The sequence below is a fragment of the Castor canadensis genome, chromosome 1 (assembly GCF_047511655.1).
Source record: "Castor canadensis chromosome 1, mCasCan1.hap1v2, whole genome shotgun sequence".
Classification (NCBI taxonomy): domain Eukaryota; kingdom Metazoa; phylum Chordata; class Mammalia; order Rodentia; family Castoridae; genus Castor; species Castor canadensis.
Genome location: NC_133386.1, coordinates 135,260,077 through 135,332,165, shown reverse-complemented (window position 1 = coordinate 135,332,165; position 72,089 = coordinate 135,260,077). Strand labels below are relative to the sequence as shown.

The 72,089-nt window shown below is 33.9% G+C and overlaps 1 protein-coding gene and 3 pseudogenes across 1 annotated transcript; all 4 read right to left on the bottom strand.

The window, feature by feature from the left end:
• Window positions 1–6,819: 6,819 nt before the first annotated feature.
• LOC141420853 (olfactory receptor 10AG1-like) lies at window positions 6,820–7,770 on the bottom strand. Its single transcript, XM_074066280.1, has one exon. The coding sequence runs from the start codon at window positions 7,762–7,764 to the stop codon at window positions 6,820–6,822; it is 945 nt and encodes a 314-aa protein (XP_073922381.1). The 5' UTR covers window positions 7,765–7,770.
• A 22,939-nt stretch (window positions 7,771–30,709) lies between these two features.
• LOC109676866 (olfactory receptor 10AG1-like) lies at window positions 30,710–46,053 on the bottom strand (annotated as a pseudogene).
• An 871-nt stretch (window positions 46,054–46,924) lies between these two features.
• Window positions 46,925–47,803, bottom strand: LOC141423314 (olfactory receptor 10AG1-like; annotated as a pseudogene).
• A 21,058-nt stretch (window positions 47,804–68,861) lies between these two features.
• On the bottom strand, window positions 68,862–71,700 carry LOC109676860 (olfactory receptor 10AG1-like; annotated as a pseudogene).
• Between the last annotated feature and the right edge of the window lie 389 nt (window positions 71,701–72,089).

Here is a 72,089-nt window from a genome sequence, read left to right as displayed (position 1 = left end):
TTGCCAACACCTGTTGTTTGTGGTGTTGCTTATGATAGCTATTCTAACAGGGGTGAGGTAGAATCTTAGTGTGGTTTAATTTGTATGTCCTTTATTGCTAGAGATGGTGAGCATTTTTTCATGTGTTTATTGGCAATTTGAATTTCTTCTTTTAAGAAATTTCTGTTTAGTTCACTTCACCATTTCTTTATTGGTTTATTAGTTTTGGAAAAATTTAGTTTTTTAAGTTCCCTAAATATTCTGGTTATCAGTCCTTTGTCTGATGTGTAGCTGACAAATATTTTCTCCCACTCTGTGGGTGTTCTCTTCAGTTTAGAGACCATTTCTTTTGATGAACAGAAGCTTTTTATTTTTATGAGGTCCCATTTATCTATGCTATCTATTAGTTGCTGTGCTGCTGGGGTTTCCTTGAGAAAGTTCTTACCTATACCTACTAACTCCAGAGTATTTCCTACTCTTTCTTGTATCAACTTTAGAGTTTGTGGTCTGATATTAAGATCCTTGATCCATTTTGAGTTAATCTTGGTATAGGGTGATATACATGGATCTAGTTTCAGTTTTTTGCAGTCTGCTAACCAGTTTTCCCAGCAGTCTTTGTTGAAGAGGCTGCTCTTTCTCCATCGTATATTTTTAGCTCCTTTGTCAAAGACAAGTAGGGTATAGATGTGTGGCTTCATATGTGGGTCCTCTATTCTGTTCCACTGGTCTTCATGTCTGTTTTTGTGCCAGTACCATGATGTTTTTATCATTATTGCTTTGTAAAATACTTTGAAGTCAGGTATTGTGGTATCTCCAGCATTGTTCTTTTGACTGAGTATTGCCTTGGCTGTTTGTGGCCTCTTGTGTTTCCATATAAATTTCACAGTAGATTTTTCAATCTCTTTAATGAATGTCATTGGAATTTTGATGGGAATTGCATTAAACATGTAGATTACTTTTGGGAGTATAGATGTTTTTACTATATTGATTCTACCAATCCATGAGCATGGGAGACCTCTCCACTTTCTATAGTCTTCCTCAATCTCTTTCTTCAGAAGTTTATAGTTTTCCTTGTAGAGGTCATTCACATCTTTTGTTAGGTTTACACCTAGATATTTGATTTTTTTGAGGCTATTGTAAATGGAATTGTTTTCATACATTCTTTTTCAGTTTGCTCATTATTAGTGTATAGAAATGCTAATGATTTTTCTATGTTGATTTGATATCCTTCCACCTTGCTTTAGCTATTGATGATGTCTAGAAGTTTCTGAGTTTAGTTTTTTGGGTTTTTAAGGTATAGAATCATGTCATCTGCAAATAGGGATATTTTGACACTTTCTTTACCTATTTGTATTCCTTTTATCCCTTCGTCTTGCCTAATTGCTCTGGCTAGGAATTCCAGTACTATGTTGAATAGGAGTGGAGATGTTGGGCATCCTTGTCTGGTTCCTGATTTTAGAGGAAATGGTTTCAGTTTTTCTCCATTAAGTATAATGTTGGCTGTAGATTTGTCATATATAGCTTTTATAATATTAAGGTATTTTCCTTCTATTCCTAGTTTTCTTAGAGCTTTTATCATGAAATGGTGTTGGATCTTATCAAAGGCTTTTTCTGCATCTATTGAGATGATCAAGTGGTTTTTGTCTTTGCTTCTGTTAATGTGGCTTATTACATTATTGATTTTCATATATTGAACCACCCCTGCATTCCTGGGATGAAGCCTACTTGGTTGTGGTGAATAATATTTTTGATGTGTTGTTGAATTCAGTTTGCCATTATGTTGTTGAGTATTTTGCATCAATGTTCATTAAGGAAACTGGCCTATAGTTCTCCTTTTTGGAGGTGTCTTTGCCTGGTTTTGGGATAAGTGTAATACTGACTTCATAAAATGTACTAGGCTGTTTTACTTCCCTTTCTATTTTATGGAACAGTTTAAGGAGGGTAGGTATCATTTCTTCTTTAAATGTCTGATAGAATTCAGCAGAGAATCCATCAGGTCCTGGACTTTTCTTTTTGGGGAGACTCTTGATTGCTGCTTCAATTTCATTTTGTGTTGTAGGTCTATTCAGGTGATTAATTTCCTCTTGGTTCAGTTTTGGATGATCATATGAATCTAGAAATCTGTCCATTTCTTTTAGATTTTCAAATTTATTTGAATATAGGTTCTCAAAGTAGTGTCTGATGATTTCCTGGACTTCCATGGTGTTTGTTGTTATCTCCTCTTTTGCATTCCTAATTCTACTAATTTGGGTTTTTTCTCTCCTCATTTTAGTCAGGTTTGCCAGGGGTCTATCGATGTTTATTTTTTCAAAGAACCAACTTTTTGTTTCATTAATTCTTTGCATGGTTTTTTTGTTTTCTATTTCATTGATTTCAGCTATCATTTTTATTATTTTTCTCCTATTTGATTTGGGATTTGCTTGTTCTTGTTTTTCTAGGAGTTTGAAATGTGTCATTAGGTCATTGATTTGGGATCTTTCAGTCTTTTTAATATATGCTCTCATGGCTATAAACTTTCCTCTCAGGACTGCCTTTGCTGTGTCCCATAGGTTCTGGTAGGTTGTGTTTTCATTTTCATTGAACATGAAAAATAAAAAGAATAAAGATTCAAATAAAAATAAAAAGGAAGTAAATGAAAGAAAAAAAATTATATTTATATAAATAAAATAAAAGAAAATGAAAAATAGAAAAATAAAAAAAAAGCACCTCCAAATTCAAATGCAATGAAGTTTCAATCTTAATAATTTTGTTGTCCGTCTCAGACTCCAATCCTGGAGATGGTGCCTCAGATGTTGTTCTGTAGTTGTCTCATCAAAGGGGACACATAAAGTAGAGCAAAACTGTACAAAAAAGAAAAACCCACATAGTGTCTGAAGTTCAAATACAGTACAGTTTCACTAAGTTATTAGGCATGCAGGTGTAGTTTAGTTGTTTTCTCATCAAAAGTAGGGAGAGAGAAAAAAAAGAGTCTGGAGACAGTTCTGTGAATGGCTTTTTTTTTTTTTTTGGATTTTTTTTTCATTTTTCTTTTATTATTCATATGTGCATACAAGGCTTGGTTCATTTCTCCCCCCTGCCCCCACCCCCTCCCTTACCACCCACTCCACCCCCTCCCCCTCCTCCCCCTTAACACCCAGCAGAAACTATTTTGCCCTTATCTCTAATTTTGTTGTAGAGAGAGTATAAGCAATAATAGGAAGGAACAAGGGGTTTTGCTGGTTGAGATAAGGATAGCTATACAGGGCATTGACTCACATTGATTTCCTGTGCATGGGTGTTACCTTCTAGGTTAATTCTTTTTGATCTAACCTTTTCTCTAGTTCCTGGTCCCCTTTTCCTATTGGCCTCAGTTGCTTTAAGGTATCTGCTTTAGTTTCTCTGCATTAAGGGCTTTTTGCAGCTGTGGCTTGCCTGCCTGCTGCTTTCAGCCTGCTGTTGCTGGAGGCTTTATTTATGCAGATCTCTGGGGTGAGCTTAACACTCACCTGGCCCTGCAGGCTACAAGCTACAAGCTTTCCCCTTTCCAAGCACACTGGGGGAGGTGACACTGCACCTGCTTTCTCTGGCCTGCATGTTTGTTTACAGTTCATGTGGGAAGTGGGCCTTCCCCCCTCTCCTGTGGAGTTTTCCACCCACCACAGCTTTTACAACTTTCCCACTCCTGGTTGCTGGGCGGTGCTGCTGCTCCTGCCAGCCAACATGTATTGTTGCAGCTCTTTTCTCTTCTTTGATATCATTAGATTCACCTGCCTCTAATGGCTTACATTTCATGATGAAATGAGGGTTATGCAAAGAATATTGGGCTTTTTGTTATAAACACAAAACAGGGGAAGCTGTTTCTACAATCAATTACTATGAATTCAGTATTTTAAAGAGTATCTATGAATTTCTTAGTAATCTCCATTAAAATATTAGGCAATATACTATTAGGCACCTATGGCTCATGACTGCAATCCTAGATACTCAGGAGGCAGAGATCAAGAGGATCATGGTTTGAACCCAGCATGGGGAAAGAGCTGATGAGACCCAAACTTGAAAATACCCAATATAAGGAAGGGCTAGAGGAGTGGCTCACCTAGCAAGTATGAAGCCCTCATATATGTATATATATGTATGTACATATAAACACATACATATATAGGGTAATATAGATTTTAGGGAGCTTAGATTTAAATTTATTTGAATAAAGTAGCATAATTCATATTTATTGTGATAATTTCAACCCTTTCATAATTTTAATAAGAATAATTCAGTGCTCTCATAACAATCTGTGCTTATAAGTATACTCTCTTTTTAACTATGAAAAATATGCAATATGCAGGTTAGTTTCTTCCAGTTTTCCAGCTTGTGATATTCCTTCTTAACTTGTTCAGTTCATGATATGCTAACTTTAAATGCTCAGACTATATCTGACAAAGGTAAACATTACAAAATGTCTGTGCTAATATGTAAATAAGTAATGTTAAATTATGATTAAATGAGCATATATCAGAGAACAGGAGAGTAGAACAGATCCTATCTCAGGGGGTTAGTATAAATTGGGGGAAGAGGAAGTAGGGAATGGGTATAGGAGGTTGAATATGATTCAAATATTATGATCACAAGTGTGTAAATGAAAAAATTATACCTGTTGAAACTATCCCAGAAATGTAAGGAGGGGAAATAAAGGAGAATGGTGGAGGGAGTGAATTCAAGTATGATATATTTGATATGTTGTAAGAACTTTTATAAAAGCCAAAATGTGCTCCTATCCAGCACAAAAATAAAAATAAATAAATTAGTAAATAAAAGCATTAACCTACAAAAAACTCATAATATACACAGAATATGCATGGCTACTGCATATTATCTTGAATGATCAATTAATATTTTGTGAAGTCTTAGTAACCTGTGTTTACAAGTGTCTATCTTTATTTATGTATCTTAAAATACCACTCAAAGAGCTTTACCAATTTTCCCACACTGCATAGATCTGAGTGGAAAATAATTTTGACAAATTAAAAATTTACCAAATTTTAATTGAGCAAAGAATGCTTGGTAATACAGAGAGGATCTTGACCCACTAGAGGTTCCGAGAACTCTGTCTAGCAATGTGAGAAATCAATGTTTACAGACAGAGAAAGTATCATTTGGATTGACTTGATTGGCTATAGCTGGGCATTTGCCTTATGTGGGCTTCATATGATGATGTATTTGCCTTATATGGATATGGTATGATTAATTAGAAGCCTGTGATTGTCTGAAATTCACCTGGAGTGATAGACAAAGACTTAGCTTCTTGTTGCATGAATATATACTCTTGTTTCATAACAACATTGCAACCAATAAGAGAAAATGGCAGTCCTTAGGATTATTTGGGGTCTGAAAGTTTTCTATTGCTTATTGATGTTTTTGCCTTCCAAGCATCATTTCACCATGCATTATTTATATGTTATGATTTATTTTTATTTAGGTGATGTTAGTGTAAATAAGCATCTCTCCCAATCATATAAAAGTATAACACACATATGCACATAGCATATCATACTGAGGATGGTAACGCATTTTAACTGATTTATATATACTGCACTATAGCTTTTATTGCTAACTTATAATGTGTTCTTTCTACATATAGCACTGTTAACTTTAAGAATAGCTGAGGCAGTCTCTTCAGGTGGTATTGAAAAAGAAGAAAAAGTTATTATGAGATGATAGCTCCATGCATCTTATTGGTCCTGAAGACTCTCTATTGAGTCAAGCTATGAAAGTGGAAGCCAGTGGTATTGATTATCCTGACCATGTGTAGGCCTAGAATAATATGTGAGTCTGTGAAATCAGTCAAGAAAAAGAAATAAAGAGCATTCACATTTTAAAGAAGTCAAGTTGTCACTGCTTACAGATGACATAATCTTATAAACAAAAACTTTGAAAATTCCGTTCCTTTTTCGTCATTGCATATCTCTAGCATACCCTTATATTTTCTTTCTCTTTTACTAGGCTTATCTAATTGATTGGGCTAGCTACTTGAATAGTCTCCTTATGCCAAGGTTTGAAAGCTAATTCAAATCTGCAATGTCTCATTTGTCATGTAATTATTATATTCAAAAGTTCCACCAATAAGACTTGGTGATCTCTGGAAGATCATTGTGTGTCTATCAAAATGTTCCAATGAACAAGATTGACTGGCTTAAATGATTTTTATTTGATCAGATCTCTGACTGCCATAAATTATTCACTGATTCACCATAAAACATTGTATTCCAGGTAGAGTTAGTTAGATTGTGTTGGACTCCATTTTATTATATTCATATTATTTGATGGATTTAGAAGTTAATTTGAATGAATGTGTTTTCAGTTATCCTGGACTCTGATGGAAAGTGAAATAAATATGTTCTCATTATTTATTTATATAAATAAGCATTGCCTAGAACAACATATAGCAAAGCATTAATCCATTTACATATTTAATCATTCACTGAAAATATTTGGCAAGGTTATATACTATAAAATAAAGGAATACCAGTAAATATAGGATGTAGGTTTATGAAATTATTCAGGCAAATAATGTTCAAGTATAGTTAAGTCCCAAGTCCTAATGGATTTAATTCTGCTTATAGTTTTTATGTTTGTAACATACAAAAATAACAATGCTACTTATAAGAAAATTTTTTCTTAGGCATAGAATGTAGACTAATTTGTCTAGGAAATGTCTAAACAGAGAAAGCATCAGGCTAAATCTGAAAGTAAGAGAAATATGTAATAAGTTGGAAGTGAATAGCTTCTCAAAGAAGAAATGGACAGATTAAAAATGTTTTTAATAGGTGACAATCAATTAAAGCATTTGTGCATAAACCCACAACATTAGGTTTTAAATAATAATTTTTTCAGAGCTGCAATCACATCCTTGTTTCTAAGGCTGTATATCATAGGATTAAAGATTGGAGTCACAATGGTGTAAAAAAGAGACAGCAGTTTGTCAGTAAGTGCAGACTGATTGGATTTTGGTCTTAAGTAGGTAATGGTAGCAGATCCAAAAAACAGAACCACAACCAGCAGGTGGGATGAGCACGTGGAGAAGGCTTTTGCCCGTCCGATAGCTGTTGGCAACCTCAGTATGGTGAAAATAATTTTGCTGTAAGAGGCAATTATCAGCATAAAAGGGAATGCAACAAACAATGTAGCCACCACATAGACAGAAAGTTCATGCACAGAAGTGTCCCCACAGGCTAGCTTGATAATGGGGGGTATGTCACAGAAGAAGTGGCTAATTTGGTTAGATTTACAGAAATGTAGAGAGAATATTTGACATGTTTGTCCTATCTGGACTGGAATTCCACTGAGCCAAGAGCCAGCTGCCAGCCGGATGCATTTCTTTGGGTTCATGACTAAAAGATAGTGCAGAGGATTACAGATGGCCACATAGCGGTCATAGGACATCACAGCCAGGAGGAAACATTCAGTGGCTCCCAGCATAAGAAAGAAGCACATTTGAGTGGCGCAGTTCAGCATAGAAATGCTTCTATTCTGAGTCCAAAGGTTGACCAGAATCCTGGGGAGAGTAACTGACACGTAACAGATTTCTAATGAAGAAAAATTTGCCAGGAAAAAATACATGGGATTCTGCAATGTGGTGTCAAGCCTGGTTATTATGATTATGAGGCTATTCCCACATAAGATAATCAGGTAAATGAGGAAGAACACCCCAAATAGAAACCCTTGCAGGTATGGAAGTTCAGAAAAACCCAGAAGGACAAATTGCTTCAATGTGGAAACATTATCTTCTACTTTTATCTCTTCATGGTTCATCTGTCAAAATGATATCATCAAAGAAGTTACTCCAATTTCCTTGGCTTTTAGGTTTACACTGAAGACAACATATTCCCATATTTACCAGTTCTTTACATTAACAAAATCTGTAACTTCCATGTGTTCTGAAAAGGGGAAATATATTTTTTGCAACTGAGAATATCCATGAAAACAATTATTATTTTCTTTTCCTGCTTTGTAATTAAATATTGATTTTCTGATGAGGCATATATTAAATTTTCATCTGACCATAATATAAAACAAAATCTGAGTTTATGTTCAATGATAGAAATCATTCCATTATTTTTGTTGATGTTTTCTCCTTAATAAACAATTTTGTTTTCCATGTTTATCAACTTAAAGTCAACTGGATTGTACAAGTAAATGATCTTTAAAGATATCTAAAACTCTTTTTAGGGACAAATATTCTGAATGTTTAAAAGTGATTATCAAAAAAGTGATATTCTAAGACTTTTTAGCTTTGATAATTTGCATAATTGGGCTATTTTATTATTATAGAATTTGTGATGGACCACTAAATATTATGGGATGTTTTGCAATTAAATGCAAAGTCTTTGAAATTAGAAGTCTTAAATTTCATTGGATTTTATAGTCCGAGTGACTTTAAGATGATTTCTTAGGATCTCAAGATTTAAGATATTTTTCTTGTCCTGGGGAGCTGAAAAGTTAGGATCAGTCTCCTAATCATCTGTGGTCAAGAAAGCAATTCCAAGTAAAATACATGCCTGTTTACTCAGACTACACATCTATTGTGTGAAAGGGAGATTAACCACATCTTAACTATGATATTTTCCTGAATCATTTGCATCCCCACTGATTGCCCTTGTTCTACTGAGCTCATTTATTTCCTTCAGTCTATTCACTTGCATAAGCTTCTGTAGGTTCAGGCACACCACATATGTTGGAATGACATTATTAATTTTATGATGTTCTTTTTATCTCTAGTTCTATATTGTAATTTGTTTTGATATTACACATCTTTTCTATATTTTGTGTGTGTGTGTGTGCATCTGTGTGTGTGGTGTGTGGGTGAGTATGCATGTATTACCATGTTTTCATTCACTCTTTCAAAAATAGCTTACCATCTCATTATTTTAAATGTTTGTCATATAATCCCCACCTTAAGTCTTAACTGATTTAAAGACAAGGCAACTAACTCATTGCTAAATGTCAGCCCACCTTTAATCATATCATAAATGTGCTATGTGTGGATGTTGGTGAAGAATACAGTCTCAAAATATAGGCATAAATGTGGAAAGAGCAATAGCTCATGACAAATTTACGCATCCTGAGTATCTGTAACTGACAAAAGAAATTTTAATAAGTATTTCTTTTTCCTTTATAATATTCTAGATTAAATATTGAAATATTAGCAATACTTAAAACTTCTTACATAATTATCTAATTACTATAATGAAAATTTGACATTAGAATCTAAAAATGTTGTAACTGAAATTCCAAAAGGAACAAAAACTATTAAGTGAGAGGTGACATTAATAAGTTTAGGGCTCCAGGGCACGAAAACTTATTGCATGTGTTTTTGTTTCATTTCATCACACTAGTATTTTAAAAGTTTATTCTTCTATTTAATGCAATCTAGAGCTCAATGCATTGAGGATAATGCAATCAGTTGCTTGAATCATAATTTCATTGTGGACTACCATACATCATGTCCTCACCATTGGATTAGCTGCCAGTCTCTTTTTTAAATTTTTTATTTAATATGCTATTTTTTTAGGCTCTTCTCTTATTGTAATCTCTTTTTTATTGTATTCCCCACTGTTTAAATAGGAGTATACATTTGGAAAGCAAAATACAACTAAGTTTCAAAAAATAGCAAGCAAGAAAATGCGACAACAGAACTTTCCCTTTCTCCATATTTACTTTAAGATTTTCCTTCTTTTTTTTTTGCTAAAATAGAACTAGTTTTATGACTATTAATGGATTTTTCCATGTAAAAGAGTATATAAAGAAAGAATAAAGCTATAATTACTCAAATCTATCCCAATTGTATTTACATTCTAAACAAATTCTTTCCAAAAATACTTTTTCAAATCCTTTAATATGGCTGCTGGTTTTCTGACTAAGAAAACTCCTAGGTAATTCAGCAAAATGTCACTTTTGTTTTTATTCAAATGGTTCATGTTTATTTCATTAGTATCCATTTAAAAACAGCTTTTAGTGTAGATATTGTTATGTTATTTAAAGCATCTATTATGTACCATGTACATATAGCTTATGTTCATAGCAACTTCATGAAATAAAATATAATGGGAAAAACAGTAGTTATGACTCCATGCAACTCACAAATTTTATTTTTATGACTGAAATTTGTAGGAAGTAACACATGTATTTTTTTCTTATAATTTCAGATTCATTTCAGAAGAATCTTAACTGTAAGCAAACAGGAACCCACCTAATAGTGATAGGTAGCTGACTAATTTTAATAATGTCTAACTGCATCTTCCTCATCCATTATATTGAAGTGGATATTTATACATGTTCCAATATATGTAAATTATTTAAATCCTTGTGTAACACACAATATCACTTAGTAAATATCAGCTCATTATATGAAAATGATGTTTATGTTCAACATGGTAATCTATAAATTATCAACCTTGTATATTGAACAGGATTTTGCATTTTGTTTTGATTTGCTCTAAAAATACGGAATGTCAGTATAGTATAAAGGCAATCAGAAGCAAAGTTTTTTTTAAGAAGCCTCCCTTTAAAATTTTTCATTTTGCAATTTCATTATATAGTGATGTTAAAATTAAAAGCATATGCAGGGTAAATGCATTTGGTGTATGTATGCAAGTATAAATGGTATAAATTTGGTATTTATTAATTAGCTCATGCTGATGTCTCTAGGATTAAAATAACTACAATGCTTACCTTTATTGATTGATAATACAGAAAATGGTGAAGAAGTTGGTATGGTTTTCTAAGTTTAGGAATTTACCTTTATTTGAAACAGAGAGTTACTACCTTCTAAGATACATTCTAAAGTGAGACAAAGCAGTACTCTTTAAGTAGGAAATGTCCTCCACCCTGGGGATAAATTCCTGTCCCATGTCACTTTTTAATTGAAGGAACCCACTCTTCCTGCCACTCAAAAAATTTAGTATAGCATAAAAATAAAAATAAAAATACCTGAATAGATCACTCCTCTTGCATATTCTCTGTCTCTCTTTTTGTGATTACTAAGTAATATAGTCTGAAAATAATCAGAAATTAATAACTACATATAATATGTATTATTAATATATTCTTACAAAATTGCAAATTTATAGTGTATTATGTAACATTTTTTTCTATCATTACAAATTCAGAAGAGGTCAAGGTTTCTTTATAAATTCCTGTCATCTTCAACAACAGTCTCCTTTCTCTAAGTCTGCATTGATAAGGTGAACCTCTGAGACTATAGCAGTGGGAATAATGGGAGTGAAAAGAAGTACTCACTTCTCTGTTTCAGGTGTAAAGTTGATATAGACATTCAGAACCTCCAGGAACAATCCCTCAGATGAAATTTAGTAATCAACAAGACTGACATGGAGGAGAGGCTACAAAATATAATTTCTAGCTGGCTAGAGTGCCATCTGGCCCAACTAACTTTCTCTGTTTTTATCATTAATTGCCTTCAATTGTTACAACCTATAATTCCACCTAAGAACTTCTTGAGTTCCTGATCAAAGACTTCCTCATATTGATTATAAACTAATAAAATAGATGTTTTCTACATCTCTAGACACCTACATACAAATGAAGACAAACATTAAAAAGGCATTGGTTGAAAATATTAGATGTATCCACAAGAACCTGAAATATGTTCGTGTAAGTATGAAGATTCATGATTAAACTAATGAAAAACCATATTTCGGAAACATATACTTTTATGATGCCTATACATTGAAAGCTAGCATTCTTTTGAGTAATGATATTTGTGCTTAATTTAATACTTAATATTTTATTCTGAGTCATTTGCATACTTGTTAAGTAGGCCATTTCTTCTCATGCAGTTGAAGTTTGAGAATTTATGCATTTTGTAACAATTTCATGTAATTAGTATGTGGTTTTGCATTTTTTTCCAAGTCTATACCCTGTAATTTCCTTCTCTATTTTACCATACTTAAATTGTAAAAAAGGAATTTCATTGTGAAATTCTCATCCACTCTATTATGCTTTCTTATACCTCCTTTATTTATTTTTAAACTTTAATGAGTTTCCTTATTTATTTTCATGAATTATATATAAAGTAACTCAATAATATCCACCTATCACCACCTTCTCCTTTCTCCCTCACCCCTCCCATGTTTCCTCCAATCCAAAGAGTTCCTATTTTATAACCTTGTCATTTTATCATTATTAGGCCTAGATTCTGCATATGAGAGAATACTGGAAGAAAGTAGTAAATTTCTATATACTTACAACTATAACACCTGATCAGGAGGATCACTACCACTTAACAGATCCTCAAAAAACAGTGAAATTTGAGCAATAATAGTCTCCCAACAAAAAAGCCCAGAACCACATGAATCATCTGCTGAATTCTACAAGACCTTTAAAAACTGACAGCAGTACTTCTCAACTTATTGCATAAAATTCCAAGGGAAGGAACACTACCTAATTCATTCTATGACACAAAAACAGAATATGGATGCAAGGAAAAAAATTATAGATGTGTTTCCCTAAAAGATTTTGATACATGTATGCATTACAACATATTCAAGTAACTTTAAATGTGGATTTCCTATAATATTTATTATTTCTTTATAGTGAAAAAATTTCAGCCTTTTGATAGCTTTTTGAAAATCATACTACATTTTGTATGCTTATTTGTACTCTTCTTCACACCACTTCATTTGAGAAGAATTGTCTTTGTTATTTTAATAATGCTCATTGTTTAAATAATGAGAGTTGGAAGGCAGAAACAGGAGGATCATGAATAGAGGTCATCCAAGGCAACATGTTAGCATGACCCCATCTCAACCAACAACCCAAATTAGACATGGTGGTACAGCACCTGTAATCCCAGTTTAGGGAAGGCATAAATAGGAGTATGGTGGTCTGAGGCTGGCCCCAGGCAAAGACATGACCCTACTGGAAAAATAACTATAGTATAGAATGGCTGGGGTTGTGGTAGAGTACCTGCCTAGCAAATATGAGGCCATGAACTCAAATCCCAATATCATCCTTAAAAATTGAGAGAATATTTTACTGATAGAAATGAACAAACAAATCATCTTTTGGTGGGATATTAAGTGGAACATGTAAGAAGATTTTATTCAGTAAAAGTCATCTGGGAACATCGATCAAGATAGAAACAAAAAGAAGGAAAAAGATGGAAGTTAAACAGGTAAGGGATGTGTATAATTCTGTGTGCATGTGTAGGGAAGAAAAAACACATTGGCTATTATGTTAAACTTTCTATACTTTGTGGAGCACTGCAAACTTTTTGTTCCTACAAAACCAATTCTTTACACAACCATTTCTATCCTAACATTTTTTAGAAATAAAAGTATCATCCTTACATGATTGAGGCTAAGCCTTTCTAGCTGCTGAATCAGAGTTATTTTAGTGGCATCCTAATAGGAGTAGAGTGGCAGGTATTATCCTCAGACATCCTGGACAACCAGGGTCATTCCTTTGTTGCCTCATATGTTGATTATGACTCCATTGTTGGATATCCAGATTTGGGAGAACCCTGCCACTTCTAAGAATGAATTGAGTTGATGTTTAGTTCATGACATTTCTAGGCTATAGATTTCAAAAGTTCTTTCAGTTGATAGTCTCCATTTTCTAGGTGTGAGGACATAGCCTGGATAGTGAAACTTCTGTAAGGAGACTTGGCCTTGTTTTTTGACACTTCATATTTCCTATTAGTCAAGAAATTAAGGATCAGGACAATATTAACATTTTAAATGTCCTGAGTAGGGCTGCAACTCAAGAGATGATAGACATTTTGGTGAAATCCTCCTTCTAAATCTGAACGTCCCTCAAATCTTTTTCCATGCTCTGGCAAAAAAGTGGGCACTGTCCGGAAAATCCTGAGGCACAACTGCCCATGCATACTTTGTTGTTCACTTGTAAAGGATTCCTTACTCTAGATATCAAAGAGATATTGTGAATATTGATGCAAAGGGATGGTCAGGAAAGTCTCTTTTAGGTACAGGACTGTGAGCCATTTACTGTCCCTAGGTAATTGGGAGAGAATGGTATATGGAAAAGCCACTAAATTGTGTGTAGAGACCATTATCTCATATACCAGCAACAGATCCTGGACTATCTTATATTCTACTGTGGGTTTTATCACAGGTAGGATAGGGGTGTTGTAAGGAGATTAGCAAGGTATTAGTAGACCATGTTTTAGAAGTTTCTTAACAATTTGTTAAGTGTCTCCTTTGCCTCCTGATTTAGAGGATAATTTTTATGTTCTTAATAATGGTTGGAATTCTTGAGTTATATCTTAACAGGGGTGGCTGTCTTTGCTCTCCCTGGTATCTCATTGTACCAAGCTGAAAGACTTACTCATTGCTCCAGTCCCAGATGGATTTTGTGGGCTTTCAGGGAATTTTCCTGAAACATTAGGCGTACCCAAGAGTTGTACAATTGCAGGACCATACCCAGTTTTCCCATTATGTCCCAGCCCAAGAGTAGAGCAGGGTAACCAGGAATTACAAGAAATCTATACATGAAAACTTGAGTTTCAATATGGCAAGGCAAGAGGGAGTGAAATTTCTAACATTCTTTTTCCATAGACTCCCAGTACAATCATGGTTTGAGAGGAATTTTTTCCTGCATAGGCAGGAAAAGCAAAGAAAGTTGCTCATGTATCCCAAAGGAAATGAATTTGCTTACCCAAGACATTCAAGGCTACTGGAGTTTCCTCATGAATAATGATGAATTCACTCAGTTACTACAGAGAGTGCCTGGGATCTTCTCATTTGCATTCAGTTTTGGCTGAGACAACCAGAATTTTGGCAGGCCAGGCTATTATCTGGAAATGAGAACAGTCAAACCTCCAATTTGGGGAATCCTTCACTCTTTTAGAACAGTTGTGACAAGGGCCAGAAGGTATATCTGGCCAGTCCATGGCAAAATATCTTGGCTTCTTCCACTTCTTGTGGGCCACCTCTTTTATCTGAGTATGTCTTATGGACATCCTTAAACATGGCAGTCATAAATTTAGCCTGACTCTTTCCTTACTCTGTCCCTTCCTTTCCTCTTCTAGATAGTGATCGTTTAAACCAAAAAAGCAGCATCCAGCAGCTGAGTATTTTTAGTTTGACATCTCAAATGCAATTTAGAAGTTTCCTCCTAATACCTGGGGTGGACTGGGTAATGAAATGTTGACTGAGAAGATTCTGTCCTTCTCTAGAGCAGGTATCAATGTTGGCATATTTTCTAAAGGCTCTCTCCAACCTGAAATAAAATGATACAGGATTTTCTTTTTCTTCCTGAGTAATTCCTCTATCCTTATCATAGTCCCAATTTGGGTCAGTTTTACATACAGTATCAGCCAGGGGCTGATAGTCTCAAAGGTCCCAGGCAAAGGTTTGTCTTTTACCCAATGGGAAGCAGTAATAATTCTTTCCTTTTCTATCAGGGTGCAACAATTGGCCAACAGGAATTGAATATCACTCTAGGACAGATCAAAAGCCAATGTCAGGGTCTGAAACATATTTATGAATTTATTTTCAAATTTTCTTTGCATTACTGGATATCACACATGGAAAAGGGTACTTAGGGCTTGAATTGAGCCCTTGAACCTCACCAACTTTTGCTACAGGAACAAGACTTCAGAAGCCTATGAGTAAGGTGTTCTATTTTGAGCATCTGAGGAGCTTGTGAGTATTGGGGTGCAAGGGGAGGATTATACTAAGGAGACAGTATGCATCCCCCTGAGAGACAGGTGTCACTCCCTATATTGGGGGGTGGTCATCAAGGACATCCACATTCTCATCAACTGGTTTCTCCATTTGGAACCTGAGGGGTTTCCCTGAAAAGGGAAAGGTTTTTTTTATATGCATATAAAGGCTTGGAGGTTTAGTACCACAGACCACTTTCCTAGTCTCTTACATAACTAATCTAACTGTAAGATGGTATTATGATTTGATCTTCCATTATTGGGACACTTTTCTTGACTCCCTAGTTGATATTGGGTCCAAGCTACATTATAGGAGAAGACAGAGTTTCTTTTCCATGTTAGCAGATTCAAAGCATTTCCAATTTTTAGGATTCAGATGAGCAGAGAATATATCAAGATAGAGGGGGCTCTCCCCATTTTGGCCTGTGAAAAGAGAAGGAGGAGGAGGGAGAAAGCAAGATCCTATGGAGTGAATAGGACTTCCAAAAACACTAAGGGAACCTCCAGGTGTCCAAGAAATCCTGGGATCTGGAGGAATTCCTCTAATTTACCCTACTATGGTCAGATGTGACTGTCTCTGGATGTATGTCAGTGCTGCTTGCTCATTTGTATACCTCCAAGTGCAGTGTACAACTCCTGTTGGAGGTATCCCAGGGTGAAGAACTTGGCTGTGTGAATCCACACAAATATCACATTTTTTTCCTGACCCAAATGCATGATGGAGTAAGGTCAAACAGATGTGCTAAATCACCAAAGCAAACAAGGAAGAATTAGGACCTGATCTACCTCCTTTAAGAAAATTACTTAGGAATCACCCAGGGTTGAGTCTTATAATTCCATAAGGAAATCCATAGGATTGTGCCAAAATCATCATCCCGAGTCATTTAGTAAGACTGGAGAAAGAGATCTTAAAGGAGTTCCTTGATACATGAGAAGATGAAAAATTTGTCACAATCATCTTTCAGAGTAGCCATGAGATCGCCACAATCAAAAGCATGATTTCACTGACAAAAATGACATGTTTCATACCATGGTATATGGTGATGTCCCATAGCACGAAGAAAGTTGAGCAAAAGGGGACCTGAAAGATTAGCCTACATTTTCAGAAAGAAGTTCAGTTTAGCTGAAACAAGCAACAGAGATGGCATTTTGAGTAGGGGGTTTAACCTGCTGGCTGGCTCACCAAAATGCTACTAGTGAGTGGTTCCAGATGATCCTGATCAAGAATATCTTAGGTCTTTGGCAACCCAAACAAAGAAATGGAAGGAGACACAGATAACAAAGCAGCAGCAAAATTTTATTGAAATTAAAGTAAGATACACAGAAAGGGAGCAGTGGTCTTGAGCAAAGAGGCTCAAGGACTTCATCTCTAGTCTCAATGGGTAATTTATATGTCATGGTGGTAAATGGCAGTAAAAACCTGGGTGTTAGCTTGCAGTGGGGATAGAATCACTGACAGGGTCTTGTAATATGTGTGGTATTCTGCATATATGCTTATTCCTATTCCTGGGCATTTAACTTTATGGCTGTGATGGAACCAATATTTGTAAGGTCATAACTATGGGGGGTTATCAGAGAGGTCAGATTCAGAACATTGTTCACTTTATTGATTATGTGCCATTTTCTGGTCTGAAGGCACCAAGAGGCTTCCTTGTCTTTTTAGGAATTTACAACCACAAGATAACCACAAGGGGAGTGTCCAAGGGCAATACTTGGTGGAGACAAGGAGGAATCCAGCATGGGAGTGACCATTTGTTGAGGAGGATTGAATACCATGATTGTCTTTTCTTTCCTTCTTACTAGCCTACCTCTTTAAGGTGTGTTTCTAACAAGTCAGACCTTTGACAGCTACCCCAAGTCCAGCTATTGATACACAATACAACGGAAACCTCTTCATTACAACCAGAACTCCAAGGGAAGGTCATGCTATTGAAACGCTTATAGTTCCTCTTCCAGGAAAAAACATAATAAATTTCTTTATGTGTCTACTAATTTTTTCATCTCTTCAGGGTGGAAGAAAAACTCACTGGTCTATTAATGTACAAATTCTGGCTTCCTTGGTGAGTCATGGTGGTATACACTTATAATCTCAGGTACTTTGGAGGGAAAGATCAGGAGAATCATGACTCAATTCTAGCCTGGATAAAAGTTACTGAGACAATTTCTCAAGAAACAAACAAACTATGGTGGTGCAATCTTGTAATCAGCTACAAGGGAGACAGAGATATGAGAATCATGATCCTAAGCTGCCCCTAGCAAAAGGTATGAGATCCCATCTGAAGAAATATTTAAAGCAAAAAAAAAAATGCAGTTGGCTACATGTCTCAAGAGGTAGATTGCCTAACAAGGTCCTGAGTTCAGACTCTTTCACAAATAAAATAATATATAAACAAACAAATTTGAACAAAAATTCTGGTTTTCTTAGTTAGGGAGTAGACAGTGGATCTATCTCCTGAGAATATGATCTGTCATAAGTCACACTGACACTTTTACTTACCTTGTCCCTAATTTAATTCAGGTCCTGTATCATGTCTAAACACCAGCACTGTACTGTGGAGCCAGTATTAAGTGAACATATTGTACTGAGTAACTCAGGGTACTCCATGTTATCTATTTTACTGCTCCCGTAGTTGCGGTTGATATAATCTGCATAACTCACATAGATGATAGTCATAACTGGAACAGAGATACATGAACAGGAGTGTGCCATAAAATATGGCTGTTAGGTGGGAGGCACATGTAGAGAGGGCTTTGTGACTACCATTGGCTGAGTTCATCCTAAAAATAGTAGCTAGAATATAGCTGTAGGAGAGGAAAATAGTTACAACACTCAAACCCAAAACAGACACATAAAGTGGACATCAATATCTCATTGATGGATGTATCTGAGCAGGGGAGGCCTAGCAAGTGTAGAAAGTCATGGAAAAAGTGATTAATGACATTTGACTTACAGAAGGACAGGTGAAATAGGAGGGAGCATGCATTGTTGAATCCATAAAATCTACTAGAAAGACAGCAGCCACTAGCTGGGTACAGATCCTCTGGCACTTTGCAACATATGAAGAAAAGGATTACAAATGGCCACATCATGATAATAGGCCATGACAGCTAACATAAGACACTCCATATCAACAAAAGCTTCAAACAAATAAAATTTAAGGGCACCTAAATTGTATAGACTCTAATTTTGCTTAGATAAGAAATCAGCCAGCACCTTGAGACATGGTAAAGGAAGAGCAGAAATCACAGAAGGATAGATTGCTCAAGAAATAGTACATGGGTGTGTGAACTCTGGGGTCCATGTGGACCAGTAGGATCATCCCTAGCATGAACACTGGGGAGCTGACTTCATATACACACCATAACATATATGGAGTCCAAAAAATGTGGGATCATAGATTTAGATTGTATGGAATCATGTGTAGGTTAAATATAGCTGAAAAGTACAAGGTAAAATGGAAAGAAGATGAATTGAAGAAGAACATTTTCTGACAGTGAAAATATGTTGTATGTGTAAATCTAGGGCACAGTTCCATTCACTGCACTAGTACATAATTTCATAAAAAATCATTTCAACACACATAATGACTGTCATAAGCCCCTAACCATTGTGGGCATTCAATAGTAAAAAGAGTAATGGAATCCTGACATTCTAGGGAATTAGTACTTGGTTGAATATGCAGCAGGAAACATTCTCTCACATGTATGGATTTCACAAAATAGATAGATATTGAGAGTTTGTAACTAAGCATACCATGTCAGACATTGTCCTCGGCTTAGTGCCAAAGAAGATAACAAAAATGAGGTACTCTGGGACTAATTATCTAAACCCACTTTTTGGGAAGGTAGATTCTGAGAGCTAGCTCAATATTGTAGTTCCTAGACTCTGCCCTGAATTGAAGAGTGACGTGCTTATCATGGGTGGCCATGAAGATGCCTGTTCTGGAGGGAATCAGAGACCAGAAAAATAAGGCAGAGAATGACACATGGTCTGGCCAAGAATCTGCAAGTAGAGTCTGACAAGCTAGTGCTGGAGGCTCTAGATAGGACAGTAACTAGAGCCTTAAGAAGTTGTTGCATATGGTGCTATGAACTAAAACATTCTTTAATTTAGCAGAAGGAAATTTTTCACTGAGGGTAAGCTGAGTAGGTTCATATGACTCTTTTGAACAATATTAGATATATTACTGTGATATCCATATCACATATAAAATTAATCATAGAATGATTATATTACTCCTGTTAATAAATATAAATATATTAATATTCTATAAATATATTAACTCCTATTGGTAAAAACATTGTGAAACCTGAGCATGTCCACACAACTCACGAGTTAATTAGAAGACACATACTTGAAGGCATTTTTGCCTCACTTCAAAGTCCACGTCCTTTCTTTTATATTTTTTTTAGATCTTTAAAATTTTTTTTCTTTTATTTTATCATTTTTACTTTGACTTATATTTGTATACCTTAGATCTTTAAATTTTTTTTGTCTTTTATTTTATCATTTTTACGTTGACTTATATATGTATACCTTTTTTGGGCATCCCCTACTCCTGGTTACACACAGAAGTTGTTCCACCCTCTTATTCTCTTGACTTGTTGAAGAGAAAACACAAGATAATAAGAAAGACAGCATTTTTGCCAGTTTGAGTTAAAGATAGCTATGAAGAGAGATTGCTAGCATTGCTTCCATGAACTTCTGTATTGCAACCCACATTGGTTCATTCCTGCCAGACCTGTTCACTACTTCCTGGTCCCCTTCTCATAGTGACCTCTGCCAGTTTAAGATTCCTTTATTTGCTCCTCTACAGTAAGCACATTAATCACATTCAAGTTTTAGGTTTCCTTCCCTTTCCCCATTCTTCCCATGTATTATCCCCTTAGTGTGTGACCCATGTCCAATAATATTACTGCATTTGTTTCATGTCTATAATCCATATATGAGGGAGAACATGAAATTTCTGTCCTCTGAGCCTGGCTAACTTCACTTAAGATGATGTTCTCTAGTTCCATCCATTTACTTGTGAATGACAAAATTTCATTCTTCTTTGTGACTGAGTAAAATTTCAATGTGTATATAGTCCACATTTTCTTAATCCACTCATCTGTGGAGGGGCATCTTGACTGTTTCCACAACTTGGTTATTGAAAATAGTGTTGCAATAAACATGGGTTTGTAGTTGCCTTTGTAATAACCTGAGTTGCATTCTTTCAGGTATATCCCTAAGGGTGGTATTGCTGGATCATATGGCAGATCTATGTTTAGTTTTTTAAGAAGCCTCCATATTTTGTTCCAATGTGGTTGTACTAGCTTACATTTCCACCAGCAGTGTTTAAGGATTTGATTATGTGTAGTCAAATCAATGCTACTCTCTGGTTACTTGTCTTTTCTTTTCCTATGGTTTGATACTTTCCATCCTTTCTTGTTTTTTTTTTTTTTTTTCTTTCATCTTCTGTGTACAGAATTCCTTGTATAATCATTTGTAGTGTGGCTTGGTGGTCATATATTGTTTTAGTTTCAGGGTATCATGGAAGATTTTTATTGCTCTGTCGATTTTGAGTGACAGTTTTGCTGGGTAGAGAATCCTAAGGCTGAATTTATTTCCTTTCAGTGCCCAAAATACCTAACTCCATGTCCTTCTTCCTTTTAAGATTTCTGTTGAGAAATCTCCTGTTATTTTGATGTGTTTACCTTGATATGTTATTTGTTTTTTTCTCTCTAATACCCTTCAATATTTTTTCTCTGTTCTCTGTGCTTGTTTGTTTAATGATAATATACCATGGAGAGGTTCTATTTTGGTCAAGTCTGTTTGGTGTCCTGGAAGCTTCCTGTACCTGAATGGACAACACTTTCTCTAGATTTGGGAAAATTTCTGTTGTTATTTTATGTAATATATTACATATCCTTTTTGCTTGCACCTCTTCTCCTTCTTCAGTGCCCATGATTGGTCTTTTGATGGAGTTACTGAGTTCTTGCACATTCCTTTCACAGCTCTTGAGTTCTTTGACTAAGATTTCTTCTGTTTTTTTCTTTACTTTCTATTTTATCTTCTAGCTCTGAGATTCTGCCTTCTGCTTGTTCTAGTCTATGTGAGTGGCCTTCCACTGTGTTTTCTGTTTGAGTAAAAGGACTTTCTATTTCCAAGATTTCCATTTGATTCTTTGTTCTGAAGTTTTCCATAACTTTGTCCAACTTATCTTTTATATTTTGTGTTGTCATCTTTAATTCATATATCTCCTTTTATATACTGTCCTTTGTTTCACTTTGGTGTTTGTTGAAGTCTTCTCTGAGCTCCTTTATTTGCTTCTATGTCTTCTCATGTTCTTCATTTTTGGTGTTTTGAACACCCACATAAAAACCCTCAAAGAAGAAAATTTGGAAAATATTGCTGAGAAATTCATTGGGAAGATACTAGACATGGTCAACCAGAAAGTAAATGATGTGGTTTTTGCTATTTTTTTATTGTTGAGTTCTACTTTTATTTTGTTGTGGCCAAACAGTGAGTAAGGGGTTATTTCAATTTTCTTGTATTTGTTAAGACTTGCTTTTTTAGTTAAAATGTGATCCATTTTGGGGTAAGTTATGTGGGCTCCTGAGGAGAATGTATATTTTGCTGTTGTAGTATGGAATACTCTGTAGATGCCTGTCAGAGTCATTTGATCTCTGGTGTCATTTAATTCTAAATGAATAAATTGGGTGAATGACCTGTCTTTAATGATAGAGGAATATTGAAGTCTCTAACTGTCACTGTTTTGGGAGGTATTTGTGCTTTTAAATCCAGTATTATATGTCTAATGAAGTTGGGTCCACCAATATTGGGCACATATAAGCTAACAATTGTTATTACCTGTAGAGGTATTACTCCTTTTATTAACATGAAGTGACCTTCTTTATCTATACTGAATAAATTAGGTGTATGTCTACTTCATCTAAGTATAGCTACTTCTGCCTGTTTGTGGGGAACATTAGCTTGGTAAATCTTTTTCCACTCTTTCACCCCAAGCCAATGTTTGTTTATGTCTGTAAGTTGGGTTTCTTCTAAACAACAAATTGCTTAATTTTTAATATGGCTCACCAATTGATGGTTTTAATGGGGGAGTTGAGGTCATTGACATTAAGTATTACCATTGAGAGGTATAAGGTCATTTCTATCATTTAGTTATTTTTTTGTGTAAAGGGTTCTGTGTGCAATTACTTCTCTGTTACTCTCTAATTACTTCTCTTGAGATTTAATAATTTCTATCACTAGATGGGAATTACTTATTTTCATCTCTTGCATGTAAGATTCCTTTCAGGATCTTCTGGAGTGCTGGTTTAGTGGTCATGTATTTTCTGCTCTTCTCTTGTGATTTAATAATTCCCATTATTTCATGGATATTTATTTTATCTTCTGTGTAGAACTCCTGGTTTCAGAATCTTATGGAGTGGTGATTTAGTGGTCATGTATTCTTTTAGTTTCTGTATATTGTGGAAAATTTTTAAACCTTGTTTTGAATGATACCAGTACTGGTTAGAATATGCTAGGAATGAAATTGTTTTCTTTCACAGCTTGAAATACCTTACTTCATGCCCTTCTTGCTTTTAAGATTTCTGTTGAGAAATCTTCTCTTATTTTAATGGTTTTACTTTTATATGTTATTTGATTTTTCTCTCTTACAACCTTCAATATTATTTCCTGTTCTGTGTGTGAATTGTTTTAACTTTAATATGCTATAGTGTCCTGGAGTCTTCCTGAACCTTGATGAGCATCTCTTTCTTGGTACTTGGGACATATTTGGCTATTGTTTTCTTCAGTTTATTTCCTACACTTTTTGCTTGCTCCTCTTCTACTTTGATACCCATTATAGTCTTTTTTTTGAGTCACAAAGTTCTTGCATATTCATTGTGCAGCTCTTTATTCTCTTTTATAAGTATTCTTCTGTGTTTTTGCTTTAAATATTTATTTTTTTTCGTTTGAGTCCTAAAATTCTGTCTTCCACTTATTCCAGTCTGCTGGAGTGATTTCAACTGCATTTTTTATTTTACTTAAGGAAATTTTTGTTAACAGGGCTTCTGTTTGATTTTTTTTTTTTTGAGACTTTACAAATCTTTGTTAAGGTCCCCTTAAAAAAAAAATCTTTTACTATACTCTGTATTTCATTTCTCTCTCTCTCTCTCTTTCTCTATGTTGCTCATAATTTCCGTGCTTTCATTTTGGAGTTTGTTGAAATCCTCTGTACTCATTTAATTGTTTCTCTGACTTCTTGAGTTTTTTATCATTATTCTCTTGGGTTTCATTGAGTTGTTTTTGTTTGTCCTCTTTAAGCTCTTCTTTAAGCTTATCTAACATTCATATCATTATTCCTCTGACCTCAACAACTGAGGATTCCTCCCCTTTACTTTCCCCAAATTCCTCTATTGTGTGATCATTAGCCTTTTTAGGAGACATATTCCCCTGCCTTCTTTTTTTATCCCCATGTTTCTATTTTGTGCTTTGCTTGTTTGTTGTTAATTAATTACTTGAGAGTTTTATCTGTTATCTTTCCCTTACTTAAATTCTATGCTCTGACTAGTTTAGTTATTAGTCATGTAGTTGTAATAATTCTGTTCACTGACTTGGAGATACAACTTAGTGATTAAAAAAATTCTCAGATTTAATGTCAAATCAGTTATTTTCATAGTAAAGAAAACCCTAGGCAATATTATCTATAAACAGTGAGTACTGGGGAAATAACAGTTTACATAAAGATTGATACTTAAGTAATTAAAATGTTGGCACTAGAAGAGGGCACATGTAGGGGAGTGAGGTAAGGGGGAAGATATATGATGTTTGGGGTAATAAGAGTCTAATGTGAGTAAAGATTCAGTTCAGTTGTTTTGGGGAAGGCACTATGTCAAGAATTGAAGAGGGATAGGAAGGATGAGAGTAATAGGTAAAGCTGGTATTGTAAACTAGTCAGTGAGTGATTATTTTGGAAGAAATAGCAATAGTGCAGGGGGGAAGGAGAAAGGGGAGAGGAATATAAGAAGAGAGGGGGAGGTAAGAAAAGAAGAGAAAGAAAAAAATTAAAAATTGGAGAGAGAAAACAATGTGGAAAAAGGAGAGCTAAGCAAATTGAAATTACAATAGAGTGAACAAAGGTGATAGGCAATGAAAGCAAAATCCACAACACAAACAGAGGAAAAGAGAAAAAAATGTTAAAGGTAAACTAAAATAAGCAAAAAAAAACCCCATATATATGTAAATATATGTTGTCCAAGTTTCTTCTATGATATAGAGATGAGTGGATTTCCTCTGAGTTCATTGAGTACTCTGGGCACTTTCCTTCAATTTCTTATCTGGGTGTTGTCCCTTCTTGGGGTTGATATAGTAGGCTGTATGGCAGTTGAAGGTACTACTCTCTATCCAACATGTTTGGGGGGAATTCACTCAGGGTGTTTAAGCCCAGGTGCTTCTTTGAGGGGTAGGTTATCAGGGTCTGCTGATTTAAGTAGGCAGTTCCAAAGTGATCCAATGAGTTTCTGGTATCTGAATAGTGGTTAGGCCCTTCCATCCACAGGCAAACCAGGGAGTGCTTTTCTCTGGGAAAGCTGTTAGTTGCAGCATGCTACCATTTTCTGCAAGGTGGTTGAATGTTCTGTTATTTTTCCCAGGCTATGTCTGGGCCATCCCACCCTCACAGAGGGTATCAACTCAGCACTCTTCCCCACCCCCACCAGGTGGAAATGAAATTTTACTTCCATTTACTAGACTACAGGTTTCGTTCAGGAGGTGTTTAAACTGTCTGCAAGCTGCACTGGACTTTGTGATTCCCTCCAGAGAAGATGATGTGGCACACTTACCTGGCAAAGATCTAGTTTAGTTCAGTGTCATCAGGAGTTATCTTGAGTCTCCATAGGAAAGCTGCACTCAGAAGTTATGTGTCCATGAATTTTGATGGAACAAATGCTTACGGAACTCATTTTGTAGTTCTCGGTGTTGCTTTTTTGTTGTTTAGAAAGAGGAAAAAAGAAGACAAGGAAGGAAAAATGGCTGTCCAGCAGCTGCTCCACCACAGTGCCCAGGCTTCTGGGGCAGTTATGTGCTATAAAAAGTTAATTTAAATATCAGTCATTGTATATCATGCTCCCCAAAATGTATTGATGTTATCTCACTTGACAAAAAAGCCAGGTTACTTGATAGTCCTTGCTACACAAATCTGAATGAAGTATTCTTTTGGCCTAGTGAGAACTCAGGGTTCCAGATCTGTAGGCTATCTGCTGTCTTGGCTCTTAGCACATCTTTTACATAAACAAATCAAAATTATTAAGGAATGAAAATTCTATCATTTATAACTTATTTATTTTGTCTGCAATTTGAAGCAAGAAAATCACTTCCAGGAAACAATGTATTTGAGAAAATTTAGTATCCCTTAATAAAATAAGCATCTTTTTTTAAAATAATGAATCCTAGAAAAATGTAAAATGTAAAACTATTCTTTAGAATATGTTTATTCCAAAAGTGTTTCAGGTATTTATCTCATAAATTGTTACCATGACTATGCTGAATTTGTATAGGGTTCTATGAGACTCAAAGTAATTAAATTTAATTTTCAGCATCACCCACAAAAACGCAAGTAAAATATCCAAATATTGAATATTTGATTTGAATGAAAATTTTTACTTTAAAAAATGATCAAAAAATGATTCTTGATGTTTTACAGTGTTCTTTACAATAAAGAATATAAATGAAAAATCACAGTGTAAAGTCATTCATGCTTTATTGTTGTAGAGATTCATTTTTCTACATAGAATAGTTAAGCACTTCATACGTATGTATTGGGTTAGGAAGAGTTACATTTAGACTCTAGTAATAAATGAAACTCATATCTCTTTAAGAATGTTTGTACATTTATAATAGTAGATTCACTTTGAATTAAAATATCCTACTCTTTCTATTGAGTATATTTCTTTCACTATGTCACTTCAATATTATTTAGATTTAAGTTTCTGTTTACCACTCATTCAATTTTTCCTTCCTGTGACTCTGGGCAAAGCTGTCTTTTCTGAAGAGTCTCCCTATGGAATTCAGCAACCCTCTCCTTCCACACCAGATCTTGGAAAGATCAAGGATACCCTTGAGAAAGCAGCATTTCTTAATTATATGCCCAAAATTCACTGGAGAATATTCTAACTGAAGATTGTGGCTTTTAATCCTTTTCTTATACTTACAATTCCACATTTCTTAATGATTCTTCTTGATTTTTCTAACTAGGTATTGGACTATAGGAATAGCAGCCTTCTCCAATTACAATGCATTTATAATTTATTTATTATAATCTATTTCCTTTTAAAATCAATACTGTCTTGGATCAAGATTTAATTAATTATTTTTGTTAAGGACATGTAGATAATGGATGCAATTTCAAGGTTTATGCAAAGTCTAAGTATTTTAAATTTGAAATGTTTCAGAGGAAATTAAACCCAAAATGCCTCCAATCATTCTCAATCTACTTCCTAAAAAAGTGTTTATTAGATATGTCTGAGATTTTGGTAAATTTCATATATAAAATTCTAATTTGTAACATACTACATATTTCATGTTCTTTCATCTTTCTTTCTACACAAATGTCAATAAGAACTTTTTGTAGTTGACTAGCATCTAAACTGTTAATTAAAGACAAAAGGTTTTTGAAAGTCACTTTCAATAATTTTTTAGAAAATTTTTTGCTTTTCTTACTTTATATTATAATTTTCATAAATTGTACTTGTTTAAAAACAAAATATGGCTCATAGTGAGCACTGAGTAATATTTTCTTAAATTCAACTAAGTTAATAAGATTTTAAAAATATAATAATAAAAATGTGGATTTGTAATGAATGATTTTATTATGGTTTTCTACTAGAATTATGAATGTATTGATATAGGTATGTATGTGCACAAGTGTTGAGTTATTTTTCTGGAAATCTATGTATTTATTTATTTCCTGAGAAACACATATGTATGTGTATACATACTTCTATATGCATACACAAAATACTATTATATGTAAAAAATATAGCACTAATTTCTGAGGTCATATCTTTCATTTCTTACTTGTGGCTATGCTATCTTTATAGTCTCCTGTGCAGCTTGTTAAAGTAACATAACTCTTTTCTTTCAGAACTTTTCCATTAAATTTTCCAGCTTTTATCTTTAGCAACTCATTTTTTATTTTGTATGTATTTATAATTTTCTGTAGATATTTGCATCTGCTTATGGTATACCTGTACAAATAAGTTTCTAAGATGATGCCAAAATATAGGCTTCCTCCAGTACATGAACCTTGTCCTAGTTGTTAAAATAACATTAATTCAGTCCTTATTATAAAATCATTTTGCACATATGATTAAATTCGAATATGTCTCAATTTTAATAAGGGAAATGATTCAGTAGACCTGACTAAATCACATAATCCTTTAAATCTAGGTATAGTGAACAGAGTTAGAAAACATTCAGAATTTTGAAGTGAAGGAAATGGAATAAATCAGAAGAAGAGGGATGTGGATATTTCCTAGATACACTAGTCCCGAGTTGTCTCCAGCTGGGAAATTGGGCATATGTCTTACAACTTCAGGGATCTGTATTCTTCCATTAATATAACTAAGCTAGAATTATTCCCAAAATTAATGGACAGTACTTAGCATAGGTGACCTCTTTATTTAAGTCAATAACACTCTAAGCACCTTATGCAAGGTTCAAAACCTACATATACTGTGAGAGGATAAAATTGTGACATAAGTTGCTGAGTATGTGGTAACTTGTTATGCAATGTTGGAAACTGTTGAATAAGTTAAAAAGCATGATTTTTATACATTAGCTTTGCAGAGATAGACTTGAGTTACACCTTTTCTAGAAAATCTCTATGTTTATCTCTGGGATGCCTAGATGACTAACCTCTATACTCTTTACTCTTAGTCTGATATTCTGTGTTAATTCTCAGAATTACTGGCCATATTTCACTTCCTTCATCAGTGCTTACCAACTGTCCTAATGGTTTTGACAACTTGGCTTAGGTGCATGACCAAAAGAGATTAGAACCACCTAATATCTCCTTACGTCCTGATCTTTTCAGGAATCCAGAACCACTGTACTATTCATTTAACTTCACCCCAGAGTACAGTCTTGTATGTGGAAATGAAGGGTCGACTGAGAATATCCTGGTGATGTGTTTCTCTCCAACTCTGTAGATTGCCTCCAGTTTTTCTTTCACTTATACTCATATTGATTGCCTTTAAATAAAATCCTATGTGAGTCCACTTAATGTAGTCTGGACAATATTTTCAGATGATTGAATTACATAAAGCAGTACATTAGTGCTTACTTAAGATTTAAATGACAATACATACACATCTATATATACATATGTGTGTGTGTGTATTTGTGAAAATGTGTTTGAGCAAGTATTTGTCAATTTTCAGGGATATATTTTTTTTAATTAGATTGATACTGTGGAATTTACATATGTTCTTACTTCTTGGAGTAATGGTGATAGACTCTGTGGATCTGCTCTATATCATTCTCTATTGTGGGTGAGCAGTATTGCAGGGTGTATAAAACTTAATGAATTTTAACTCATGATATATTCACTTTCCTTCTACTTTTTGCATTAAGGAAATAAAACCAAACACTCAGAAAAAAAAACCTTGGAAAATGAATTATCTGAAGATTCTTAGAAAAATATTATTTCTATAAAAGATTTAATTTGGTCAATTTGTAAAGTAAAATATAATAATTATTTTATTTCCCAACAAAAGTAAAAATATCACATTAGTACCTAAAATATGTGCGAGAAAATAATCAGGAAGCATAATAAATATATCCTTATAAAATTTATTTAAATAATAATCATGGTATGATATATCAGTTTGGCAAAACAAGATACAGATTTTATTTCAGATTATTTATATAAGACAGCACCATTTATATTTTGTATTGTTTTCTTATGTTTACCTTAATTAAGGCCCTCAAATTGTGTGAATTTAAATAATGAAGAAAATAGTTGCCCACATTTCTCTAGGACAGTGTCAAGTCATGGTGTCAGAAGAGCCTCACTCTCACTGAAGTCTTAGTAGAGCATCATTCTTTGCCTCTTGTCCCTGTTTTTTCTCTCGACATTCTGGAGTTTATAGCTGAATATGTGACTCCACCTATATATGATGTCTGTCTCCTCTGTTCTTTTACTGTTTTCTAAATTTCTACTGCTTTCTGCCCACATGAGGACAATGGCCAGTGGATTTGTGATCCATACAAAACCATAGTTTTGATCTAATTTCAAAATCTTTACTTATGTACTTTTGCAAAGATCCTTTTATCAAATGAGGAAATATGTTTTGAGGGCACTGAATTTAACCCACTAAACAAAGGTATTGGGAGTTTTAATGAAACTTCTAGAAACATATAATACTAAATACACATTACCAATGAACTAACAGATGTTATAATGGGAGGAACTAGATGACCAGAAAAAAAAGCTAGTTTGGGTATATTTTAAGAGCAAACACATTCAGGAACTGTAGTTTTGAAAGGAATAAACTGAGATGGAGATGGAGATTAAGAAATGCAATCAACACAAAACAATAAAATGAGCATATAAAAATTAAGTGAAGAACTAATTACCAAAACCCCAAAGATTCCCCTGCTTCCATTTAGTATCTTAATATCGTAGATAATGAAATCCATCTGAGGCTCCACTGAGCAAACACATCGAAGAATAAAAAGGTTAAAGGAAATATAAGTTAGAATATGAATCTACCCTATGGTCATGCTACAAAGGCAATCTTTCATTGAGCTGAATGGGCAGTTTTTAGTTAACAATAAATATAGTTAATAATAGTCAATAATAAAAGGAAAGGCTGATTGAAAAAATATATCTTGTAATAAACTTAATTTGTACTTTGACTACAAAGAATCCCTTAATTAATCTAAAAAAATAAAGACCCTTTTATATAAGGTGGATGATTAACAAAACATTAGTTTTTATTCTTGAAGAACATAAGAGCAAAATTTTCTTTAAAAAGTATAATATTTCTGAATTTAAAGGGTTTTGCTCATGTTGATAATGTGGTTATTAATTTTCTCAGTGCCACCATGATATCCTTATTCCTCAGAGTGTAGATAGTGGGATTCAAGGTTGGGATCAAAATAGTGTAGAAAAGGGACAGCAGTTTTTGCATGCCTTCAGATTGATTTGCATTGGCTTGTAAATAGGTGATGCTGGCTGTTCCATAGAATAAAATTACAACTATCAAGTGAGATGGGCAAGTGGAGAAGGCTTTTGATCTCCCTCTGGCTGATGATAATTTCAGAATATTGCAGATAATCTTAGCATAAGAGATAATGATTAACAAAAAGGGACCCATAACAAACACCACTGTAGCTACATAGGCTTCTATCTCATTCACAAATGTGTCACCACAAGCAAGCTTAAGTACTGGAGGGATGTCACAGATGAAGTGATTAATTCTGTTAGACCTGCAAAAAGGTAAAGAGAAAATCTGGTAGGTTTGTCCTATTTGGAGTGGAATTAAAATGCTCCAGGATGCAGCCACAAGCTGTATGCAGACTTTGTTGTTCATGATTAGGGCATAATTGAGAGGGTTACAGATGGCCACATAGCGGTCATAGGCCATTGCTGTAAGGATGAGGAACTCTGTGCCTCCAAGCAGAAGTACTAAACACATTTGTGCAGCACAAGCGGACAAAGAAATATTTCCTTTTGTGTACAAAGGTCCATGAGCATTCTTGGGATAGTGACTGTTACATAACAGATTTCCAAAAAGGAAAAATTACGAAGGAAAAAATACATAGGCATTTGAAGAGAAGGGTCAATTTTTGTTAATAGTATTATAATGCTGTTGCATATCAGGATAGTAAAATGCATGACTAAAAATATTGCAAAAAGAATCCATTGGAGATGGGGACTATCAGAAAACCCCAAGAGAATGAATTCCAACATCGTAGAGGTATTTTGAATTTTCTGTTCTAATTTGCTCTCCATCTGCAGGTATTACAAATGCAAGTTGGTTAATAAATTTATATTTGGAACCATACTGGCCTCTTTTATTTCCAGAACTAGGTACATGAATATATTTCCATAATCTCTTACATTATTTCAATCATTGCCTCTATTTGTATGACATATTTGAAACTTCACTAATAAACTGATATGCAATTAAAATCAATTCAAGGAATAAGATCTAATATACTTTTTAGACATGGTTGCAATATCAAGAGTATTGAGAATTGAAAGTTATCATTTTAAGCATATTGAGGGGAAATCACATTTCATTAACCTTGAGGTTGGAATTATGTTACAGATGTCTTTTGTTGGGGTATATTATTTTCCTCTGCATTATCATCATGCCTTACCTGTGTTAATCTAAAGTTTTTACTTGAAGTTTTCTTTCTTGCTTGCTCAAAATGAGTTCTAAGTTTTCCATATTAGACTCCAAAAGAGAACCAACTTTCTTAAATCAATTCATTGTTACTTAAGAAATAAACAGATATGATTATTGCTTTAACTTATATATGTCTCCCATCCCTTAGAATAAATATGTAAATCATAAATCTCAGTATGTTGTTTTTTATTTGTCCCTATTAATACCTTCTATCCAGTGTATGGTAAATATTGGCTATACTTCAACTTAATCAGTAGGTATCATCAATTCTTTGTATTTTTTTTTCATATTTCCTTCCATGTAAGATTCTCCATTGTCACATCATTCCCTAATTATCAAATGTAGCTCTCTTTTTTTCATACATAAAGCTGTCTTTTAAAAGTACATCTTTGATTAAACACAATTGTGATTTACTCTGGACATTCAAGTATTTTTGTTACACATCAAACCAAAAAACTCTTTTTTATCCTTCATATTAAGCTCATCCTGTATGGAGACATAAACACTGCTTGATAATTCCTGTTATATTTTCTTCATGCTTACTCTCTAACCTTCTAAAACAGATGTATATTTTTTTATTTTTTTCAGATCTACTCAACCTATAGATTTACTAGCCCAATCGGATCATTATTTTGACTTAATACATTTTTTACACATTCTCTCCTATCTCCCTATTTGCAATAGTATTAGTTTTCAATAAATTATATTCATTGTTAATGTCATTATCATTATTTGAATTACATCTTATTTAAATTTATACTTAAGAAAGTTAAGAGATATATGAGATATGTAAATACATAATTCATTTTCAAATAAAGGACACAGAGTTTCATGATTTTCTCTTTTATTAATTTAGAACAGTTCATAAATAAATTAACCAACTAGCACTGTTTTATAACTTACCTTTATAAACGTACATGAAGCAGTGTAAGATGTTGTAAGTAATGCTTACTAAGAAAATCACTCTAATTCTACAAATATGTTTGCTTGCTTCAAACATAAACTACTCTTAAGTAGGAACTGTCATGTTCACCCTGGGGATCATCTTCTCTAGGGTATCAATTTCTGGAAGACTGGTTCTCTTTAAGAATATTTCTGGTTCATTTCTAAAATTATAATCTTTCTATGAATCCATCCTTCCCTTTATCCTGTCATTGACATAAAGTTAACCCATTTCAATGCTAGTCTATATTAGTGAGATAACTCTTAATTGGCTGGTATTTATTTCTAGTAAAAGTTAAACTCTTTCTAGCTATCACATTTAAATTGACATAGATTTCTTTGCTATTTTATTTTCCTTAATTCATAGAGTTACAGATTATCCACATGTTTAAAAAATGTGCTACGTGTTTTGTCACATGCATACTGTGCTGAGAGTCTTCAATATTTCTCATGATAGCAATTGGAAAAATTCAAACCTAAGCTAATTTTTATGGAATATTAAAACTGCCATGTTACTGGAAAAATTTAAATTTTTCTTTCATATTATGCTATCTGCTTAGGCCTCATGGGAGGTATGGAGCTGAAATACCAGCCACCTCAAAAATAAACATTTTAAGCAAGATTACTAAGAAAGAAAAGAAGAAACTTTCCTCTCAATTCCCTTTTTCTATTTCCAGGCTCTCTATGGAGCATAGAATTTCAATTGTGATTCCATGAGCCAATAATCTACATTACAAGTTTTTTTTTCTGTGAATACTTGACAGAGTATTTTAAAAGTGACTTTCCCATTATGTTTGGAAAACTGTTTCTCTTTACGACAGTATACCTATCACATTCTAGTCCTTCCACTCTTTATTATAGCTGATTTTTTTTCTCATGTGATTTTTCTATCTTATATCTGCAATAGAAATCTATGCTCATGATTTATCACATCCTTGTCCAGTATATACATGTGGTGACTAATTGAATGCCCACTCCTCTCTGGGGATAATTTATGAAATACCTATCTCATCATTTAAAAGAAAAGCTGGATATTTTATTATTCAATTAAGTGTCATCATCACCCAAAAGTATGTAGAAAACTGAAATAATAATTCAGATATAAAAATGACTTAACAAAATAAGGAAGTATTTACTACTCAAACTCTTAGTGGTCAGCTGGCTGAAACAATTTGCTCTACCCAAATAGGAATCATGGATAGGTGTGAAAAATATCTTCAAGTGCTACCTAATCCTAAGCCTTTTTGTGTCAAATGCCTACTGGCTGGAATGTTGGGCCCTGAGGATTACAGCAGCAATCCCTGAGAACTAGGGTATTATTTTTCCAGGCTTTATAAACCAGAGATTGTGGTTCTAGGACTCATCTTATATCACCAGCAGCTCTAGCACTTGGCAGGTATTATAATTCTCTTTTTCAGAAGCAGGGAGCAGTGTCAGCAATGTCACATCTCTTACAGGATTTGGGTGCTGGGAACTTCAGTCTCACAATCACAAATGTTACAGATTTTAAGGGTAGGATGTCAGGATCTATAGCTCTTGACTGCAAAAAGTATTACAGCTCTCTGATTGAGTGTCTCAGATCTTGGATTCTTACAGCATGGTAGATCCCTGGACCACTTCCAACGATAGGGCCAATAGTTTCTCTTCTTCAGGTCTTCCAAGCCCTTGCTGTGTCCATCACCCATGCCCCCTTTCATTTCTGTCCTGGACACTCTCTGGAACTCTTCATCTTCCCTGTCATCTCTGCTACCCCTATCACCACTGGAGTAGTGGGTACTGCCACTTACACAGCTATTGAGGCTGGACATTTTCCACTGAAATTCAAATGAATGTAAAGTTTGTCAATATTAACAATTTAACTATTTTAGAATTATAGTCTTTACCGGTGATTTAAATTTCCACTATTATTTGCAACAATGTCTCAATAAATTACCTGCTTTCTTATCATAATTATTATAGGCATAGCCATCTTTCTAAACATTCCATATTTTAATTTTCTTTGTGAAATGGCCATTTTAAAAAATTCCCCAGACATATAGGTTGCTAGTATTATTATATGATCTCTTGCCATTGTATATTTATGAATATATTCTTACTGGATTCATGCAATTGTTCTTTTTATTTTTATAAACATATCAATATACTCTAGGTAGCTGTTCATAGTGCTTACTTAAAAAGGCTGCTTTTTGCAATTTGAATTAGTTTTAACTACCTTCATTAAAACAGCCAAAACCTCCTAGATATAGCATTAATTTTTCTTACTTTTATCTGGCCCTAAGGATGTCCTTCAATATTTCAGTATTCCATTAATTACAATTGTAGCTATAGAATTAACAGAAGAGTAGTTTTCTTTCAAGTTAAATCAGATCCATTGTATTTTCAAGCATTCCTGTGAAAATCACTATGTGTTCGTTTCATAGTAATGACTTTTAGAACTCGTACTGTATAATATGTTGTTAAAATGTTAGTCCTTTGTCCGTGAGTCAAATTAGTGATCTTATATATTTTTGTTTGTTTTAACATGTTCATGTTCTGGCAGAATGTGTGGAAAATTGAACTATTTATTGCTACATAAATGATATAATCAACTGTAAAATATTCAGTGAATTTTCTTTGTATAACAAATTTGGACATCAACTTTATTACTTATAAAATATATGACTATTCAAATTGAGTTTCATTTTACAACATATTTGGCATTTTTACCATGTATTTTAGACAGCTGAGTGTGTTGTAAAAGTTAGCATAATATATTGTTGTTCTACTTTTGCTGTTGCAGGATTTTGAAATCTGTTAGTTAAATAACCTCATGCTTTTAAAGAACTTAACCTTATTGTTAGTACTATCTCATTAGTTCTATTATGAGAAGAATAGATACTCTATAAATTCCTTAGAGTTTAAATGTCCCAAACATTTGCTTTATGAAGAAGAATATGAAGTGAATTAGTAACACGTTCAGGTGCACTCGATAAGAATAGTTATGTGGTTGTGTAGAGTGTTATTAAGGATACCTGGTGCTTCAGTAATTGTGGATTCCTTGTTACATCTCTTTTATATTCTTTAGATGATTTAGATATCTCAAATTTAATTTTGCTTCATTTATTGTATTTTGAGAAGTGATACAGAAGCAAGTTTATATAAAATAAACCTAAAATGCCTGTTTGAGTTAAGTATTCCCCACTTTTATATTATTGGGTTATATTTAACTCTATTTATAGATATTACAGTATATATACTTATATTAGTTGTAATGTGTTATGTCTAAAAAATTTTTTTAATGTGAAAAAATCTCAGATACTGGTGGCTCACACCTGCAATTCTAGCTACTCAGGAGGTAGAAATGAGGAGGATTATGGTTCAAAGCCAGCCTGGGCAAATCTTTCCACAAGAGCCTATCTTGAAAATCCCTTCACAGAAAAGGGCTGGTGAAGTGACTCAAAGTGTAGGCCTTGATTTCAAGCCCCAGTAACACAAAAAAAATGTGAAAAATTTTGTGCATGCCAATCTTTTCATTTTCATTCTTCTTTTATTAGCATATTTAATTGCACAAAGAGGGTTCACTGTGACATGTCCATCATACATATAGTGTGCTTCGATCAAATTTAGCTCTTTTAATACCCTCGATTAGCCTCGTCTCTTTTTTCTTACAATCTTATTTGGTTTATTATTCTACATTCACACAAGTGTATAAAGTACTCTGATCATATTCATCCAGCACCCTCTCCTTTGGCTCTCCAACCTCCCATTGTTTCACCCTCTTACAACACTTCTTTTACATTAATGTCATTTTTTATGTCTAACTTCTACCTGTTAGAGAAAGCATGCAATATTTGCCTTTCTGAGTAGAGCTCATTTTACTTAATATGACCCAGATCCATCAATTTTTCTGAAGAAGACATAGATTCATTTTCGTTATGGTTACATAATATTCCTTTGTGTATCTATGCCATTTATTCTTTGTCCATTCATTGGTTAATATACACTACAGCTGATTTCATAGCTTGGCTCCTATAAGCAGTGCTTCTATAAACATGGATGTGCAGGTATTCTATTTTATGCTGACTTGCATTACTTTGGAAATATGCCCTGGAGTGACATAACAGGATCATATTGTAGTACTCTTTTTAATTATTTAAGCAACCTCTACACTGATTTCCAAAGTGGCTGCAATAAGTTACAATTCCACTAAGAGTATAACAAGGTTTCCTTCCCCCCTCTCATTCTGCCAGCATTTGTTCTTTACTGTCTTGATGACAGCCATTCTGAAAGGAGTGAGATGGAATCACAATGCCATTTTCATTTGCTTTTCTTTTACGACTAAAGATGTTGAAAAATTCTTCAAATATTTAATAGTAATTTATATTTCTTTCTGAGAACAGTTTAGTCAATTGTACATCTTGTCTTTTACTTTGTTGTCTTTCTATACTCTGGATATGAAGTATTTTTACCTGTCATACAATCTCATTTGTCAATTCTTACTTTTATATCCTGAGCAATTGTTGTCTATTTATAATCATTGTCTATGCATAATTCAAGTGTTTTCCTGTAGTAATTTCAATGTTTAAAGTAGTGACGTAAGATCTTTGAGCACTTCTGAATTGATTTTGTAGGTGACAGATAGGAATCTAGTTTCAATCTTCTGTGTGTGGAGGTCCAATTTTTCCCAGAACTATTTGTAAACTGTTTTTGTCCAACATAGATAAAAACTCAGATGGCCCCAGGTATATGGTTTTATTTCTGGATCTTCTATTGTATTTCATTGCCTGTGTGCTCTTTTCTGTTTCAGTACTGTGATGCTTTCGTTACTATTTTTATATAACATCATTTGAAGTCAGGTACTTTTTAAGTATTTCTTTTTTGGACTAAGTATTGCTTTGGCTATTTGGGATCTTTCATGTTTCCGTATAAATTTTAGGATTGATTTATCCTTCTATTTCAGTAAAAGTGACAATGAATTCAATTACATTGAATCCTGGTACTACAGCTATTTTTAAAATATTAATTCTGCTAATCCATGGTCATGAATCATCTTCTAGTGCCATTGTAAACTTCTTTCTTCAATGTTTTATAGCTTTCATTGTAGAGGTTTTTTGGTTTTTTTTTTTTAGTTTTATTATTCATATGTGCATACAAGGCTTGGGTCATTTCTCGCCCCTGCCCCCACCCTCTCCCTTACCACCCACTCCACCCCTCCCTCTCCTCCCCACCCCCTCAATACCTAGCAGAAACTATTTTGCCCTTATTTCTAATTTTGTTGTAGAGAGAGTATAAGCAATAATAGGAAGGAACAAGGGGTTTTGCTGGTTGAGATAAGGAGAGCTATACAGGGAGTTGACTCACATTAATTTCCTATGTGTGTGTGTTACCTTCTAGGTTAATTCTTTTTGATCTAACCTTTTCTCTAGGTCCTGGTCCCCTTTTCCTATTGGCCTCAGTTGCTTTTAAGGTATCTGCTTTATTTTCTCTGTGTTAAGGGAAACAAATGCTAGCTAGTTTTTTAGGTGTTTTACCTATCCTCACCCCTCCCTTGTGTGCTCCTGTTTTTATCATGTGCTCAAAGTCCAATCCCATTGTTGTGTTTGCCCTTGATCTAATGTCCACATATGAGGGAGAACATATGATTTTTGGTCTTTTGGGCCAGGCTAACCTCACTCAGAATGATGTTCTCCAATTCCATCCATTTACCAGCGAATGATAGTATTTTGTTCTTCTTCACGGCTGCATAAAATTCCATTATGTATAGATACCACATTTTCTTAATCCATTCGTCAGTGGTGGGGCATCTTGGTATCTTAATTAAGTTTGTTTTATTTTCTTTGGGGCAATTGTGAATAGGATTGTTTGCCTGAATTTTTCTCATAGTGTTTATCATGGATTGATAGAAAAGCCACAGATGCATTGTCTTCTGCTACTTTGCCAAAATAGTTTATATAATCAAGAATTGTTTGGTGGAGTTTTAAAGGTTTTTTAAATATAAGATTATATCATCTGCCAATAGGCAATTTGCTTTCTTTCTTTTCTGTTTGTGTCCCTTCTATTTCTTCCTTTTGCCTTACTGTTCAGACTAAATATTCAACCAATCTGTAAAGTAGAGTGAGGCGAGTGGACACATTCCTAGGAACACATTCATTGTCTTGTTCCTGAATTTAGAAGAGTTGCTTTCAGTTTTTCCCCTTTTAGTTCAATGATGACTATTGGTTCATCCCCTTTATTATGTTGAGGTAACTTTCTTATATTCCTAGTTCCCTCAGGGTTTCAATCGTGAATGAAATTTGTATTTTGTCAAAGACTTTTTTTTTGTAATGAAATGATCATGTGGTTTCTTTCCTTTATTCTCTTCATGTGGTGCGTTATGTTTATTGATCTTGTAGGTTGAACTATTCTTGAATTCCTGGAAAGAAATCAACGTGATCACACTGTAATTTTAATGTCTTATTGAGTATGTTTTGTAGATTTTTATTAAAAATATTTACATCTATGTTCATAAAGGGAATTGGTCTATAGTTTTTGTTTGTTTGTTTGTTTGTTTACTTACTCCACATTCAGTTTTGGTATTAGGATAATATGGCCTTCATGAATGAGTTTGGCAATGTTCCAATCCTTTCTATTTTCTGGAATATGTTGATAATGTTCATAATGATCTGTTAAAATTCAGCAATGAATCTATCTTGTCCTAGTTTTTCTTTTTTTGGAAATATTTTAATATCACTTCAACTTAATGCTCAAAATGGAGCAATGAAGTAATTTCTGGAATGTTGGTTAAGCTTTGAGAGGTCATATGTATCAAGAAATTTACCCATTTCTTCTGAATTTTTTTATTTAGAAAAATATGTGTTTTTATCATATTCCCTAATCATCACCTATATTTCAGTGGTATTTGTTGTGATATCACTATTCACTTGTAATTTTTTATTATCCATAATTTTTTTGATCAGTTGGGTTTATGGTTTTTTAATCCTTCTTATATTTTCAAAAAATTAATTACTTCATGGAATCCTTACATTGTTCATTTAGTCCCTATTTCATTAATTTCTACCTTATCCTTATTATTATTATTTTTATCATGCTTCTGGTTTTGGTTTGTTCTTATGTTTCTAAGACATTGAGGTTCATCATTTCGTTATTTTGTTGAGATCTTCCTGATATTTTTTTAAAGTAGGCCATTGTCATTTTAAACTTTTCTCTTCCCACTGACTGTTGTGTGCCAAGGATTCTAGTAAATTTTGTTGTTATTGTTTTTCATTTTCCTTTGATTGTAGAAAATTTTAAAGTTCTGTCCTTATTGTTTAATGACCCACTGATCATTCCAAAGTTTATTATTAAGTCATCATGTTCTAAATATTTTCAGTAGTTTTCTTGCTGTTGATTTTTAGTTTAAATCTTATGTGGTCAGAATGAATACAGGAAGTTATATCAGTTTTCTTGTATGCCAATACTTTCATTATTTCCTCAAACATAATCTATTTGGGAAAGATTCAATAGGTTACTGAAAAGAATGAGTATTCTGTGCCTGTTGTGTGGAAGATGTCTATTAAGCCTATTTGATCTATAGTTATGTAGCCATCATCTTCCTATCTAGTTCATGTCTCCTGAGTAGCATAGATTACAAGTATGTGCCATCATACCACACTGCCTTGTGTTGTTGACATGGGTTCTTACTTTGTGTCCAAGCTGACCTCAAACTGTAATCCTCCCAGTTTCTGTTCCCTGTATAGCAGGGAATATGGTTACAACCACACTGAGCCTATTTTATTCTTTATTTTTGTCTGAATATTCTAATTCTTATACTTTTTATTCAAGCTCTGGTATTCACTCTTCAACTAGATCAATTCTATTAACAAGACAAACAACTGAAGTTTTTATTTGATTTATGAATTTAAATTTGATTTTTTCTGCAAAATTTCCATATTTTTCTTTAAGTCCTCTTTCATATCCTACATTACTCTCATTTCAGTCAGGTGTTTATTTTCATTCTCTTAGAATTCATTCATACTTTTTGTGTATACTTTTCAATTTCATTGATCATTTTTAATATTCTTTTGCATTCTGTTTCTATGATTTCATCTATTTCATTATCACTAGTGACCATAACATGGAGTAGAATTTTGGAGAAGCCACAAAAGCTTACCTTTTTCATATAGCTTGTGCTTCTGCACTGGGATATGTGCATCTGTGTCCAAGTATTAAACCAGTCCTCTGTAGTCTTCAGTTGGAATTTTCTCAATGTGTAGGCATGACTGTATTGATAGAGATGAACTGCATTTGTGCACTACTGTAGCTCAGTAGCCAAACATTTTCTCAGGGCACTGGACTAGATTTCTCCAACCACCCAGATATGGAAACAACCTGGAATATTTTGTAGTTTCTAATGTACTTTTTCTCATATGTGTGCAGAAAACAAGGCCAGTAAAGGATCAGTTGTCTGATTCTAGACTTATTTTGCTTAATATATTTATAATTTTGGTATTCATGGGTTTTTTTTCCTTTTTCTTTTATTATTCATATGTGCATACAAGGCTTGGTTCATTTCTCCCCCCTGCCCCCACCCTCTCCCTTACCACCCACTCTGCCCCTCCCTCTCCCCCCTACCCCCTCAATACCCAGCAGAGACTATTTTGCCCTTATTTCTAATTTTGTTGTAGAGAGAGTATAAGCAATAATAGGAAGGAACAAGGGGTTTTGCTGGTTGAGATAAGGACAGCTATACAGGGCATTGACTCACATTGATGTCCTGTGCCTGGGTGTTACCTTCTAGGTTAATTCTTCTTGAACTAACCTTTTCTCTAGTACCTGTTCCCCTTTTCCTATTGGCCTCAGTTGCTTTTAAGGTATCTGCTTTAGTTTCTCTATGTTGAGGGCACAAATGCTAGCTAATTTTTTAGGTGTCTTACCTATCCTCACCCCTCCCTTGTGTGCTCTCGCTTTTATCATGTGCTCATAGTCCAATCCCCTTGTTGTGTTTGCCCTTGATCTAATGTCCACATATGAGGGAGAACATACGATTTTTGGTCTTTTGGGCCAGGCTAACCTCACTCATAATGATGTTCTCCAATTCTATCCATTTACCAGCGAATGATAACATTTCATTCTTCTTCATGGCTGCATAGAATTCCATTGTGTATAGATACCATATTTTCTTAATCCATTCGTCAGTGGTGGGGCATCTTGGCTGTTTCCATAACTTGGCTATTGTGAATAGTGCTGCAATAAACATGGATGTGCAGGTGCCTCTGGAGTAACCTGTGTCACAGTCTTTTGGGTATATCCCCAAGAGTGGTATTACTGGATCAAATGGTAGATCGATGTCTAGCTTTTTAAGTAGCCTCCAAATTTTTTTCCAGAGTGGTTGTACTAGTCTACATTCCCACCAACAGTGTAAGAGGGTTCCTTTTTCCCCGCATCCTCGCCAACATTCATGTTTTGAACTCAGGACATCTTGCTTGCTAGGCAAACACTCTACTACTTTAGCCAGACTCTTAGCACTTTTTAAAGAAATTTTTCTGGTAATGTTTTATGATTTCTCCCCTAACCAACCTCAGGCTACAATTTTCAATATATATGAAATGGTGTCTTTCTAATTTTTTCTTGGGCTGGTCTTGAACCACAATCCTCCTGATTTTCTCTTCCTGAGTGCCTGGGATTTAGAGGCATGTGCCACCATATCTGATTCTACATTCACTTTAGAAGCTTCCATAATTTTTGTATGGGATGCCACTGCTGGTCACAAGGAGCTTTGCATCCTGAGTCCCAAAGCTTCCCACTTCCTCTGCGGGGCCTTCAGTTTTTGGCCCCATAAGCAGTAGGCCTCAACCCTAGTGTTTTTCCCAAATGCATCAGAGAGTTGGGGGAAGCACATATATCTTACAGGGTGAGCGTAGGGCCTCATCCACTTTGGATACAAGACTCAGTATGCTCATACCACGCCTAGCTGATCTACACCCTTTGGGAGGGAGGAGGCTGTGGACAATCATGTCATCCATGAGTCCTCAAATCTCTCAGACCTGACTGGCAGCATACTCATGTGCCCAGTACACAGCTGCCATAAGTTAGTCTCAGTGCTTTTCAACAACTACCACTATTTTAACACCTGGTAAGAGTAAGCAGGTCGAGAAATTCATCTGGTTCTCAGGATCTAAGTTCAGAGCTTTCAGCCTCACTGTCATGAAAAATAAATCAAGTCCAGGGTGCAGGAGTCAGGCCCCAGAGGCTGAGCATACTGAAGACTCAGTGACCTTTTTCTGCCATGATTCTCAGTTGATGGGACCCACGCCTATCCATGGAGTGTACAGCCACTGACTATTGTGCCCTTCCTTACCTGAGCTCCCAGTGTTTAAATTTCTGGCCTGGCCAATGTCAGAACCTCTCTGTTTACATGGTCACATGTCATGCTGGTCTCCCACACAGACATGGGGCAGGGTGTAACAAGTCTCCCTGAGCCTTGATGGCTCCCACCTGTTTTCAAGTCACATTAACTCTGTCTCAAAAAATAGACCCTCTCTCAAAATGGCACCTCATTATCAATCTCTGAGATAAGGGACCAACAAAATACATTTTGTCTTCAAAGCTTGCCTGCCATGCAAGAATAGTCAATATCACATGAAATCTCTGCACAGAGTTTAAGGCTTGTGGGAAGTGTGAGTACATGTTGTGCCTCAGTTTCCAGTCAGTAAGCAGTATTGTCTGTCTTACCCTTGTGTATGTGTTTGGCTTACTTACTCTATTTAACTTTTTATGTCTTTTTTTTCTTCTTTTTTATTTATCAGTGGTAAATTTTCTGAAGATATATATATCTTTTCAGTTTAGGTGCTATATTTTATTTTCTTCTTTACAAAGATTCACTGTGTTTTACAGAATAAAATTGTGTTTTACTAGGTAAATCATTTTAGACCTATAGGGAATTTTTTCACTTCTAATCCTCTGAAGAGATGGTCCCATTCTGTTCTGTCTAATATAGATTCTAATGAGAAATATATAATAAAGAAGTTTTTCCTGTATCATGGTGTGCTATAAAGAAAAACATCTAATGTTGGAAAACATGACTGAAATTATTGTTGTTTTAAATTAGAATTGTATGTGTATGTTTAAATATATACTTGTAAGGACATATATGTGGAATCATATATTCTTGGAATATGCTTTATTTTTTGGTATAGCATTTTAAAAAATATGTGTGCATGTGTCCTTTGTTAGAGAGAAAAAGGGAGAGAGGCAGAGAAGAGAGAGTGAGAGGGAAAGGAAGAGAATCATTTGAATGTGTACATATATTCATAATCTAAACACCTAACCTTATTTTTTGAGGTGTTTCCTCTCATGTCCTGGTTGTGGCTAAGTTTCCTTTGGAATCTCCAAATACAGCTTGTTATAAATTGAATAGCTCTTATTTTTTTTCAACTTCCCATTGAATTTTACAACTTACATTTTGTAAAATTTTATTTAGCTTTTCCTTTTTTATGTATTTTCAATTTTTTCTTTGGATTTTTACATTTGTTTATGGTATAAATATAAATATATAAGATTTTAAAATACCACAAAGTTTTATACTTCCTCCTATATGTGGACCTCCTAGAGGTTCAATGAAACACTAATCAAGAACATTCTATAGAATCATTTTGCACATATAATTAATATGTGATATCAGATATTTTTTAAATAAGGGAGAATATTTATGTGGGCTTTAAATCTTGTTGTAGGGGTCAATGCTAGAAAAATCAGAGATTAAAATGCAGAGAAATGGAAGGAAATAGAATGTATGCAGGAATTAATATTTACCCCGAGTTGATATTTGATCTTACAAACTCAAGGAAACTGTTCTGTGAACAACCAAACCAATGTAGATTCAAATATTTTCCTGACAGCCTCCAGGTAAAAATTTAGCTGAATAGATATCATAGTATCACCTTATAAGACTCTAAGCAAAGAATCTAGGTACTCTGTGCCAACATAGTACTGCAGAAAATATGAGAATATAAATGTATGTCATATTAAGTTGCTATTTGGAATCATTTGTTTTGCAACAATAAAAAACCACTGAATAACTTAAGTTTTCAAAATTGTATATTATTGTGTATAGTCCATCATGGTGAAAGACCAAGTTTCATTATTATTTTTGTGGGTAGATTTGTCTTACACCTGTACAAGCTCTACCTTCATCTCTGTAATGCCTAGATAAAAATGGACTTTGTAATACTAGATGTAAGGTCTAAAGCAAAACTGGTGACCCAGTCGCTTTCTTTATCGGTAGTAAGCAACTGCCATAATAGTGTGGTAACCAAGCAAGACCCTATCATGAGGGATTAAATCATATCTCATCCTCTATTGCTCTCTTGTCTTAAATTTAGTTGCCTATAAAATCCATTGATTTTAAAGAAGCATTCTGTTTTTAATGTGGGGCAGTAAAAGAAGGCTGGGATTATGACGGTATGGAATATCTGTCAGGTTTCTGAAGTCAACAGCCATTTTTATCTTTATCTAACTAAGCCATATGTTTCCCATAAATAAGATACTTTATGAATATGCTCATCTATGAGCATGGTTCTTCAAATCTAACTTTAGCAAACTTTGTGAGAGTTTTTGTTTTCCTTTATGCATATTATTGACATATATAAATGAGAATTTTATTTGGTCAGTAAGTGCCAATTCAGATTAATATCTCTACCAGGTGAAATTTCATTAGTTCAGTTTGTAAAGTGAAATTATTGTTACTTTAAATTAAAAGAGAAAGTGTCAACTTATTAATGTCATAATAGAAATGGAAGTGCTTTGGTAATATAACAGTTAAAGCCTGGTGAGATAAACTGTTCCATATGGTTTAAATAAAAGAACTGTAAACAAATGATAATTTATGCAGTTATTATTTGCCTAGGTCTACATGAACAAATTGTCTCAAGTATAATGACTTAAAAAATTGAAATTCATCTTGCATTCTTGAGACTGCTGTCCAAAACCACGGTGCTGTAGAATCTCACCTTCTCAGAAGGCTCTGAGGGAGAACTGTTGCTTGACTCTTGCAGCATTTGGTGGCCCTTATCTTCTGTGGTTTGTGGCTGATTCATCCAACATCTGAGCCCACATTCACTTGATGTTCTCTATCTTTTATCTAAACTTGTTCCTTTTTTTTTATGAGGCACTATTCATTTGACTTGGTGCTTATTCTAACCTGTGATGATCTGTTCCTCAAAATCCTTCCTCAAATACATCAGGGAAAACTTTTTCCAAATGAAAACACATTTAAAGCATCCAAGCCAATTTGTATTTTGAAGGATGAGTATTCAATTTAGTGTATACATATATGGATAGTTCATGACAACTTCAGAAAACTCTAAAACTAAACAGATATTATTGTAGCAAACCCTGAATTTAAAATGGCAGTAGCTGAGTTTACCAGGAAATAGTGAGATGGAGGATAGTAGAAGAGTGAACAGGATTTGTGATCTTCAAATGACATAGACTCTGGGAGAGATACATATAGGAAAATACAAAAAAACCCAACAACAAAAACAAAAGCACTATTCCTTTTCCCACCATCAAAGTTGTAGAAGTTTTCATGATCTAATTCAACCACAGGATCAAAGAAGAGCATCACATATGTGGAGGAATGAGAAGTTAGGAGAAAACATATCTCAGAGCATAACCCAAATCCCTGGCTTTATGAGGGACTGAGTTGTTTTCCATTATGTTGCTTAAGCTGTTTCGAAACTAGTCAACACTGAGATGAATAAATGACACTTGCACTACTTGGGTATAGCTCTTAAACAAACTATAAATCACATGTTCATTAAAATAATATATTTTGTTGATCATAATGGAAATTATCCATGTTTCAGTATCCAGTATCCAGTAAGAAATATGGAATTTTTTTCTGTTTTAGCTACATGAAAAGACTGTAAGGATATCTTCTCTATGATTTCAACCCTTTGATTCATATTAATAACTTAGTAGTTTTTTCAATGCCACTGTGATATCCTTGTTCCTCAGAGTGTATATAATAGGATTCAAGGTTGGAATGAAAATAGTGTAGAAAAGAGACAACAGTTTTCCAATTCATTCATGTTCATTTGATTGTGGCTGTAAATAAGTGATACCAGTTGTTCCATAGAATAAGACTACAACTATCAAGAAAGATGTGCATGTAGAGAAGGCTTTTGACCTCCTTCGGACTGATGATATTTTCAGGATGCTGGAGATAATTTTGCCATATGAAACAATGATCAACAGAAAGGGAACCACAACAAACACCAGTACAATTAAGTAGGCTTCTATCTCATTCCACAAACAAGTTTGAGTACTGGGGGAAACTCACAGAAGAAGTCACCAATTATGTTAGACCGACAAAATGGTAAGGAGAAAATCTGGTATGTTTGCCCAATTTGGACTGGAATTCCACTGATCCAGGAGGCAGCCACCAGCTGCATGCAAACCTTGTGGTTCATGACTAGAGAATAGTGCAGAGGATTACAAATGGCCACATAGTGGTCATAAGCCATTGCGGTCAAGAGGAGGCATTCTTTCCAGTGTAAGAACAAAGAACATTTGTGCAGCACAAGCAAGCAAAGAAATACTTCCTTTTTGGGTGTAAAGGTCCATAAGCATTCTAGGGATAGTGGCTGTTACATAACAGATTTCCAAAAAGGAGAAATTTCTAAGGTAAAAATACATGGGAGTTTGAAGAGCAGGGAAAGTTTTTGTTATTAGTATAATAATGATATTGCACAACAGGATAGTTGAATATATGAATAAAAACAACCCAAAAAGAATCCATTGGAGATGGGGACTATCAGAAAACCCCAGGAGAACAAATTCCATCAAGGTTGTGGTATTTGATTTTTCTGTTTTGCTTTTCTCTCCATCTGCAGATGTGGGAAATTACAGGTTGTTAATTCTCTCACATTTAGAACAATACTAACTTCTTATGTTATCCAAATGAAATGCATGACTATGTTTATATAATCCCTTAAATTATATCCACCATATTCCTTGTCTGTATTTATGAGATTTGAAACTTTTGAGGTCAACTATATGAAATTAGTATCAATTAAAGAAATATAATGTATCTTATTAGCCTGTGCCAAAATTACACAGGATATTAAGAAGTGTACATTATCAATTAGAGCACATTACAAATAAATATTTTTTAGAATCTTTTTAGCCTTAAGAAGGGAATTATTTTATAGAATTTTTCCCATTGTTTTTCATGTTTTGCATTGTTTTCTCTGTGTTGGTTTTCACATTCCATCTTCTTTAGTTGAAAGCTTTTGTTATTTAAGCATTTCTTTTTTTCTTATTCAAAATGGTTTTTAAATACCTCCTTTATAAATCCAGTGGGAATCAACATTCTGTAACTCATTTTTTGATTGTGATACAAATAGATTCCTTATATTATCCCTGTACTATTTACCTCTTCCATCAATAATTCTGAATATGAAAAACATTAATCCTTCCATGCTCTTCATTACTTTCCCTCTTTTAATATACTGCTTAGCTTACTAAAAATATTTATTAATTTAGTTAGTGAATGTATTTCAGTGGCAGATGTTACCTAGCATGTGTCAGGGTATAGGATAGGTTTTAACACAATATATATAAAATTAAACCTAATCAATAAACATCACTAATTCCCCACACTATTCTATTATTTCTCTTCTTATCCATTGCTGCAGTACTTTGTCATACACTTCCCTTGTAACCAAGTGCAGCTCCCTTTCTCTGTTTTCCCAATATGTGTTGTCTTATAAATGTGCTCATTCATTAAACCCAACTATGGTGTAAGTGGGATATACAAGTGACCAGAGGATGTGAATGAAACTAATAACATAAACAAATAAAAAATGCAAATGGTCCTTTCATTATTCATGTTAACAAAATTAAAAATAAATAATTCAGCACTTCTTTACAATCATCAGTGTACTTCTTTAATGCTTGTACTTTAACATTTTAAAACAAAAATTAAATAATTTTCTTACCATCTAAATCCTGTTCAACTTGTCCACCCTCTAGTTCTACCAGCTGACACTTTTGAATTAATTTCTAAATAAATTAAATTAAACAGACAATTCTTTTTAAAATTTCATAGTATAGTATTAGTTTTGAAGATTACCTTAAGTCAGTTAGTATTTTTAAGTACATTGCCATTTTTTGATAAGCGTAATTTCATTTATTTTATAGTTAAGAAAATTAATGGATACAGAAATACTATTATAATTACATCAATAATAGATAAAAATCTCAAAATTTCATGCTTTTCTGATTCATGAACTGATTTTTGATTCTCAAATTTCAAAATATCCTTAAGTAAAATAGCCCTACAACACAATCATACCTTACCTAGAATGATTTGCATGAAGCTGCATATGAGAAATAAGTTTACTTTATCCTATAGTTTTTAAATTCCTCTTGAGAAGTCAATTGAATACTATAATATTTTTCCTTGCTTCAAGCATTAACTTCTCTTAAAATAAGAACAGTCACACTCACCCTGGAGATTACTTTCTCTCGTGTACCAATTTAATTTCTAGGAGACAGCTTTTCTTGGCAGTTATTCTGGTCTCTTTTCAAAGCCTTGTTTGTTGTATAGACTCATCCTTCTCTTCAGTCCTCATTTGCATAAAGTAAGCCCACTACAGAGGATTTTTTTTTGGGGGGGCAGTGAATTATTACTTGTCTAGGATTAGTTTCAAGAGAAAGTCAAAGTATTTCTAGCCTTTAGGCCTTTAAAAAGATGGTTTTATGAAAATTAAAACATTTTCTGCTGAGAAGTATCTGGAAATATAAAAATTCATATAATGCTTTCTACTGAAAACTCAAAAAATATATATATATAAAATCTTGATTGGAAAATACAAGTTAATTCAAAAGTAACCTTTTTTCACAGAGATTATATAGAACAGAAGGAAAAGAAGTAATATTCCTCCCAATATCTGTTCCTATTTTAGCCATTTCCAGGTATGTAGAGATAAGAATAATAGGCATAATTTTATGAGCCTATAATCTACTGTGTACCTCTAATCACCTCTGTGTTGGTCTGTTTGGTTCTTATGGCTATTTGACAATGTTTTTCTCCTGTTTATAACCACATTCCCTTTATTTTTGAAATGTGCTAGCTTTGCTGCATCTGCTTCTCATTACACCAATCCTGTGAACACTGCATTATCACTGTGCTGTTTTTCTCAGGTGGTGTTCTCACTTATCTCCAAATGAGAACTTCACTCATGGTTTTCTACAACGTTGTTTATTACCCACAGGCTAGGGCGAATCCAGTGTCCACATCCATTGAGGAAGGTAGATCTAATCCTATGCCATCTTTAAAAAGAAAAAGTCTGATAATTATCATCACATGAATATATCTAAGAAACTGAAACAACATCACAGATATAGAAATGACTTATCAAAACCAAGCAGTATCTTATTTATAACACAATTTTTTCATCGATTAATTAGGAAACACTTGTTTACTTTAACTAAGGTTCTCTTTGAAGTCCCTATTGGTACAACTTGCATTCAGAGAACTTAGAATTGAACACACAACACAGTAAGGCCATTTCAATCTTAAAGAGTATAAACTCTCAATAAATCTATCATTTCTAACCAAATGACTTTATGTAAATTAATCTTGTTTTACTCAACAAAGGGTACATTCTGATGATTATGCTTGAAGTATAGCTAAAGAAATCGACTAGTAGTTTTAGATTACATATTATAGATCTATAGAATGTTGTATGAACATGTTTAGAGGGCATCCAGCCACACTGACATGACCTGCACTTTCAGTCACGGTATCATGCTTGACTATTTCTCAAAAAACTAGAGGATGTTTTCCCTGTCTCATACAGACAATTCTTTGAAAATCTTTCATTATATATGATTACAGATCTCTCAATAGCCTGGGCAGTCCCCTTCAAGATGAATACACATGAAAGACTTTTTTTTCATATTCTTACAAAACAATACATCATGGTGAAAAGTAAGTTAGCACATTCTCACCTCCTGGTTAGGTAAAACTTAGCTGTAGTTGTATGATTGTGAAGGACATATAGAATTAATAGTGAAAATCTTTTGAAAATTTAAATGTTGGCAGCTAACTCCACTCTACACTTTGTTTTGCATTTTCATGGTTATCTAAAGGATGTATGATCAATAAGATTCTTTGCATACTGTCTAAAATTTATAAGTCATGTAAGGTTGGTGGAAGAAGTCTAAGGACCAAGAATTTGTTTATAGACCAAAGAGCTAAAATCTTTTAAAAATAGGCTTGTGGTTTCTTTACCTAACATATGTTGCCAGGATTAAAAATATACATATAATTATTTCACAAAGTTACAAATCTCTGTGATTGATGTTTTCCCAAGTCATATGAATTAAATATTCTAGTAGTCAGTCCCCTCTGTTTCAGATTTAAGCTGGTAAATTATTAACTCTCTGAGAAGGCCTCGGTTCATTTAATACTAATTTAACCATCTCTAAAAGTAAAAGAGAAGGTAATATTAATAATTATTTCATTGCAAAATTGGCATTTAAAAATAGGCTTCACAAAAACAACAAAACATACCTTTTCACTACTTAGCTTTTTTTAATGTATTGATTTGCATATGTTGAAACATACTTTCATCTCTAGAAAGAATACAATTTGATTGTGATTTATGATCTTTTCATTGTGTTGTTGAATTTGGTTTTCAAGTATTTTATTGAGAATTGTTGTGTCCAGTTTCATTAACTAATGGACCTACAGTGTTCCTTATTTTGTGTGTGTATGTCCTTATCTAGATTTGTTATCAAATTAATACTTGCTTCATAGAGTGAGTTTGGAAGTGGTTCTTCTCTTTCCATTTTATTTAACAGCTTGTGGAGCATTGGTGTTAGTTTTTAATCATAGGTCTAACAGAATTGTGCAGTGAATCTGTCAGGTCCAGGACTTTTCTTTGTTCAAGGATTCATTATTACTGCTTCAATTGCATTACTTGTTATCAGTCTGTTCAGAGTGTTTAGAGTCTCTTGTTTCAATTTTGTAGGTTATATTTCTAGAAATTTATTCATTTTTGTAGATATTCCAATATTTTGGAATGTAAGTTTTAAAATTGTTCTCTTATGATCCTTTGGATTTCATTGGTATCTGTTTTAGAATTCCTTATTTCATCCTTAATTTTATTAATTTATACATTTATTTTCTCTTGGTTAGTTTGCCTTAGCATATGTCAATCTTATTTATCTTTATACAGAACCAACTATTTTTTTCAATGATTTTTTTTCTATTCCTCTTTTAGTTACCATTTAATTACTTTCTACCCTAACCATTTTATTTTTCCATTTACTAACTTTTGGGGTTTTCTTAATCTTGTTTTTGTATGTTTGTGATGTGCATCCTTCAGTTATTTGAATTTATTCTGATTTTAATGTAGGCACTTAAAGATTATTTCCTACTGCACTTACCTTTGTGGTTATCCAAAGTCCTGATGTGTTTTTGTTTTCATGGAATTTTATGAATTTTTAAGCTTCCTCTTTGAGGTTTTCAGTGACCCACTAGTCACTCAAATATTCATTGTTCAGTCTCCATGTGTATAGTTTGTATTGTTCTCTTGCTATTGAATTGTAATTGTATTCTATTGTGATGTATAAAACAAATGAAATTATTTCATTTATTTATATTTATTAAGACTTGCCTTATGGATTAATATGTGATCTTGTTTATGAGAAAGTTCCTTGGCAATTTAAGTTTCATGTCAAATATTCTCCTGAGTTTCTTGTGTTTGAGATTTTAGAGCATTTTTTTCATGTATAATGGATTTAAGCCTTTTACATTGCAAAATATCATTGTTGATAGCTTCATTATAGAAAGGACAATGTTTGAGCAGTAAGTACAGATTTACTTTTCAGTATTTTCTACTATGGCTAGTAGCTGAATTAAAGTATTTTCCTCATACTAACTTTATGAAGACAATATGCATTATGTTTGAAAAATATTTTTGCAATTTTATACTCAGGTTTATAAATTACCTGGATTTATTTTACCGTTTACATGAAATTTGTATAATCATCTCTCATATTCTCTCTTTTCTACAGTGTTATGCAATGCTACCTTTTAACATTCAATTGTGTTTACATGCTGGGTGTGTGTTAAGACTGCTTACTAGTAACACAATTTGAAATATAAATGTCATACAAATAATTGCTATCCTATACTGATTAAATAACAATGATAAGAACACCAATCTATACATCTTTAGTACACAGGCATTATTTGATATTTAAAATTTTTAATCCATGGCTGAATACACCAATACTAAAACCATACCTATAAAAAGTTGTCTATATTTTAATGTCATAGTCAGTTCCCCCTTTTATATGGAAATGAATGATTTTTTATTGACTTCATGTCCAACAAATATGTTGTTTTAATTTAGGAACTCTGCTAATTTCATTTTTGATACTAAATAATTTTATTACCATCAATCAGTATAAATATTTCCTGTTCTAATACATGTTTTTATTTTTTTAAATATATAATGTACTAGAACATTTTACAAATACAAACCCAAACATCAAATTACTGGAAAATTATTGGGTACTGATGTATTCAATTTACTGGAGAAACAAACTGTGATCCTTAGTGGCTCTGATACCAGAAAGAATGAGAACATTCTAGTCCCCATGTCCTTGTCAGCAATTGAAATTATCAGTTTCCTAATTTTGGTCAACTTCTAGGGTAAAAGAAATTATCAGTGTTTTAATTTGTGTGCTCCCAGATTAAAAATTTATATGAGAATCTCTTGTATATTTCTTGCAACTTCTTACTATTTCTTCTGCAAATTATTTAACGTACTTCATCTCATTTTGTATTGGATGGTCTTTGTAAAATATCTTTTTACAGTTCTTTATTATATGTTATGTTTACCAATCATTTGCACAAGTTTTTATCAGTGTATCTCTGTGTTTTGGTTTAGTATATTTTTCAGGGAAACTTTTAAACTATTGATTTATTCTAACTTTAATTATAATCTCAGGTAAAATTTTTTGAATAAGAACTATACAGAATGTTTTTTCTTCATTGCAATCAGAGAAACACACATATGGTCATTTTGTAACATAAACATAATGTTTATAGTCCACATTAAAAAATGCCCCCTGTGTAATCCACCTATATGTAATATGCCCTCTTCAGAATTGAGGTTATAGGATGATTACTATTGAGGTTCTATTCTTCAACTTTCCTTCCATGATACTGGCTAAATTTTATTCACAAAATAGGCAAAGTAAGACTATTAAGTGTGTGCAATATTTAAAACATAAACCTAGGGTCATTCAAACACTAATCTCGAAAGCTGACCATGCATAGTATTTGTGCTAGCTAATATCTTTATTTCTAAAAAAGAAAAGCAAATGAAAATAAAAAACAATGAGATGAATAATTATGGGCTATGGTTTTTAGAAAAAAATTTGTGGTATGAACTAAATAAAATATACTACATTTTTTAGTAAATGATCACAAAATTGCAAAAAAATTTGCAAATACCCTTGTCATCTAAATTTAACTTGCTGAAAAGTTTATTATTTAAATGCAACCATTGACTATAATTTGATTCTAAAAAGTGTAGCACAAAATATGTTTGTGCATAACCAAGGATACTTAATCTGTTTTAAGGAAGGAAAATGTAACAATTGTTTCTGATGAAGTAAGAGCATGATTAAGTGAGAAAGTAGACAATTAGTGAAAATCTGTAGCTAATGAACTAAACATTCAGGTATTAATTTTTAAGACTTTGATAGCGTCTTTATTTCTCAGAGCATATTTCATAGGGTTAAACATCAAGGTGACAATTACTTAGAAAGGAAAGAAAACTCTGTATCTGCTGGCAGGATATTTGAATTAGGATCGTAAACCAAAATAAAGTCACAACTGTAACATGAGAGAAGCATGCTGAAAAGCTTTTGACTTGTCTTGTTGCTCCAGGATGGTGGAGAACATTTTCCTGTAAGTGCTACATCTCTTCATAAAAGGAATCAGAGTACAGCGTGAAACTTGTAAAGGCAAATATTCCATGCTCACAAGTATCTCCATGGGGCTGCTTCATTTTTGAGGGAAGGTCACAGCAGAAATGATTGATTTGATTGGATCTGCAAAACGACTTGGAGAAAATGGCACATCTATCCTATCTCAGATGAAACCCTCAGGTCTTGCAATGTGTCACCAGCTGCACACAAAGTTGTGACTTATTAACTGTATTGCAGAAGCTCACAAATGGCCGCAGAGAAGTCATAGCCCAACACTGTCAAGGAGAAATCACTCTGTGTTTCCAAGCACACAACATGTCTGGAATAGAAAAGAACTCCATGCTTTTGGAATCTGAAGATTTATGAGCAATCCAAAAAAAATAAGAAAAATTCAGAGAGTGAAGGCAATATTGTTAAGGAGTTTGCAAACATCCTATGCAAACTGTAGCCAGACCTGCTCTCAAAACCAAAATTTAAAAGGGCTGGGGAGGAACTAGAGAAAAGGTTAGTTTGAGAGGAATTACTTTAGAATGTAACACATATGTACATGAAAGCAATGAGAGTAAACTCCCTGTATAGCTATCCTTATCTCAGCTAGCAAAAACCCTTTGGTCCTTCCTATTATTGCTTATAAACTCTCTTCAATAACATTAGAGATAAGGGCAAAATAGTTTCTGCCTGGTAGAGGGGGGAGGAGAGGGAGGGAGTTAAGAGGGAAAGGGAGGGGGTGGGGGGAAGGGAGGAGAAATGACCCAAACATTGTATGCACATGTGAATAAAATAAAATAAATAAATAAATAAAAGGGCCATGGATATAATTCATATGGTAGTGTGTTGTCCTAACATTCACGAGGTCTTCGCTTCAATCCCAGTAACACACACCTAAACACACACAAAGAATGAGAAGCATAAACATTTTTCTCTGAAGGAAAAATACAGAAGAAAAACATACATAGAAATCCAGAGTGCCTGATCATCATCTCTGGTTATGAAAATAATGGTGCAATTTCTAGTCATTCCTAGGATTGCAACATAGGTCCAGGAAATTTTAAAAATTAGGGATTGAGAATACAAGAAACTCATTGACCCATAAAATTTTGTCATTAAAGTAAAAATTGCCTCTGATTGTTGATGGTCTATGAAAATACTAAAGTTAGTCATTTGTGTTTTGGCCTATTTTCTCTCAAGTAGAGTTATCTGAGTAACTGCCATGTAAAAATTCTTACCTACATGAGTATTTTTACATCTTAACTTATAGATAAAAAACACAATTGATATCTAGCAATGAACATATGATAAATTCTTAACATATTAAAAATGACTTCTGATTATACATTTTAAGTATATTCAGTAAATTAATATATAGCAGTAGGTTGCATTTGAATGGACTATATTTTAGAATTATGATTATGACTTTGTAAACAAAGCAGGGAGTCATTTTATTTACAAAGTAAAAAATATCTTTATGCAAAAGTATTTATATTTCTTACATTGGCAAATTGTGTGATCATCATTAAATTTTGAATGTGTTTTTCAATAGTGCTTTAATCTCCCACTATCATTTTAATCTGTATAGCGTGTGGCTTACTTTACATATCACTCTGATACCATACAGATATAGCTGCTATTGTTTACCAGTGAACATCTATTCAAAACAATAATCCTGCTTCATTTGTCTGCAAAAGGCAAATGATTATGGCTATCATACATCATGATTCAAATCCCTCACATATCAAATCATGTAACACATGTACAAAAATTATTTACACCTTGATTAGTAATAAGTAGTTATTATGAAATAAATAGCACTGATATTTTTTCAAGAATTTCACCTTGTCTGTTTAGCCTCAAATGTCCCACTACCTGACATTGGTCATTCTCATTTTAATAATATATCTGATATGAGGCCTATGGAAATCAAACCTGGGCAGTATGTTCCTTAGTAAGATATTTAATATAAAAAGCAGAGATTATCCATTTTGTATAGAGTCTGGAGTAAGCTTGTTTCAGTTTTAGCAGTCAGACAGGATGGTGAGTGACATATGAAGCAGATGTGTTTTCTGTAAATGATTCAGGGTTATCTATCTTACTTTATCTAATAATGCCTATCTTATAGTCAATATAATTAAAAGTGCTTTACAAATGTCAAATTATTGAACCAATTTGAATGATTCAAAGAATTCACTCAGTAATTTTAAAATGTGTTGTGTTTCATCTTTTTTCCTTTAGGCCCATAGAAACTAAAAGAGTTTGAAGACAAAATATATTCACAACTAATAATTTTGCATTTAAGGTAATCACAGTATTTGAATACAGTATTCAAGGAGAAAGGGAAGCCCCAAAAGCACTGACAAATCTCCAATGTCATATAATACCAAAATAAGCACTGTATTCAAATATAAACACATGATAGTTTCTAGTGCTAATGGTTGTAGAAAAGAAACAAATCTAATGGCCTTATTGTTATAGAGTAGTTCTCACTGTGTGTGAACTCAGAAATTACTTTATTTCTATTTAGTGACAGAGTCACTGCATACAGCTAACAAATCTTTCAATATTGGCTTTTCCTCTCAAACTTAATCATTCCTAAGACACCTCAACAAAACCAATTTGTACACTTTTTTTCCCATCATTTTATTTAATTTAATTTATTTATTTATATATATTTTTTCCATGTGCATACATTGTTTGAGTCACTTCTCTACCCCCACCCCCACCCTGCTCAGTTCCAGGTAGGTCCTGTTCTGCCCTTATCACCAGTTTTGTTGAAGAACTGACATAAGCATAATAGGAAGACAAAACGTTTTTGCTAGTTGAGTTAAGGATAGCTATACACAGAGGTTCTTACTATTGCTTTCCTTTAACCATGTGTTATGACCCATGTTGATTCAACTCTAATTGATCTTTTTTTTTTTTTTAGTTTTTATTTTATTCATATGTGCATACAATGTTTGGGTCATTTCTTGCCTCTTGCCCCCGCTCCTTCCCTTACCCCCCCATACCCCTCATTACCAGGCAGAAACTCTTAGCCCTTATTTCTAATTTTGTTGAAGAGAGAGTATAAGCAATAATAAGAAGGACCAAAGGTTTTTGCTAGTTGAGATAAGGATAGCTATACAGGGAGTTGACTTGCATTGGTTTCCTGTACATGTGTGTTACCTTCTAAGTGATAAGATTTCATTCTTCTTCATGGCTGAGTAAAATTCCATTGTGTACAAGTACCACATTTTCTTGATCCATTCAACAGTAGTGGGGCATCTTGGTTGTTTCCATAACTTGGCTATTGTGAATTATGCTGCAATAAACATAGGTGTGCAGGTGCCTCTGGAGTAACCTGTGCTGCATGGTTTGGGTATATACCCAGGAGTGGGATTGCTGGATCATGTGGCAAGTCTATGTTTAAATTTTTAAGAAGTCTCCAAATATATTTCCAGAGTTGCTGCACCAGCTTGCATTCCCACCAGCAATGGATTAGGGTTCCTTTTTCCCCCACATCCTAGCCAACGCATGTTGTTAGTGGTGTTTTTGATAATGGCTATTCAAACGGGGGGTGAGGTGGAATCTTACTGTGGTTTTGATTTTCATTTCCTTTATTTCCAGAGATGGTGAGCATTTTTTCATTTGTTCTCTTTTTTGCCATTTGAACTTCTTCTTTTGAAAAAGTTTTATTTAGTTCAGTTGCCCATTTCTTAATTGGTTCATTGATTTTAGGAGAGGTTAGTTTCTTAAGTTCCCTGTATATTCTGGTTCAGTCCCTTGTGTGATGTATAACTGGCAAATATTTTCTCCCACTCTATGGGTGGTCTCTTCAGTTTAGAGACCATGTCTTTTGTTGTGCAGAAGCTTTTTAATTTTATGAAGTCCCATTTATTCATCCTTTCTCTTAGTTGCTGGGATGCTGGGGTTCTATTGAGGAAGTCTTTGCCTATACTTGTTTGTTCCAGAGTGTTTCCTGTTCCTTCCTGTAGTAACTTCAGAGTTTCAGGTCTGACATTTAGGTCCTTGATCCATTTTGAGTTAATACTAGTACAGGGTGATAGACATGGATCTCATTTCAGTTTCTTGCAGACGGGTAACCACTTTTCCTAGCAACATTTGTTGAAGAGGCTGTCTTTTCTCTATCATGTATTTTTGGCACCTTTGTCAAAAGTAAGGTGGATATAGTTGTGTGAATTTGTATCTGGGTCCTCTATTCTGTTTCACTGGTCTTCATGTCTATTTTTGTGGCAGTACCTTGCTGTTTTTATTGCTTCTGCTTTGTAATATAGTTTGAAGTCAGGTATTGTGATACCTCCAGCATTTTTTTTGTAGAGTATTGCCTTGGCTATTTGTGATCTCTTGTGTTTCCAAATGAACTATAAGTAGAGTTTTCAATCGCTCTCATGAAAGTCACTGGGATTTTAATGGGAATTGCATTAAACATGTAGATCACTTTCGGTAGTATAGCCCTTTTTACTATGTTGATTCTACTGATTCATGACCATGGGAGGTCTTTCCATCTTCTGTAGTCTTCCTGGATCGCTTTCTTCAGGAGTTTGTAATTCTCTTTATAGAGGTCATTCACACCCCTTGTTAAATTAACTCCTAGGCATTTGATCTTTTTTTGAGGCTACTGTGAATGGAATTGTTTCCATGTATTCCTTCTGTTTGTTCATTGTTGGTGTATAGAAAACTAATGATTTTTGTAAGTTGATTTTGTATCCTGCCACCTTACTCTAGCTGTTTATGGTGTCTAAGAGTATTTTGGGTAGAGTTTTTAGGGCTTGTAAGGTATAGGATCATATCATCTGCAAATAAGGATATATTTTTTTGACAGTTTCTTTACCTGTTTGTATTCCTTTCATTTCTTCTTCTTGCCTAATTGCTCTGGCTAGAAATTCCAGTACAATGTTGAATAGGAGTGGGAGTAGTGGGCACCCTTGTCTTGTTCCTGATTTTAGGAGGAATGGTTTCAGTTTTTCACCATTAACTATGATGTTGCCTGTAAGTTTGTCTTATGTAGCCTTTACAATGTTGAGGAATTCCTTCTATTCCTAGTTTTCTTAGAGCTTTTATCATGAAGTGGTGTTGGATCTTGTCGAAGGCTTTTTCTGCATCTATTGAGATGATTAAGTTTTCTTTTTTTTTGCTTCTGTTGATGTGCTGTATTACATTTATAGATTTGTGTATGTTGAACCACACCTGCATCCCTGAGATGAAGCCAACTTGGTCGTGTTGAATGATCTTTCTGATGTGTTCTTGGGTTCAGTTTGCCATTGTGGTTGTGAATGACATCTAGTATTACAGATAATCTTGTGAAATTTTTCTTTTTTGGCAAATAGGTTTAATCTAAATCTTATTTTTCCTTTTTTCTTGGTCTTATCTAAAGGAGATTTGATCAATAACAGTCTTTGTATCCTGTCCAAAGTTTAGATCTCATATGAGGTTGGATCAAGGAAGTCTAAGGAGCTAGAATTTGTGTATAGATCAAAGAGCCAAAATCTTTTGGAACTAGATGTTTCATTTCTTTGCCCAAAACTTTTTCTCAAGATTAAAAAAATAATCTATTTCACAAGGTCACAAATTTTGATGTTTTTTTCAAAATCAATCATCTTTAATTTTCCAAAACCAATTCCCCTCTGTTTCAAATTAGAACTGGCCAATTTCCAGGCCTTTGTAAAAAGCTCAGTGTATTTTATGGTTATTCCATACAGTTCTCACAGTGAATGAGAGGAGAAAATTATCTATTTCATTGTACAACCTGTATTTAAAAGCAATTTCAACAATAATAGTATTTTTTCCACTTTTCAACTTTTTTAATGTTTTGATTTCTACACATTGAAACATATTTTTAATGAATGCAACTTGATCTTGATTTATGATCTTCATAATGTGTTTTTGAATTTCTTTTTCAAGAATTTTTTTATTGAGGATTTTTGTGTATGGTTTCAGTAAGAAAAATTGATCTATAGTGTTCTTTATTTTATGCATGTGGATTTATTATCAGAGTAATACTGGCTTCATGGGTTTAAAAGTGATCCTTCTCTTTTTATTTTATTGAAGATCTGAGGAGCATTGGTGTTAGCTCTAATTTGATGGTCTGATAGAACTGAGCAGCAAATCTATTAGGTCCAGTATTTTTCATTGTTTGAGAATTCATTAGTATTGCTTCAATTGCTTTGCTTGCTATTGCCTTCTTGATTCAGTTTTAGTAAGTCATATATGTCCAGAAATTTATTTATTTTTGTAAATATTCCAAGTTCTTGTAGTAAAAATTTTCAACTTTTTCTCTTATGATATGCTGGAATTCAGTGGCATCTGTTTCAGTATTCCTTATTTTAGCCTGAATTTATTAATTTGGAATTTTTCATTCTCTTGTTGTTGTCCAAAGGTATGCTGACCTCATTTTTATTTTCATAGAACCAACTATTTCTTTCAATGATCACTTTATTGTTCTTTTATTCTCATTTAATTACTTGCTGCCTAATAGTTTTTGTACTGAATTTGTGGTTTGGAATAATTGCTTTTGTATTTTCTTTTCTTTTTTTTTAATTATTTTATTATTCATATGTGCATACAAGGCTTGGGTCATTTCTCCCCCCTGCCCCCACCACCTCCCTTACTACCCACTCCGTCCCCTCCATCTCCCCCCCCTCAATATCCAGCAGAAACTATTTTGCCCTTATCTCTAATTTTGTTGAAGAGAGAGTATAGTCAATAATAGGAAGGAACAAGTGTTCTGGTTGAGATAAGGATAGCTATACAGGGAGTTGACTCACACTAATTTCCTGTGCATGTGTGTTACCTTCTAGGTTAATTCTTTTTGATCTAACCTTTTCTCTAGTTCCTGGTCCCCTTTTCCTATTGGCTTCAGTTGCTTTTAAGGTATCTACTTTAGTTTCTCTGCATTGAGGGCCTGGTTTTGGGATAAGTGTAATACTGGCTTCATAAAATGTGTTTGGCAGTTTTCCTTCCCTTTCTATTTCATGGAACAGTTTAAGGAGTGTTGTATCAGTTCTTCTTTAAAGGTCGGATAGAATTCAACAGAGAATCCATCAGGTCCTGGACTTTTCTTTTTGGGGAGACTCTTGATTGCTGCTTCAATTTCATTTTGTGTTATAGATCTATTCAGGTGATTAATTTCCTCTTGGTTCAGTTTGGATGATCATATGTATCTAGAAATCTGTCCACTTCTTTAAGATTTTCAAATTTATTTGGATATAGTTTCTCAAAGTAGTCTCTGATGAATTTCTGGACTTCCATGGTGTTTGTTGTTATCTCCCCTTTGGCATTCCTGATTCTACTAATTTGAGTTTTTTCTCTCCTCATTTTAGTCAGAGTTTCCAGGGGTCTACTGATCTTGTTCATTTTTTCAAAGAACCAACTTTTTGTTTCATTAATTCTTTGAATCATTTTTTTGGTTTCTATTTCATTGATTTCAGCTCTTATTTTTATTATTTCTCTCCTTCTATTTGATTTGGGATTTGCTTGTTCTTGTTTTTCTAGGAGTTTAAGATGCATCATTAAGTCATTGATTTGGGATCTTTCAGTCTTTTTAATATATGCATTCATGGCTCCAAACTTTCCTCTCAGGACTGCCTTAGCTGTGTCCCATAGGTTCCAGTAGGTTGTGTTTTCATTTTCATTGACTTCCAGGAACTTTTTAATTTCCTCTTTTACTTCATCGATGATCCATTCTTCATTAAGTAATGAGTCATTTAGTTTCCAGCTGTCTGCATGTTTTTTGTCTTTACTTTTGTTGTTGAGTTCTACTTTTACTGCATTGTGATCAGATAGTATGCATGGTATAATTTCTATTTTCTTATATTTGCTGAGGCTTGCTTGTGCCCTAGGATATGATGTATTTTGGAGAAGGTTCCATGGGCTGCTGGGAAGAATGTATATTGTGTAGAAGTTGGATGTAATGTTCTGTAAACATCAACTAGGTCCATTTGATCTATTTTATATTTTAGAACTAGGATTTCTTTATTGAGTTTTTGTTTGGATGACCTATCTATTGATGTTAATGGGGTGGTAAAGTCTCCCACAACACTATGTTGGCATTAATATATGCTTTTAGGTCTTTCAGGGTATGTTTGATAAAATTGGGTGCATTGACATTAGGTGCATACAGGTTGATGATTATTATTTCTTTTTGGTCTATTTCCCCTTTTATTAGCATGGAATGTCCTTCTTTATCTCATTTGATCAGTGTAGGTTTGAAGTCTACTTTATCAGAGATAAGTATTGCTACTCCTGCCTGTTTTTGGGGGCCATTGACTTGGTAAATCTTCTTCCAGCCTTTCATCCTAAGCATATGCTTATTTCTGTCAGTGAGATGGGTCTCCTGTAAGCAAGAAATTGTTGGATCTTCCCTTTTAATCCATTTCATCAAACGGTGCCTTGTGTTGGGTGAATTAAGTCCATTAACATTAAGTGTTAGTACTGATAGGTATGTGGTGAGTCCTGTCATTTAGTTGTCTTAGTTATTTGAAGGTTTGATTGTGTGTACCTAAGTTGAATTTACTCTCTACTGTCTTGCTTTTTCTTTTCCTGTGGTTTGGTGCTGCCTGTCTTTTCATGGTTAAGTTTGGTTTCACTTTCTGTGTGCAGAATGCCTTGAAGAATCTTTTGTAGTGGTGGCTTTGTGGTCACATATTGTTTTAGTTTCTGCTTATCATGGAAGACTTTTATTGCTCCATTTATTTTGAATGATAGTTTTGCTGGGTAGAGTATCCTGGGGTTGAAGTTATTTTCATTCAGTGCCCAGAAGATCTCACCCTGCTCTCTTCTTGCTTTTAATGTTTCTGTTGAGAAGTCTGCTGTGATTTTGATGGGTTTACCTTTGTATGTTACTTGTTTTTTCTCTCTGACAGCCTTCAATATTCTTTCCCTAGTTTCTGAACTTGTTGTTTTAATGATGATATGTCATGGGGTCGTTCTATTTTGATCTGGTCTGTTAGGTGTCCTGGAGGCCTCTTGCATATGTATGGGAATACCTTTCTCTAGATTTGGGAAATCTTCCGTTATCATTTTGTTGAATATATTGCGTATTCCCTTCGCTTGCACCTCTTCCCCTTCTTCGATGCCCATGATTCTCAAGTTTGGTCTTTTGATGGAGTCAGTGAGTTCTTGCATTTTCTTTTCACAAGTCTTGAGTTGTTAAATTAATAATTGTTCAGTTTTTCCTTTAATTACCATTTCATCTTCAAGTTCTGAGATTCTGTCTTCTGTTTGTTCTATTCTGCTGGGTTGGCCTTCTGTTTTGTTTTGCAGTTCGGTTTTGTTCTTTTTTCTGCATTTTTCCATATCCTGGGTGGTTTCCTCTTTAATGTTGTCTATTTTTGTCCTGAGTTCATTTATCTGTTTATTCATCATGTTCTCTCTTTCACTTTGGTGTTTATACAGTGCTCTATGGTTTCCTTTATTTCTCTCTTTGCTTTTTCAAATTCCCTATTTTTGTTGTCTTGGAATTTCTTGAGTGTCTCCTGTACATTTTTGTTGACCCTATCCAGTATCATCTCTATAAAATTCTCATTGAGTACTTGTAGTATGTCTTCTTTTAAATTATTCTTGTGGGATTCATTGGGTCCTTTGGAATAGTTTATTTACATTTTGTTCGAGTCTGGATCTGAGTGTTTTCTTCATTCCCCTCTGGTTCCTGTACTGATTTTTTGCTGTGGGGAAACTGGTTTCCCTGTTTTTTCTGTCTTCCCATCATTGTCTTTGGTGTTGTTACTGTTTCTGTATTGTGTGCAATTAAGTATTTTGTAGCTTGTAATAATAACAATGGTGATATTTAGAATGGAAGGGTGAGCAGAGATGGAAACAAGAAGTTAATAAAAAGGGGAAAAATGTAAACAGACAAGAAGGAGAAAACAGAACAAGGAATCAGACAAGAAAGTTTCAAAGTTATAAACAGGGAGAGTTAGTGTACTAATCAACAGTAAACTGAACAGGCATTAGAGAGACAGAGAGAGGATTAAAAATAAAAACTAAAAAAAAAAGATAAGAATAAAAATAAAAAATAAATAAATGAAAGAAATATGTATATATAAAAATAAAATAAAATAAAATGAAACATAGAAAATTTAAAAAAAAACAAAAAAACAAAAAACCTCCAAGTTCAAATGCAATGAAGTTTCAGTCTTAATAATTTGAGTTTCTGTCTCAGTCTCCATTCCTGAAGATGGTGCCTCAGATGTTGTTCTGTAGTTGTCTCATTAAAGGGGATGCATAAAGTAGAACAAAACACACACACACACACACACACACACATACACACAATAACCCCACCAAGTGTCCCAAGTTCAAATGCAATACAGTTTCAGTAAGTTTTTCAGCATGCAGGTGTAATTTGGTTGTTCTCTCATCAAAGGTAGGGAGAAAAAGAAAAAAAAAAAGTCTGGAGACAGTTCTGAGAATGGTATCTGTGGCTGTGGCTTGCCTGTCCGCTGCTGTCAGCCTGCTGTTGCTGGATGTGTTATTAATGCAGATCTCTGGGGTGAGCTAAGCACTCACCTGGCCCTACAGGCTTTGTTTACTTAGAGTTCTCATGTGCGTGAGCCTCTGCTACAAGCTTCCCCCTTTCCAAGCACACTGGGGAAGGTGACACTACACCTGCATTCTCAGGCCTGCATGTTTGTTTACAGCTTACGTGGGAAGTGGGTCTTCCCCTTCTCCTGTGGAGTTTTCCTCCCTCTGCCACTCTCACAAGCTTTTCCATTCCTGGTTGCTGGGCATGCGCCCCCACTCCCGCCAGAGCCTCTCCAGCCTGCCCGGCTTGTTGGCTTGTTTATTTACATTCCTGGGAAGGATTCCCTTCCCCCAATCTTTGCGCTTAGTGCACCCCACCCTCTTTCCTGCATGTCTTTATTGTTCTTATTGCTTATTAGTCAGTTTCTCTTTTTTTTCCCTGGGTGGAGGTCGGTCTGTCCAGGTGGCTATGCTCTTCTGGCCCAGGCTTGTCTGTGGGAGTACTGCAGTACCATGAAGCTCACCTTGTCTGCATCTTCCCAAGCCATCTGGGCACAGGTGACTGGCATCCCGGGGGCCCTTCTTGTTTCTCCGTTTAACGTGAAGTGGAGATTCTCTGAGCCAGCTGGAGATGTGGAGGAGTCAAAGTTTTGCCTCTTCTCATAGATTTTGCCTGCAAAGTGCGTCTCCAGCATCTCTCCAAGATTTCACTATAGGAGGCTCGCTTTCTGCTTCTTCCCTCTGGCCGCCTTCTTGGATATATAAATGAGGTCTCATATAAATTGATTTTAATAAGAGAGATTATTTCTATGGACCTGACTGAGTCACACAAATCCTATACATTTAGTTTTTGTGATCAGAGCCAGAAACGTTAAAGATTCAAGATGGGCAGATGGCATGGAATGTGGTAGGATACCAGGATCTAAAATTTGCCCTGAGTTGACATCTTTCCAGGAGAATGTGCCTCATTCTTACAACAAATGATTCTGCAAACAATCTTACTGAGTTAAAATCAAATAATCTTCCACACAGCCCCATAGTGGCCCTGCTGAAACATTGATTTCAATCTTGTAGAAAATAAGGAAGAAGCTGAACATCCAATGCCAGAATTCTGACCTATGGAAAATGACATGATATAAATCTTTCCTGTTAAGTTGTTAAGTTTCTGGTCATCTGTTCTTCTACATTAGAAAACCATTGAACAATTTCAAAGGCATAGTAGTTATTCATAACCATTTTGGAGACAGAGCTGATTTACACTTTTTCTGGAAAAACCATCTTTGTGAGAATGTTAGACATCTAGCTTTATTTATTTATTTATTTATTCTTAGGACAAGAGGACTTTGTGACATTCAAAGCAAGGTCTAAATAACTCTGATGATACCTGTCACTTCACTGTTGGTTAGCAATGGTCCTTATGGGTTTGACTACTTGGGGGTTTACACAACTAATGGGGTTTAGACCTCACCTTACCTCCCTTTACCCTCTGAGCCAACAACATGTCCAGATTTCTTGCACAATTCATGTGATTTCACTTAAGTACAGAAAAAAAGAGGGAGAAAGCATACAGAAGGGAATATACTGATGCTGTGTTTCTGTTCATCTCTAATGGTTTTCTTTGTTTCATGAGCCATATTTGTTGTATTTAAATAAAATGCTCTGTGTAATGTGAAAAATCCATTCAAATACTCAAGTTATTGCAAATGTTTTGATTGTATTTATTTTCCTTCAGTTTATTTATGACACACATACAAACGTACACTTACATAAGTTTATAATGTGTTTGATTAAAAACTTGATGAATTTTCTTTTGGTAGAATTAATATTGTGGGTACATATTATCTTACTTTTTAATATAATGGGAATGTTATCTGTGGAACTCCTATAAAGCCATGACTCCAGTGGGTGAGTAGTTTGATTGGGTATAGATGCACTGCAATGCTATAATAGATTCAAAACCACAATATATTCATTTTACTTCCACTTTGTGTCTTAACTTGTTAATAAAAGAAACAGTTCTAAATATCTTTCTGAAACAAGTACATACGTGAACACGATATTGGTCAAATATTTTTCTATAAGAAAAAATTTCATTCAGTCACTCTCAAAGTAAATTATGTATTTTATTTTTGTACAAAAGAAATAAAGTCAAATTATTGCCATAAATAGATGCAAGCAAAGAAGTATGTTATGATATATCTGCCTGACCAGACAGGATGCAGAATTTGTTTTGGGTAACTCAAACAGAAAACCTTCTTTAAAAGAAAAGGAACTTTTACATGGTATACTATTTTCCTATGTCTGTTTTAAATAATTACCACACATTGGCAGAATTAAAACAATGGAAAAATTGTCACTCACAGTTCTCTAGGCCAGTGTTAAAATAAAGGTGTCCCTAGGGCCTCACTCTCATGAAAGCTTTACTGGGGCATCATTCCTTCCCATTTCCTTTAACATTACCCCTTGATTTTCCTCAGTTACTGGCAGAATCATTGTAGTCTTTGTCTTCCCCTTACCAAAATGTTCTCCATTTTTCTGGGTCAGTTTTCATAAAATTCTTCTGTTTTTTTGGGAAGATAATGATCACTGGATTTGGTGACTACTCTAAGCAATGGTAAATTCATTCCAAAATGATTACTTAACTATCCATATCTGTAAAGATTTTTTTTCTTTTCAAATAAAGTCACATTTTTATGTCCTAGTTGAAGATATATTTTTAGGGACCAGAATTCAGCATACTGAAGTATCACTAAGGGTAGTGATATTTATGTTGAATATTCTATGTAATTCAAATTTTTTATATATATACCAATCAAGATCAGACGGTATAATGGGAAAGTTGAAGTAACAACAGGAGAGAGATCTGGGATATTAGAAGAGAAAACACACTCAGAATTTCTAGTCTCAAAAGTATTTGGGCAGAGACAGAGAAGGAAATTGGAAAATAAAAACAAAACATAAAAATTAAGAAAAAAAACAAAAGAACTAAAGCAAAAGAAACAAACATACAGACTAAAACAAGTTTCCCATTTGTCTTGTATTAGCTGTATTTACTCTTTTTCATTGGCTGAATTCAACCATATAATCATACAAGCAAATACTTGGAAGAATAATGAGGTTACTGATGGTTATATATCACATTCACAAATCTTTCATTCCATTGTTCAAGGAGGCTCTCTACTCAATGTCAAAAAAGGGATGAAGGATTGATCTTCAAAATAGATCCTAGAAATTGATTTAATGTATTCTTATACATTAGCGATCTTAACTTATCCTATAAAACAAAGCTCTCTTAATATGATCTGAGTTTTTAAGATAATTTATTATTCATGAAAAATATAGGAAAAAAGTTATTTTCTCTATGCTTTTGCAACATGACAAATCTATTAGGAAAGTGTCTCTGAGTTCTCAGTAATTTGCCTCACGCCTATAACTTAACTAGCACTCTTTTCAGTGCCTGTATGATGTCCTTGTTCCTCAGAGTGTATATAATGGGGTTCAAAGTTGGAATCAAAATGGTGGAGAAAAGGGACAGCAGTTTCCCAACTCCTTTAGATTGATGTTTTTTGGCTTGCAAATAAGCTATACTAGCTGTTCCATAGAATAAGATTACAGCTGTCAAATGTGAAGAACAGGTAGAAAAAGCTTTAGCCCTCCCTCTGGTTGGGGACATTTTCAGAATGTTGTTGATAATTTCACCATAGGACACAATGATTAATAGAAAGGAAATCATGACAAACACCAATGTGACAATATAGACTGCTATCTCATTCACAAATGTGTCACCACAAGCTATATTGAGTACTGGAGGGATATCACAGAAGAAGTGATTAATTCTGTTAGATTCACAAAATGACAAAGAGAAAATCTATTATGTTTGCCCAATTTCAACTGGAATTTCAGTGATCCAGGAGGCAGTCACTAGTTGCACACAGACCTTGTAGTTCATGACTAGAGAATAGTGCAGAGGTGACAGATGGCCACATACCGGTCACATGCCATGGCTGTGAGGAGGAGGCACTGTGTCCCTCCAAGCACAAGGACAAAGAATATTTGTGTAGCACAGGCATACAAAGAAATACTTCCTTTTTGGGTGCAAAGGTCCAGGAGCGTTCTTGGTATAGTGGCTGTTACATAACAGATGTCCAAAAAGGAAAAATTACTAAGGAAAAAATACATAGCTGACTGAAGAACAGAGTCAATTTTTGTTAATTGTATTATAATACTGTTGCACATCAGAATAGTCAAGTACATGAGCAAAAAAAATCCCAAAAAGAATCCATTGGAGATGAGGGCTATCAGAAAACCCCAAGAGAATGAATTCCATCATTGCAGTGGTATTTGAGTTTTCTTCTCTAATTTGCTCTCCATCTGCAGACATGGTAAATTCAAGGTTGCTAGTTAATTCAACTTTGGAATTACATTTCCCTCCTAAATTACTACAATGAGATGTGTGTATATATATATGTATACATATATATATATATTCATATAAATCTAGTAATTATCTTCCATTGTTACCTAGCTCTATTTCTATGAGATGAAATTTTAAAGTTCAGAAATGAATGGACATGCTAGTAAAATCAATGCACTTCAAGAAGTAAGACTTAGTATATTTTAATAGACATGATTGTAATGATACCAAGAGAATGAAAACTAGAAATTATTATTTCAAGAATTTTAGGAGTAAATAAGATTTCACTATTTTACCCTACAGTTTGAGGTTTTTTTAAATTGTTTTTACATTTATTCATATGTGTTTACATTGTTTGGGTCACCTCTCCACGCTGCCTCCCACCCCCATCCATCCACTTTCCATCTTCCCCCTTTGCTTCCAAGCAGAACCTGCTCTGCCCTCTTGTTCTCTGATTTTGTTGAAGAGAAAACATAAGAGACAATAAGAAAGATAGCATTTTTGCTAGTTTGAGATAAGGATAGCTATACAAAGAGATTCCTAGCATTGCTTCCATGCACATGTGCATTACAACACACATTGTTTCATCTCTTCCAGACCTCTTCACTATTTCCTGGTCACCTTTCTATAGTGGCCTCTGCCAGTTTAAGATTACTTTATTAGGTCCTGTACACTAAAGTTTTAGGTTTCCTTCCATTTCCCTATTTCTCCCATGCATGTTTTCCCCTTAGTGTGTGACCCAGGTGCAATAATATTACTGCATTTGTTTTAGGATTATAATCCACATATGAGTTTTCAATTACATAACAAGCTTTTTCTTTCTTTTTTTTTAGTTACACTATTTTAATCTACATTGGTTGTCATATTTTATCATCTTCAAATACTGAAACTTCCTCTTAAAGATTTCATTACATTGTTTTTCAAAATGAGTTTTAAGACTCCCATATTATATTCCAGATTAGAATCAAATTTCTTAAAATGTTTCTGAGTGAAAATGAATCCCTTAGTATGGGTTTAACTTTTATTCCAGTCCCATATTGTACAATAAATATGGAACCAATAATCTTAATGTACTTTTCTTTAGCATTCCCTAGTAAGGTCTTAGCTATCTGGTATCTGATAAACATTAACTAACCTTTTACTTAATAAATATGACTAATTCCTCACATTGTTTTTGTCATATTTTTTTTTCCATAGGAAATTCTCCATTGTCATATAATTCCTTATTACCAAATGCAACTCCTTCTCTCTATAGAATTGTCATCTTTTTAAAGCACAATTTTGACAAAAAAAAAATCCTCAACATGATTTACTCTGGCCATGTAACTAAGTCACCATACCACATAACAGGATTTAATAAACAAGTAAGACAAAACCAAAGCTCTCTGACTCCTTTATATTAATATCATCCAAATTGAAGAAATCTTCGCTGCTTGATAATTCCTCTTATATTTTCTTAATGCCTATTCTCCAACTTTCTAAATTGTGATTTTTTTTTCTTATCTTCTGTGCCTGTAAACCTTCTAACCAAGTCAGCTAATGCATTTACCTTATTAATATGTTGATCAACGAAAGTATCCATCCAAATATTTTTCTCATATTTCTGCTTTCTTCAGTATAATATTCGTTTATTACGAATTATTTCCATTGGTAAGGTAATTATCATTATCATTGTTTGACATGTCTGCTATTATTTGACTTTATATTTAAAATGTTAAGAGACATATAAATTACTTAAGCAATTTACTTATTTTCATATAAAGAACACAATTTCATGATTTCCTTTTACTACTTTAGAATTCTAGTAAATTAGTCTAACAGCATTGATACATTTACCTTTATAAATTTGCATGAAGCAGTTTAAGAGGGTAAAACTAATGTTTAACCTATAAATGTTAATCACTTTTGTCAGTAAGCCACACTATTTTTGCTTGCTTTATACATCTAATTACTCTTAAGTAGGAATGGTCATGCTCACCTTGGGAACATCTTCTCTTGTGTATCAATTTAATTCCAGGAGACAGCTTTTGTTGATTTATGTTTGGACAAATTATTTATTCTCTTCAGCTCATAACTGACATATAGTTAGCCCACTACAGAGCACAATGTTGTAAGTGTAATACCACTTAAATGGCTGGTATTACTTTACAGAAAAGTTACAATCTTTCTAGTGATTGTATTTAACACCTTTAAGCTGAGATGGATTTTCTTCCCTACTTTATTTTTCTTAATTCATACAGC

Excerpts from the sequence above, each read along its gene's own strand:
- LOC141420853 (XM_074066280.1), bottom strand. The coding sequence starts at position 7,764 with ATGAACCATGAAGAGATAAAAGTAGAAGATAATGTTTCCACATTGAAG.